The sequence below is a fragment of the Equus przewalskii genome, chromosome 15 (assembly GCF_037783145.1).
Source record: "Equus przewalskii isolate Varuska chromosome 15, EquPr2, whole genome shotgun sequence".
Taxonomy (NCBI): domain Eukaryota; kingdom Metazoa; phylum Chordata; class Mammalia; order Perissodactyla; family Equidae; genus Equus; species Equus przewalskii.
The window spans coordinates 42,839,097-42,910,399 of NC_091845.1; the positions used below are offsets into that span (position 1 = coordinate 42,839,097).

General features: G+C 49.0%; 1 protein-coding gene and 2 long non-coding RNA genes across 4 annotated transcripts; 1 reads left to right on the plus strand and 2 right to left on the minus strand.

The window, feature by feature from the left end:
* Positions 1-1,546: 1,546 nt before the first annotated feature.
* On the minus strand, positions 1,547-3,621 carry LOC139076161 (uncharacterized). The gene is made up of 2 exons (XR_011527479.1): positions 2,806-3,621; positions 1,547-2,197 (listed from the first exon to the last, which is right to left on the minus strand). It is a non-coding gene; the product is annotated as an uncharacterized lncRNA (long non-coding RNA).
* A 22,984-nt stretch (positions 3,622-26,605) lies between these two features.
* On the plus strand, positions 26,606-34,281 carry TMEM158 (transmembrane protein 158). Of its 2 annotated transcripts, none has more exons than XM_070577161.1 (4): positions 26,606-27,796; positions 30,732-30,913; positions 31,653-31,764; positions 32,791-34,281. In XM_070577161.1, exon 1 carries the CDS (start codon positions 26,754-26,756, stop codon positions 27,639-27,641), a length of 888 nt encoding a protein of 295 aa, XP_070433262.1. In that variant the 5' UTR covers positions 26,606-26,753; the 3' UTR covers positions 27,642-27,796; positions 30,732-30,913; positions 31,653-31,764; positions 32,791-34,281. The 2 variants fall into 2 exon arrangements, with proteins under 2 accessions (XP_070433262.1, XP_070433261.1); XM_070577160.1 differs by having other exon boundaries at positions 32,936-34,281.
* LOC139076160 (uncharacterized) lies at positions 31,377-33,044 on the minus strand. The gene is made up of 2 exons (XR_011527478.1): positions 32,907-33,044; positions 31,377-31,984 (listed from the first exon to the last, which is right to left on the minus strand). It is a non-coding gene; the product is annotated as an uncharacterized lncRNA (long non-coding RNA).
* Positions 34,282-71,303: the final 37,022 nt, after the last annotated feature.

Here is a 71,303-nt window from a genome sequence, read left to right on the forward strand (position 1 = left end):
GAGGGTGTTGGGTGGTGGTGTGACCTGAGCTTAGATTCAGCTATGTCATGAACTGACCACGACTTGGGCTGGCTCTTACTCTCTTCCACCCTGTTTTCACCTCTGCAGAATGGAAATAATAACACCCACACTGTCCATTAATGCATTTGACAAATAAATAGTGAGCCCTGTGCCAGCTGGTGGGATGGTACTTCACCAGCACAGAGGCCATCTCTGGCTTCATGGAGCGAGCACTCCAGCTGAGGAGTCGGACGATTGAGTCAGGAAGTAAGTAATGAGTGATGAGCTTCATGATGGAGAACAGGGAATTATGAGAGCCTGGAGGAAGAGCACGTAAACCATGCACAGGGGGTCAGGGAGGACTTCCAAAGGAGACGGCATCTAAGCAGCCCCCAAGTGAGAGTGGGAACTAGTCAGGCAAGGTGGTGTGAGAAGAGCATTTTGGACTGGGAAGGGCGTGTGTGGAGGAAGGACCTCAGTAAGAGAAAATGCAGAGCGTGTTAAGGAAACTAAAAGGCTTTCCGACGAGTGGGCCTGGAAAACACAGCAGGTAGAGAAAAAGGCAGGCTGGAGAGAGCTGAGACTTGAAGACAGCATGGAGCAGAGACAACTGTCTTTACCTCGTCCTGCTCAAATTCTGACCCAAAGAACCCATGAGTGTAATAAGAAATGGTTGTTGTATGCTGTTTTGGAGCAATTTGTTACAAAGCAATGGGAACACAACATGTGAGTTATTGTAATGAAGTTCAGTGAAGTTAAAGCAGTGGAATAGATATGCTTACAAAGCTGTGAGCATGCCCCCTCTGCTGTGTCCCAAGCATCCACAGTGATGTCCCAAGGGGGCGTCACACTCAAGGAAGCTTGGTGCAGACAAGTATTTTAATCTTAATGCATGTTTCTCTCAAAGATATCAGGGAGTCTAATTTAGGCCACAGCAACTCGTGAAAGTCTCCTGCTCTCTGCTCTCTACCTCCCTGAAACTGCTAAAACCCTTTCACTCTTCTGCTCCGACATGACTCTCTCACCCGTGCTGTCTTTCCCCACCGTCTTGGTCCCTTGAACTCTTCTCTACAAATGCATTTCCACCCAACTGTTATGCTAAGCAGCTTTAGGAATTCTTGTTATGCTATGATTACCTTTCTTTTTTAATCACCACATAATTTTTTCTTTCAATCTTTAAAGCTGGAGAAGGGTAAAATGTGACCCAAGAAGAAGCAAAATCTGAATAGTTTTATATCTATAAGACAATTGAATTTATAATAAAGAAAAAAAAAAAGCTTGTTACAAGAATACTCCAGGCTCACTGGTGAATTCTATCAAAAACATAAGGAGGAAATAATATGAATCTTATATAAACTCTTGAAAAATAGAGGAGGAGGGATTTCATTTTATGAGGCTAGCAGAGCTCTAATATCAAAACCGGGCAAAGACATTGCAAAAGAAGTACACACCAACATCCCTTATGAACTGAGACACAAAAATCCTGAACAAAATACTAGTAAATCGCATTCAACAAGGTTTTAAAGGATAACATATCATAGCCAGGTGAGGTTTATTTCAAGAATGCAATATTTATTTCACATTCAAAAAGCAATCAATGTGGATATTAGTTATCACTTGCTGCATAAAGAAATCACCCCTAAAATTTAGCTTTCTGAAGCGATGAACATTTATTGTCTTGCTGTTTCTGTGGGTGAGGAATCCAGGCGCAGTCTAACTGGGTTCTCTGGCACAGGGTCTCTCCTGGGGCTTGCTGTCAAGGGGTCAGCCAGGGTGGTGATCTCACCTGAAGACTTGACTGAGGGAGGCTCTGCTTCCAAGATCACTCATGAGGTTATTGACAAGATTCCGTTCCTTTTGGGCTGTCGGACTGAAGCCCTCAGTTCTTTTCTGGCTATCGGCCAAAGGCTTCCCTCTGTTCCACACCATGTGGATCTCTCCACAGGGCTGCTCACAACAGGGCAGCTGGCTTTCCTCAGAGCAAGTGAATGAGGGAGGTCACCCAAGATGGAAGTCACCGTCTTTTCATAACCTGTCCTCAGAAGTGACATACCACGACCTCTGCTGTATCGTATTCATTATGATGAGTCACTGCGGTCCTTCTCAAGAAGACGGATTGCGCACAGGCACGGATACCAGGAGAAGGGCATCACTGGGGCCAGCTGAGAGGCTGCTGACCACATTGTACTGCACCCCACTAACAGCATGATGGAGAGGAAATATGCGGTCATCTCATTGATGAAGAAAAACTCTTTGGCAAAAACTTTCAGCAAATTAGGAATAGAAGGCAACTTTCTCAACCTGATAAAGGGCTTCTATGAAAACCCTAAAGCTTACATGGTATTTAATGGTGAAAGAAAGAGTGCTTTCCCCTAAGAGCAGGAACAAGGTAAGGCTGCTCACTCTTACCACTTCCCTTCACCATTGTCCCAGAGGTCATTGCAAGCTCAATAAAGCAAGAAAAATAAATAGAAGGCATACATATTGGACAGGAAGAAACAAAATCATCTTTATTCGTGGACAATATGATCATGTATATAGAAAATCCTAAAGAATCTTTAAAAAAATTACTAAAACTAATAGGTGACAGTCACAGAATATAAAGTCATAGAATATAAGGTCAATATTATAAAAATCTATTTTATTTGTATGCACTGTCACAAATAATTAGAAAACAAAAAATTTTAATGACGGGCTGGCCCCGTGGTCGAGTGGTTAAGTTCGCGCGCTCTGCTGCAGGTGGCCCAGTGTTTCGTTGGTTCGAATACTGGGTGCGTGTGGCATTGGCTGGGGTCACTCACTCACCTGCATTCCGATTGTGGCTGGGCTGGATGGGAAGGTTCCAGAAAGAATCTGACACCTCAGGCCCCTCCACAAGACCTCTCCTTCTCCCTGTGGCTCTTGTCATCCAGCAGTCCATCCCGAGCTGCTGCATAGCACGGCGCAGCCTCCTAAAGGGTAGGCCTGAAACTGGCATAACGTCACTTCCACCACATTCCCTTGGTCAAAGCGAGTCATAGGCCAGCCCAGCGTCAAGTGCAGAGGTAAAAAAAACCCTAGCTCTTGATGGAAGGAGTGGCATGCATGTACGGGGAAGGCAGCTGTGATATTGCGATTTATAATAAGAAATATATATTTGGTCTTTGTCCCCATTCCTGGCACACAGCTCCTAAAACCTTCAGAATTTCCTAAGTGATGACAGCGATAAAGGTGTATTTTGTTATGTTAACGAGGTGACTTTTGGACCTCACCTAAGGATGAGGGCCGGTTGCCAGTGGAGCCAACCAAGTGATTAGAGGATTGGAACTTTAGTCCCATCCCCAGACCTCCAGGGAAGGGAGAGGGGCTGGCGATGGAATCAATCACCAATGGCCAATGATTTAATCAATCACGCCTGCGTAATGAGTCCTCCATAAAAACCCAAAAGCATGGGGTTCTGAGAGCTTCTGGGGGTGAACCAGAAACCTTCCACGTGCCACCCTGCTGGGCCCCAAGCTCCGTGAGGACAGACGCTCCTTTGGTCAGGACCTCACCCTATGTGTCTGGCTGTTGATTCGTTTCCTTTAATGTCCTTTGTAATTAACTAGTAATTTAGTGAGCAAATAAGTTTCCTGGGTTCTCTGAGTCACTCCAGCAAATTAATCGAACCCAAGGAGGGAGTCATGGGAGCCTCCAATCTGTAGCTGGCCTGGTCCATAGGAAGCACAGGCGACAACCTGGACTTACGATTGGCATCTGAAGCGGAGGGCAGTCCTGTGGGACCGAACCCTTAACCTGTGGAATCTGAGGCTGTCTCCAGCGGATAGTGTCAGAACTGAGTTGAATTGTAGGACAACCAGCTGGCGTCGGAGAATTGCTTGTTGGTGTAGGGAACACCCCGTTCCCCACTCACTGGAATTGGACGCAGAACCCATTAGCAGGAACTGATGGTGTGCGTCTCTGAAAGCTATCTACCGCAATTAAGGGATGAAGAGATGAATGAACAAATGAGGTATCACCTTCCTCCCAATCCCCACTCTGGTTACAGAAATGAGGAAACTAAACCCCACAATTCTGCTTCCTTTAAGCCTATCTTTCCTTTAAGCAGAGCATAAATTGGTGACAGATTTTTTACCTATTTCCTGGTCTGTGTAAACTCCAGTAAGGTGTTAGCTTACTACAAAACGACGGACAGCCTTTAGCATCTTCCCTTAGCGTCCTTTCGGTTCCCCCACCCCCTCCTGCCTTCTTCTTCCATTCAGTTTCTTATTATCGTCTTCTCCAAAATTCATACTTAAGACTAGAATCTCTCATTTGCAGATGAGGAGGCTATTTTCACTATGTCCACCTTACAAAACCCAAAGAAATGAACCTCTAATAGTAAAAGGTCACCAGTCTGGGGGAATTGTTTTTGGGAACTGGGACCTTCCCACAGAGAGCTAAAGTTTTATCCCACTGACAGCTCCACATCCTCCATTTGGAAGGCAAGTTCTGGTCAAACCCAATTACCATGTGGCTTGCAGGGCCTCAAGCCTCCATAGTTACTCTCCAGTTCGACTTGAATCCCCTCGCCATCCTTTTGTAGCTCTGTAGCTAAAATATAACAAAGGTTTTATGCTATCCAATAAATGAAAAGCCCCATCCTGACTAACAAGCCAGGAGCACACATAATAAACAGTGGGGAGTCTAAAGGAGCCAAAGGCCCTTTCTTTCACACATAAAAGAACACAGCCCGCTCCAGGAAACCAGCAACTCAGAACCACTGCAGAAACCAACGCAGGGCTTTCCATCACGTACAGGATTTTCTTCCTTAAAAGGGGAGGTATAAAAAGGAAAAAACTCACAATATTTCCTGGAATTTGGAGCCCAGGCAATGCTTCAGTGTTTCTTTATCCCCGGCATTCTGGAGAAAGATACAATTACCCCGTCCCTCAGTACTAGATGAGAGAAGACAGCGCTGTGCGAGTCCTGCTTGCCCACTGCACTGCAGCAGCTGCCAGAGACTGGCAACACCAGTTTCACCTATTTCATTGAAAAGAATGTGTGTGTGCGCCCTGGTGCCCACAGCTTTAATAATGTCCTCCTTCCTCCTTCTTTTAGAAGAGAGAAATCACACATCATTCGAGAGCTAGAAAAGATGACTGAGATCACACTCCCTCATTGACAAATGAGGAGGCAGAGGCCCAGAGGAGTAGAACGACTCACCTGAGGTCACCCACAATCAAACTGAGCTAATCGGAAACAGGGCAACAACGACGAAGCCGGTCCCCAGTCTTCCAGTTGTAGAGATTGTGCACCACCTAAATACAGATGCACACCTGCCAACACGTAACTGTGAACTTGGGTACAGGGAATCGACAAAAAAGGAGCTTAAGTGTGCAGCTTCCAGAACTATGCTATCCAATACGGTAGCCACTAGCACACGTGGCTTCTGAGTGTTTTAAATGTGCCTAGTGTGACCGAGGAACTGAATTTGCAATTTTATTTAACTTCAATTTAAATGTCAATGTAAAAACTTCTACTTGATTCAGTTACTGGGAAACTTTAAGTTTATTCGGAACAGCTTAGGGACGTGTATCTATGTTTTCAATGTAAATTTCATGAACTAGAAATACAAATCGTCTTCCCAATGAAAATATAGTGATTGAATTGAGATGTACTATAAGTATAAAAGACACATCAGACTTCAAAGACTTAGTATAAAAAATACAAAATATCTCAGTAATTTTATATTGATGATGTGTTGAAATTATCTTTTGTATCCATTGGGTTAAATAAAACATTAATTTCCCCTGCTTCTTTTTGCTTTGTAAACGTAGCTACCATAACATTAAAATGGCATATGTGGCTTGCATTATGTTTCTGTTGGACAGTCTAGAATCTGACTGTCCACATTGAAGTCCCTGCTCCACCATATTACCAGCTCTGCGGCTTTGGGCAAATTATTGGGTAGTTTGAGGAGAGATTGTCTTTTCTGAAAAATAAGAGAGAGAAAGATGTGAGTTTTCTTTTTATTGTGTCTATATGAGATGATGGATGTTAGCTGAACAATTGTGGTCATCATTTCACTATAATGTAAATCAGATCATCATATTGTATGCCTTAAACATGTACAGTGATGTATGTCAATTATTTCTCAATAAAACTGAAAAAAAAAGAATAAAGAATAATTAAGGATGTGTGGGGAAAAAAAGGGGTAAGGATTTTTTTCCCCTTTATTGTCCTGTTTCTGGACCTCACTGTGTGATGACTTGGTGTTTGGGGCAATGGCAGCAATTTTTAAATAATGAGAAGCAACATGGCCAATATACAAAGCATGGTAAGGCACACACAAGGAAGGAAAGGCCAGGGGCCTTGAGGCAGGACAGAATGGCTGAACTAGCCCTGGAATGGCCAACCATGGGACTTTTCATTAAGTAGGAAAACAAATTCCATAGTTATTTTAGTCACTGTTCTTGCAGATGAAAGCATCCTGATACAACAGATGAGTAAAATCATCGTGCAATAAGGCATCTTGGCAATAAGATAAAAGCATGTAGATGCTACAGTGATGTCCAAACAAAGGTGGGCCAATTCTGCACAGGTTAGAGCAATTGGAAATTAGAATATATGATGCTTGGGCTGAGAAAAGGTGCAGGGCAGACATTTCAGCAAAGATGGCAGAGGGAGTGAAACCAGAGAGACATGAAATCTGGGAGACAGCCAGGACCTCAGCATCCATCCAGCGTGGGCCTCATCCTTTCAGTGAGGGTGTGAAAGCTCTGTCTGCTACAGGACGGGGGTCATTACTGGCCGTTGTTTTATTAACTATCCTGAGGAAGAAAGAGATGTAAACATTCAATTTAATGATGGTATATCCTGTGATTAATTTCAGAAAAGTAAAATTGTCCCTTTGGGATAGAGGAAAGCAGAAAGTTGAATGAGGAGTAGGGAAATATGGGTCTCAGTCTGATCTCTTCCATGTAATAGCTGGGTGACGTAAGCAATTCACTTAACTCCTGAGTCCTAGGATACTCACATAGCATTTAGGATGTTTTGGGCTGCAAGTAACAGAAAACTCTAAGCAATTCAGAAAATTGTTCCTTCACAGACCTGGAGGTCCAGAGGTTGGATGCCATTGAGCATACTCAGAGGCTCAAAATGTCCTCCGGGATCCAGGTTCTTCCCATCGCTCTACTCTGCCATCTTGACGGGTTTTATTACTGGGTTAGTAGCAAGATCACAGCAGCAGCTCCAGGAGTCACTCCAGACACAGAAATTTCCAGGCTGACTCTTTCTTAGGAACAAAGAAAACTTTCCTAGAGACATCCAGCAAACTTCCTCTCACTCCTCATTGGCCGAAGCTGAGTCAAGTGCAACAATCATTGCATTGGAGTTATCAAATCGAGAGCTACCCTTGAAGTCGGAGATATGGTCACCTTCTTCTGAGTCATGCGAGGCAGAGATAGACAGTGAAACAAGATTGAGGTTTTGTAAAGAAGGAAGAAGGTAAAACTGAAGGTGTCTTCCACAACACATAGAGTAAATGGAGATGATATTGCCCTGATTGTCGCATACAGAGTACTTCTGAATATCAAATGAAAGGACTAAACATTCTTTTAAGGTCCTGTAGAATGCAAAAGCTAAGGGGTGAACAAGGATAGGCCCAAAGGAAATTGTTTCGGAACATCATCCAGCTAAGATTGGACATTAGCCCAATGTGCCATTTGGTTAGGTTGAAACCTCCCTTTACTTCACTGGAATGGGATGAGAGGGGGTGATCTTGAGTTCCCCGTTAAACTACCTCCATGCTTGACCCACCTTACTCTAATTTCATCAGAATCCAAGGCAATAGAGTGCTTGGTGCTATGGTTATTTAAATTTTCAGCTGTAGGAAAGTCTTTCTTCTTTTTGTGATTTTACAAAACTCTGGGTTCTGGCTTGAATCCATTACATTTCACCATGTTTTTGGAAGAAAATTATTATTTTTCTTGAGAAAAATTCCTCTGCCTCCAAGCCTTCAGCAAGCCAGAACGGTTGATCCAACACCCCCTCTTTTTTCACCCCGGGTTTTTCAGCAGACCTAGACCTCCTCTGCGGGGTGGTCACGCCTCTAAGTCCTGTTAGTCCCCAGAACTTGTTTTCATGGTCCTGGTCCCTGAAGGTTCTGGAGTAGTTTCCAGAAAAAAGAGGCCCATCTGGCTCAAAGAACATGGGTGATGTCACTGTTCTTCTCTGGCCAAGGTCAAAGGGACACATTGTAATTGAGGATTATAGAAGTCACAAACACTGTTTCTGTGGCGACTTTTAATGATGATGATGATGATGGTGATGATGGTGATGATGATGATGATGATGGTGATGATGAGGCAACATTTCATTGAGCATTTACAATGTGCCTATTGTCATGCTAAACGGCTTCAACACTTTATCTTGTTTAATACTCCCAGAAAATCTATAGTTTGGTATTATTATATCCCCCATTTTATAGGTCAAAATACAGACTTAGAGATACTAAGCAGCTTTCCCCTGGCCACACAATTTTCTTCAGTTTCACCCCTTTTCTCCTCCTCGCCCCCATCCCCATCATCACCAGAATCACCTGCAGTCTAGAGGGGGTTCGGATGTCGCTGGAGGAGATTAGAGAAGTGACCTCTGCTCTGGGTCCAGCCTTAACTCAACATCTTGCTAGCAAATGCATCATTTGGTCCTCCCTCATGTCCGCATAATCAAGGCCTTTCTAATGCCAGAACCTTCTCTACCCAAGATTACAAAACCCTTGACAAAAAGTGTCCCTGATAGTCAGTCTCCTCTAAATCCCCTTCCCAACTAGGCCTCCGATTTTTTTTTCTCCCCAAAGCCCCAGTACATAGTTGTGTATCCTATTTGCAAGTCATTCTAGTCTCTCTATGTGGGATGCCACCACAGCATAGCCTGATGAGCGGTGTGTAGGTCTGCACCCAGAATCCGAACCAGTGAACCCTAGGCTACGGAAGCAGAGCATGCAAACTTAACCACTTGGCCCTGGGTCCGGCCCCCTAGGCCTCCACTTTTGGACTTCCATTTCCGTATTTGCATGGCCCAATTTTAGCAAGAATCCTCTCAAGTCAGTTCAGCCAGAATCCCCCGCCTTCAACATCTGATCCCCCTTGATATCTGATGGAATTCCTCTTCCGGTGAGGTAATGTCTGATCTCCCTGACCTGCCTTCAGCAAGAATCCTGTTAGGTCAGTTTAGCAAAGAATTACCCTACCTTGTTAGTAATTTCCCATCCACTGACCCCCTCACCCTGCTCCTTGGCTGTAAATCCCCACTTTTCCTTGCTGTATTTGGAGTTGAGCCCAATCTCTCTCCCCTGTGCAAAACCCCATTGCAGTGGTCCCCCTGAGTAAAGTCTGCCTTAACATCCTTAACAAGTGTCCGAATAAGTTTTTCTCTCACACCCCACAGGCCAACTGTGAGGACAGTGAAGGCCAAAATGATCTAGGTCAAACCATCAGAACCTCCGGGGGTCGGGAGGGGACCCCCAGCATCGATATTTTTTAAAGCTCCGCAGGTGATTGCTCGGTGTAGCCAAGGTTGAGAATCTTAACCTAAGACAAAAGGAAACTCAGGAAGCTCCTGTTTAATGAAAACTCAGTGTCAGGGCTGGTGATTCCTCCCCGGTGCTCTGCCTGCAGTGTGGGCAAATTTCGAGTACCCCAGATGAATGCCCAGTCCTGGAGGATGTGATCAGTGTTAGGAAACCTGAGCAGGCGTAAGGCCTGGGTGCAAGGACAATTAATCCACCTACAAAAGACTTCACCAAAAGGTTCCTTAAACTACAAGTCTCCCAGGCAGTAAACCCATCATTTGCTCTGCAGGACTCAAGTTGACAATCACCCTTTCCAAGTGTGTCTGTCTGATTCCTTTTCTATAACGCACAAAAGCAGGCAAAGCTGACCTGTGCTGTTACACGTCAGCAGAGGGCTGAGTGGAGGGAGGCAGCTGGGGCTTCTGGGGGAGCCGGTCACGTTCTGTGTTCTTGACCTGGGTGCTGGTTACAAGAGCGTGTTCAGTTCAGTATGTTAGCTTTAACCAAAAGTTTGCAAATGGCATCAGGTCTGTAAGTCAAAGTGCTCTGTAATTTCTTCTCCTCCAACAAGGGAGACGCGTCCACCTCCCCCTCAGCCGGACATGTAATGGGGCTTTTCCGGGCCAGCTCTTCCATAGGAAGACGTCTAGGGAAGGCCTCCGACTCCCCATTAGGGATCTCTTAGGTCCAGGCCAACCCGGGGACTCTTCAGACATCTTCCCCCAGAGTCGATTCCTCTTGCTACATCCTGGGCTGGCGGGTCTCCAGGGAAGTTGCAGCATCTCAGATGCCCATGACCACCGCTAGGGTGGAAGGACCAAGCGCCGCATAATGGAGTTCATCAAGCTGAGAAGCAGGCAGGATGCACGCATGCACACACACACACACACACACACGCACACACGCACACACTCCTTCATCTGTGCCTCCACTCTTGGCCCACACAAACAGAATATCCTAATCAACCTGTCTGTTTGCTGTATTCTTCTGGGCCCCAGAACACAGAAAGCATTAAAAATAACGCCTTTTAACATGGTAATTTATTGCCACAATCAGCTTCTCTGCATTGTTTGCAAAATTACCCTCTCAGGAACCACTAGCAACAGAACTGCCAGAAGGCAGCCCTGGCCCCTGTGACGGCCGCCCTCGTTGCGGCCAGGGCGGTCTGCACCACAACGGGGTGGGCTCTGGCTCTGTCCGTCTTCTTGCCAGAGGAAACTGTGACTCCAACACACCTCAAACATTCTCCCTGATCTCGCCCCAGATTTTTCCAACAACAGTCAGGGCAGTCGCTGGAATGTGCCTCCTCTGAAAGGCCTGGGGCAGTGGATTATCATGTTGAGGGATGGGGTCTGGAGTCAAATGGACCTGGGCCCCAACGCCAGTTTCTTTCAGTTTCTTTGCTCATTAGCATCGTGGCCCTGGCCAGGGGACTCTCTGCACCTCTGTTTCCTCACCAGCAAACTGGGAATAAAAATAGCTCACAGGATTGCTTAAAGCAAAGCAGTTGTCATGTGAATGTGGCTGGTGTGGCATTAGCCCTTGATGATGAGTGCCCTCTTTATTAACTAGCAGCTGTGAGATGCATCAGGTAGAGTGGAAACCTACAGGTCCTGGGTTCCAGGGCTCATCACCATTCTTTAGCTGTGTGACCACGGACAGATTAACTAACCTCTCTGAACCTGGTGTCCTTACCTGCAAAGCATGGATGCACCTACTCTGCAGAGCAGTCATGAGAGGCAAGAATTCCGTGTGGTCAGTGGACTCTGCGGTGCCCTGCCCAGATGCCCTACAACAGCTTTTGCTGTTTCTGCACACCCTTCCCCACGTTCAGTGGGCTTTTTCTTCCACTACCTGCACCTGTCACTCTCAGAGGACCACCCTCAAGCCACTGGAGGCTTTGCCTTCATACACACACAACCTGGAAGTGCCTGCTGGTTTACTCCCACTCCCACCGGGGCAGCCCCAAGCTCCTGACAGACAGGATTGGGAGTACACTAGCCCAGCCCCTGTGCCTCAGGTTGGGACAACTTGGAAGTGTAACTGACACCCAGAACTCCCCTATGCGTTCAGGGGAGGCCACTCTGCAGGACTCTGTCTGAGCTAGCACCCTGGCCTGGCTTCCTCCCCTCCCGGTTCTGCTTCCCCCGCCCTCTGCCTTAGCAGCTTCTCCTGGGAACACTTCCATCATAAAATACTTACATTCAAATAAAACACTTGCTTCTGGAGAACCCGACAGGGACAGTGAGAGGCAGCCTGCATCTTGGAGACCCCACAGCTCTTCACACCAGAATAGAATTGTCCTCCCACCCACCTTCTTCCCTTGGCCCCATGTCAACCCCCAAGCCCCAAACGTGCTAATCATGCAGGATCACCCTCCATAACTGGCTGATAACCTAAATAAGGTTCTTGCTTTCCGCCTCTTTGTCCCTCCCCCCACTGTCCAGTCTAAGCCCTCCTGGTCTCTTTGCCCATCCGGACCCCTCCAGTCCATGTCCCTCACTGCAGTCTGAGAGACTCCTGAAACATCTCCTTTTCTCATTATGCTCCTGCTTAAACTCTCATTTTTCAGAATAAAGCTCCACCTTATCTCCGTGCTGAAAGCTTTGATGATCCAGCTCCTTTCCTTTCACCGGCCCCCTTTCCCTTCATTCCCCCCACCTCATGCACCCCTCTGGAGCCACACGGATCTAACAACTGCACCAGGTGGCCCTGAACACAATTCCTCTCATTCACATAGTATCTCCTATTCATCCTTCAAAGCTTAGCTCCCGCATCACCGCCTCTAGGCGGCTTCCTGATGCCCCAGGCTGATTAGACGGCCTCTCTGTGTCCCTATAGCATCCTGCGCTTGTTGCCATCATTGCCTTTCCAAGGTTTTGTGAACCCGCTCTGTTTACTTATTCACGTCCCGAGACATCTAGGAGTTCCTGGGGTGGGGAGGGCATGGCTTCTGGTTCATCTCACTGTCTCCACTACCACGCCAGGCACGCAGCAGCCGCTCAAGAAGTGCTAGAGGAGCAAATGACACATGTAAAATTTCCTGCTGCGCATTTGGGGTTTAAGAATCCACCGTTCTCCTCTCTTGCTCCTTTGGCCCCCACATCTTGAACGCACTTTACCAATTATCTCTACTTGCTTGCTCCTGAGAGACACATCTAAGCAGATGCAATCCAGGCCAGAGTCACATGTGTTATTTGCATACAATTTGCCAAAATTTGCATGTAATTGGCTTATGCCCGGGATATCTAATCTCTGGCTATTTGATTTTGGTGCTGAAGCCAGATCATTGAGCCAGAGGGAGGGTTCTTCCCTCTCCCTCTCTCTGTTGATCTTTCCATCCTCCCTTCCATGCTGGCAGTGTTGCCCTGGCAAGTGGGGCATCAAAGGCCTCTGAGGAGTGAGGAGATGCTGGATGAGAGGGCCAGGAAGGGGATGTATGCTTTGCTTTTCTAGTATGAGGAGCAGCATGTGTGTAAAGGATCCGGACCAGGCTGAGGGCAAAGCTGTCCTTGTGATGTCTCTGGACTCTGCTGAGCTGGGTCTGGAAGTCAGCTCCCCCTAAAGCCTTGAGCTGGTGGATCTTTGGAGTAAGAAGAGCTCAGGGCTGAATGAGGTGGGAGGATGTCCTATGGGAAAAACAATTGCACAGAACAGAGACTGGAAATCCAACAGAAATCAGGGCCAGAGGCAGGCAGGAGGAACGTGAGTGCCCTAAGAATGCCCAGAGATACGTCAGAGACATCAGGGTGCCTATGATAAACGAGACAGACTTTCAAGGCGAGCTTAATAAAATCCAAAATGACAAGATGATACCAACACACTGAAGGACTTGGGGGGCCCCCAAGTTGATCCGTGAGTTACAGAGGGTCTCCCAAGCTGTTGATTGCCATGTAGCTGGTGAAAGCTTCCTCCCAGGACTGCACCCTCCCCCTCACACTCATCCATCACTTAGGGGGCCACCCAGCCCCTCCCATTGCCCTCGCTCCTCCTGGGACCACTCAGCATCTCCCATCACCCTCATTCCCTCTGGGACCACCCAATATTTCCCTTTCCCACCCTGGCTGTAGTGAAAGGCAGCCTCAGGCTTCATGACCAGCATCCCAGAGTCAGACAGAGAATGTGGGGTGGGGCATGGAGTTTGGACCAGCACAGTTAGGCCCGCACAGCATGCAAGGTCTCAAGCACAAATGGACACAGTCGCATTTTAGCAAGTCACAGCCGGATAGCATGATGTCCTACGTAGAGTTTGCCATTCTCCAAATATGAGACACCACGAACTGCTGGCTGCTTCACGCCTTGCTTCGCCAGCCTAAAGGGTGCCAGACACATGCTCGCACGGCACTAAAGATGGTCACCACGAGCCCAAACACTCCTGTGCTTGGCTTACATCTTCTGTCTGGCATCTAGGAAATGCGTCTTGCAAATCAGCCCTCTCAAGGAGGGAACATTGCTGAAGACCCAAAGGCGACATTTTGAAGCAGTTGTGCTCTGAATATGTAAAAAAAAAATTTCACAAAAAGTATTTTCAGCTCCTGTAGTTCCTAAACACCAGCATTCTAAAAATTGCACAAGAACCAACTCAATAGCTATTTAAAAATATGGATGCCCGTTCTGGAGCTCCAGAGATTCCGGTTCCGTACATCTCGGGTGAGTCCAACATCTGTGTCACTAGGATTCGGATATGCAGCCAGGAATGAAACCCACTGACTCAGACCATGGCAGAAAGATTAAGATTGGCACTAGTGTCTGTTGCTGCTCCGAGATCAGTTGCAAGTGGGCGAGGATTTCGAAAAACAAGGTTCCCAGGTCGGCAAGGGTTGTATATCCATCCCAATGATATTCAGGTTTGTGATGATGCGACAACCGGTGTTAAGGTTTCAGTAAGGTGAGTAGCTTAAACAGGCATACCTAAGAGTCTGCCTATTTGAGATGTAACCATTTGTCATCTTCCTTCCTGTAGGGTTTTTGATACAGGAAGTTGATCTGCCCACCCCATCCCCAGCAATTTAGGCATTTAATTTTCATTAACCCTAATTAGCAAAATTAATAACGAAGGCTGTGGTGCAGGAAGGTGATGTTTATCGTCTATGAACCTTGCCAAAACAGGTACCAGGCATTCTAAGGAAGACTTACAATTTGGGTCAAATTCCCTAAGAAAGTACTTATACTTTATGTTTTGTGTTTTGTCTAAAACTGTCAGGCCTCCTCACCACTGCCTGTTTGTTGGCATGCTCCGATGGGAAGGTGACCTGTGTCTGCCGCTGCTCAGCCCCGTTCAGTTGACACCCACCCATCAGTCCCCAACAGCCCTTTAAACCAGCTGCTCCCTGCCCAGATAGGCTTTCACACCTGTCTCGGCAATTCTGGGAAAGATACATTGAAGTGCCTTTTCAAAATCCCCTGTTAATGATCTGGTAATTATTGTGGTGACTTTTCAATGAAGCGTGAAGTGCTCAGCTAGCTGTCAGCCAACAGGAACCCAAGGCACCAGGAAAAGGGACACAGCAAGGGAGAAAGGGACCCAGCCCTGCCCCACCTCCCGCAAGCCTAGGTCTGCCAGAAGTCACGAGGCAGCTGCCTCTGGCCAGAGAAGGGGCCCTGCCCGAGGCTGGCACAGCCACCAGGAGCAGACGACATCTCTGTCCTGGGACCAGCCTGACTATGGAATCCGGGGAAACTCAATGACCCTCAGATCCCCACCAGTACCACAGTAGGCAATGCTAAGTCCCATAGGGGGCTCCAGTGAGGAGCCACATTCCTACACATTGTCCTCAGTCCCCTCCCAGTCAAGCGCCTCCCTTCCCTTTGCAGTCCACATCCATGTCAAGCAGTCAGGCTGCCGTCCACAGAGAGGCCCCAGTGAGAGGTAGCGATGCTTCTCTCTCTGCGCCTTCAGATCCGCCACGCAGCCGGCTGGGGCCAAATGTGGTCCAGCCGTGCTGGGCACTCCCAACATCCAGCATGCCACCCACCTCCATACCTGTGCTCCCCAACATCTGGCTACCACTTGTCAGAGTAAAAGGAACACCCAGGGACCAAGACAGGGTGTTGGTTCTCTCACAGTCTGACCACCCTCATAACCGAGGAGGCTGCAAAATGCATCAAGGCATCCTAAACAGCCCGTGCTCTCGCACCATCTGAGCTGGCCCTCTGTCCCACCCCAAAAGAAGACAATCTAACAGAGGAGTGAAATGCCAGCCCCGAGCACCCAGCTGGATTCTTATGGAGCAGGGGACATCATCTGGTGCAGGTCCCTCACTTTACCAAGGGGACACCGGAACCCAGGAAGGTGACGTGATGTGCTCAAGATGAAAGCCTCACCAGCGAACGCCGGGGCTGGGACGAGAACCGGGTGCCCTGAGGCTTCTCCACCACTTGTGGCTTCTCCACCAGTGCCCACCTTGAGGCTGAAGCGTCTTCATATTTGCACGTGCTGGCTTGACCTGGTCCCCCACAGCAGAGAGCAAAGGCTTTGGGGAGCAGGGGCAGCTAGGCCAGCTGTGCCCTTGGCCATCTCTGACATGCCCTTAGAACAGCGGTACCTGAACACAGCTGCCAGTGTGTGGACTGGTCCCTGACCTGGCTTCTGGGGTCCCAGATTCCAAGCCCTGATGGCCCAGCCCTGCTCCCAGTGCTGGCACCTTCTCTGGCCTGGAGACCATGGGAGTTGCCCTGGTTAGATGCTAGAAATTCTCTCTCCAAGCCATAGGCCCCTATCTGGATCTCTTTTTTTTTCTTTTAAAGATTGGCACCTAAGCTAACATCTGTTGCCAATCTTCTTTTTTTCTTCTTCTTCTCCCCAAAACCCCCAGTACATAGTTGTATATTCTAGTTGTGAGTGCCTCTGGTTGTGCTATGCAGGACACCACCTCAGCATGGCCTGATGAGTGGTGCCATGTCCACACCCAGGATCCGAACCAGCCAAACCCTGGGCTGCCGAAGCGGAGCGCACGAACTTAACCACTCGGCCATGGGGCCGGCCCCTGGATCTCTTTAGTGAGGCAAACCGAGCTGACGGGCAGTCTGGGATCCCCTTCTCTGCTTCTCTGGAGAAACTGGGAAGCAGATGACTCAGGAACAAACATTTTTATGTAACTATTTCCACCTCCGATAATGATATCATAATATGTGACAAGATAGAGAAAACATTGTTTACTAAAATGCCTCTTAGGGAGAGGCTTCTATGTGTGCAGAAGAAATGCTCCAAGTCAGTGGTTCCCAAAGTGTGGTCCCCAGGCCAGCAGCCTCAGCATCACCTGAGACCAGGTTAGAGATGCAGATTCTCAGGTCCCGCCCCTGCCTTGCTGAATCAGGGTGGGGTCCTCCAGGGGATTCGGGTGCAGTTAAGGCCTGGGAAGCCATTTGTGTGGAGGTGCGGAGGCTCGGGGACATGCTCCATGGCAAAAGCCAGGGCTCACCTGCCGTGTGAGGAGGAACGGTCTGCTTACCGGCCCGGCTCTCGTCCAGGAGTCTCAGGATGAACTGGGAGGTAGGAGCTGGGAAAGAACTGGATTGCTCTTCATGACAGAAGGGAAGGGCTGTTGAGGTTCCCCGAGGAAATCTAGACAGGAGGAGAGTGAAGTCAGTGAGGCTGGGAGCTGTGTGGGAAAAGGCAAGAGAGGGTGAGACCCCCATAACGAGGGTGTATCGGGGGACTCTCAGTGGAATCACAAGCCCTATGCAACGTGAGCCCTCCCTAAACGGCACAAAGCGTCAGTAAAAACTATATGAACAACAACAACAAAATGACTACAACTGGGATAGACAACTATGTACTGGGGCTTTGGGGAGGAAAAAGAGAAAAGGTTCTACGAACAGCCACAAGCGCGCAGGGGTGCTACACTCCTTGGACACCACGAGAGGGGCTAACTTCTGCCTGGGGTCTCAATGCCATGCTAAGCAGAAAAGTCTTTGTAAACAGAATTGTCGCGGCTGCACACTCTTTCATAATGTGAACATTTCTACATTTCCTTAACTGTCCCCTTAGTTGGGGGCATTCGGTTGGTTTCCAATTTTTCACTATCATAAACAAGATATGATAAATGTCACGGATCTACAAACTTTTTCTTTATTCATGATTATGACCTTGGAATACAGATTCAAAAACTCTGAATGATTTGGTTCAAATGCCTAGTACTACAGAGAACAGAAATTTCACCTGAGACTGAGCAGGGGAGGGGAGTGGTACCCAGAGCATTTGTGAATATGATTAAGGAGAGAAAAAAGTGTCTTCTTCCTTTGAGAGAATTACAGGGTTTCAAAGAAGAGAACTGGGCACTCTCTGGGTTGTGAGGAGAGGGTAAAACTAGCTGTGTTAGAGCGGAAGGTGTCTGGAGCGACAATGAGAGGGCTGACAGATGTTGTACGTATTTGCTTGTGGGTGTCAGACACTCAACTCTAGCCAGCTTATGGTTTCACAACTGTGTTTTTAAACTCACAATCTGGGCAGAACAGGGACAGTGCTGATTTCAGTTCCAGCTAGATCTAGGGTCTCAAATGATGATGTCAGGCCTTCCTGCTTCTCTCAGCTCCTGCTGTTGGCCTTATTCCTTCCTACTGCAAGCAGGCTTTCTGTGTGCAGGGGGAAGGTGTGGGAGAGCAGCAGACAGCTCTCCAGTCTCACTTCATCCCAGTGATTCCACAGGAAAGACATGCCTGCTTCATGTATAAAATCCCAAAGATCTCTGATTGGCTGGTTTGGGTCACAAGTTTGTTTCCTGGGCACATCAGTAAGCTTATGTGGTTGGGGAACCATGAGTGGCTAGGCCTGGGTCACATGTCCATCACTGAAACCGGGGGCCAGGTACTCTAATTGGTAGCCCCACCAGAACTATATGGAATTAACGAACAGCAGATACCCAAGAGAAAATGATGTCCTTTCCAGAAGAAAGTGGCAGACAAAACCATAAACATTCACTAACTGTATTCCTTTGTACCTTGGCAGCTACAGTTGATCCATTGCAATATTTTCTCCTTGAGCCCAGACATGGCCTCGGAATCCTTCTTAACACAGCACTCAGGCAACCACTTTCAGCCAATCTAAGTTAGCCTACAAGACAAAAGTGAATTGCTATTTTGGAGCTTAAAACAAGATGTCAGATCATTGATGAGCAAGAGACTACAGTAGATCAGATTTAAGGAAGGTGTAAGCCACAGGGGGTCAGTTCAGAATCCCTATGGGTCCTCTCTGGGAGACGCCCACTCCTGGGACTGTAGATGTCAGTCTCTGTGACAGTGAGATGGTTGGGCCTTGGTGGAGTATGGGACATCGTAAGTGTCTCTGTTTGCCCAGGGGAGGCCAAATAATGTTTTCTTTTCATTACTGTCACTCAAAAGTGAGTTGCAAGTGGGTAGCTCAGGAGATCTCTGGGCTTCATTCATTAGATTTCCACAGGAGAAGTTTGATCCCTCCCACCTGTGAGCTCCATCACTTGGTCAACAGTCAGCCAGAGGGAGTAAGCCACGCTAGGCCAGGGTGACAGGGCTGGGACCACAGGCCCAGCTCCAGAGTCACACTGGGCTCTACCGTGGGGAGGCTCCTGGTCCACAGCTCCAAAGTGCACAGGGCAGAGCAAACCCAGGCACAATCAAGATGGAGAGTGCCATCAAGGGAGCCAGCTGGGTGACAGGGACAGGTATAGCTGGCCCCGGGTGGTCCTGGTACACAGCTTCAATCAGGTGGTCACATGGGGATTCTGATTCCATGTGAGGGAGTGTGGGAGTTTGGCCATCAGGCCAGGTACCAGGAAGCATGACCTCATGGCCCTGACAGCCTCGCTCTACTGTGGGCTCCAAGTTCTTGCCTACCCCTGTGACCTTCTTCAGGACTTGAGGCCGGGGTTGGTCCAGCCTGGGCTTCCAGCTCCCACCCGAGTCTCCTGGGGCCTGACCCAGGTCCTCAGCAGAGCGGGGAGGTGCAAGGCTTAATTGCCTCAGAAAGGAAGCTTGCTGAGAGCGCTGACACTCTCGGCCCGGCAATCAATCCTCCAGCCTGTACACAGAGCTGGAAGTGCTCTTCCGGCCGTTAGCAAGCCTGTCATTTTCCTCCTCTTCTCTGGGTAAATTAGAAAGGCTCTTTGCTCTCACTTTGCAACTGGACCTCCTTTTTAAAGTGCAGCTGTAAAAGTATTGCAAAGGGCTGGACTTAGAGAGACGCCATGTCAGACGCCCAGTCGGCTAAGGGGCTTCGCTTCCAGCCCTGGTTTTGCTGCCAACCAGACTGTGATCTTTGGCAAGGCCAGCACCTGTCTCTGGGCCTCGGTTTCCTCATCCACGAAATGAAGAGTCTGGCTGAGTGGCCTCTGGGATCCCTTCCAGCTCTTGAGGCCACTGGATTCCCGGTTTGCTTGATTGCTAGGAATGGCTCCATGCAGACAGGAGTTTAGCTTCTTTTCAGTCAGGAACTGTTGCTCTCTCTTTATTTCCCACATACAAGGACCGATCCCTGCAGGTGCAAATACACCATCTTCCGCAGCAGTGTGGGGACAGAGGACGAGCCACATGCCCAGATTTCTGGAACTAAAAGTGCTGGCCACACTCACTGCATACCACCTCCTGCAGGCCCTGAACTAACTGTTCTCCAACAACGATCTCATTTAACACTCCCAACAAAACAACTAGTAAGCCCATTTCACAGACAAGAAAACTGAGACGCAGCAAGATAAAGCAGTGTATCAGGCCAGGTCTGCCCAGCTCCCAAGGCCATGCTCATAGCCACAACTCTCTCAAATCCCCAAATCTGGGGACTTTAGTAGAAAAAGAACATATAGATCAATGGAGCCCCCTCAACAAGAAGATAACGCAGGCAGGACACCTGCAAGGCTGAGCGCACCCGGCAAACGGCAGGCGGCCCCCAGCATTTGCGGGCCGGGAGACCCAGCAGGAAGGGAGCTGTCAGAGGGCATTCCCATGTTCCTGGCTCTCTTGCTTCCCCCATCTCCTCCCCACCTCTGGAGAGGGAGTGCCAGTTATTTCATTTGAAGGGAGTGTTTGGTGCTGTTTAGACACAGCATGAAGTAAATTTTTATGACGCTTGCTGGTGGCTGAGGGGAGCATTCAGTTGCCTCGGCTCTGATGACGCTGCTCTGCCTCCCAGGTTTGCCATATGGAAATCCTCAGAATTTACAATTATAAATGCTAAATGGCATTTTAATTTTTTAGAAGGTGGATATACGAACCACAACATATCAATTGCTTTAAGGGTTGTCTTTCCAAAAAAAATTACTTTAAGTAGCACGCAAAGCTATAGAAATGCACATTACCATATTACCAAAAAAAGGTTTAAAGAGATCATTTCAGGTAGGTTCGTCTTACGGATGTTAACCCTAGAAATAAGTGTTTAATGGCGGTTTTTTCACAGACACTACTCTGCTGTCCCCATCAGTGTGGTTTAGTCACTATCCCTGGTCTTTTTTATCTTTCTCTTGAATACCTCACCGAGTAATTTGTAAATACATTATTTTAAAATCCATCAATGTCATACCTGAAGGCTCCCAGCATCTCAGGAGCTGCAGGCTGGATGTCCGCCCAGCTGAGCAGGCCCTGCCAAATCCCAGGGTCCCAGCCAGCACTTACTGAGCGTCTGCCCCGGTGGCCCTGGAGACAGAGCAGTGGACATGGGGAACAGCAGTCCAGGGCTTCATGAGCAAGGATGCATCGGATTGGGAAAACATCCTCCCGAATTGCAGTGTTGGTGGAACTTACGAACTGGGACCAAGTGCAGGGTAGACGCAGTTGGAAGGGTAGCGAGATGCAGATGACCCTGCCCTTGTCCCAGGCCCAGCCATCCTGCATCTAGCTCCTCATCAGTAAAACAGACGATAATCCCCAACTCACAAGGGTTGGTGACAGCAGAGGCCATTTAGCAGGTCTGTGAGTAAGAACGAGGTTGTCAGACGAGGTTCAAATCTCGCTTCCACCACTGTGTGACTTCATAAAGCAACTTAATCCCTCTGAGCCTCAGTTTACCTCATCTGTAAAACGGCCATGTAATGTCTTCCTCAGGGGACTGTGATGAGGATGCATTTTAAGTACTTGACACCATGCTTGCCATGACAATCATCATCTGGCGAAGATGCCAGTGCCAGGCCGAGCCCAGGAGAGGTGCTCGCTTGGCAGGCACTTCTCTCCCCTCAAACCCTCTCACACATGTACCGCCTGGGACCCACTTCCCTACTCCCAGTTCTCTCTTCGACACTCTCCACCTTTCCATAACAGCACAGGCTTCTTATTTTCTCAAAAAATGTTTGCTGAAATTTTATCAGAAGCCCAGCACGATGCTCGGGTCTCTGGATAGAAGAGAAAAGCCAGCAGTGGCCCTGCCTGCCACACACATGGTATCCATAAGCAAACAATGGGTGCACCAGACAGAACGCTTGAGCTGGCAACAGCAGCCTCGTCCCCAGGCAGCCCGTGATTAATTGCCCAATGAATTGTGCGGGCGTAATTGCGGCCAGGACTGGGCGGCGGCAGACCTCCCTTCTGACCACAGCGGTCAGGAAGGATAAACACACACACTCTGGAGATCCGGCTGAGACATGGGGAGCTGACGAAGCTGCGTGGGGGCAGAGGGTGCAGGATTGTCAGGATCTCATCACCCCAACACTGGGGGTTTCCAGACACCCCCCAACCCAGTGCCCAGCTCTTCAGCTGCTCCTGCGACCCATCCTCGAGGTTCCCATCCGAGGAATGGGATTCCTCAGGGAATGAAAAGCATTCTTCTCCCACTTCCAAGTGCTCCCCCTACCCCGCCCGCCAACACATACACCAACACGAATACCATCACCTTCACCAGGGACTGACGTGGTTGAACCGCTGGTTTCTAAGCCTCTCTTTTCTCTGTCCTATTTTTATAATTGTTCTGTGGTTCTTGCTTATTTCTCAGTCTACAATGTGTTGCAATAACATCTTAATTCCACCCACAGCACAGGAGAGGACTAATGAATTACTGTACCTGTAGCGCTCCGAGGTCGCTGGATGAAAGGAATTCAAATAACCCAGGGAGATCTTTTTGTTAAGTATTTCTTCAACAGGCGGCATAGGAAACATTAGCTAACGCCGGGGAGGGACATAGGAAATGAAGAGAATGAAATTACTGCGCATCATTACTAATTACTTTCTTTGAAGTCCTCAATAATTGTTTTTCCAACAACACAGTTCATGTAGAAAAATTTGCTTTCTGTATTTTATGGACAAAATATAAATTTATCCAAGTCTTCCATTCGTTTTATAAAAATTACAGGATTGGGGGAAATGGAAGATGTGTCATTTGCCTTTCTTCCTTAAATCTGACAGCAGGGAAGTCTGGGCTCACCTGGGATGTTCTTCATAGTGCGGCTGGGGGTCAGGGTTTCTGAGATCAATTCAGCTTTCCCTACCAAATGCTGCCCCAGCTGGTTCCCCAATGGAGCCAGGCTCCTCAGCCAGCCCTGGGCAGGGCAGGGCTGGGCCAGGTGGGCAGCCCCTGGCCCACAGGCTGGTAGGGACTGCATGACTCTTGCTGCTGTAGACCTGGTGTGGCTCTGTCCACCTCAGCTCCCTAAACTGCTGCCCCCATCCTGCCTGCCAAGTTGGTAAGGGCAACCACCCTTTTGAATTCACTCACTCATTCATCCAGTATTTACTGAACCCCGACTACATGCCACGCACTGTTCCGTTGAACAAAACAGATAAAGCCCCGCTTTGGGGGCGTACACATTCCAATAAAGGGAGACACATTAAACAAAGAAGAAAAATATACAGTACGTCAAGTGACGATAAATACCAAGAAGACGCAAAACAATGCACAAGAGGACAGAGAGTGAGGGGGATGGTAGGAATGGACGCTGTTTTACAGAAGTGGTCCAGAAAGGCCTCTCTGAGGAGCTGACGTCTCAGCAGAGATCTGAGGGAAGCGAGGGAGCAAGCAAAATGAATATCAGAAAGAGCAATGCCCAGACAGAGGAAAGAGCGTGGGCAAAGGCCTCGAGTCCAGAGTTTGCTCAGCGTTCCAGGAACAGCAAGGAAGCCAGTACACCTGGAACAGAGTGAGTGAGGGGGAGTGAAGGTGGTAGGAGATGGACCAGAAGGAGCCAGGAGCCACAGCTTATGAACAAGGCTCTGCTTGTAGCTCGGGCAGGATTCTTAACCAGCAGCCCAGCTCACTTAGTCAGCAACTGCGTGTTGAGCACCCTATGCCCCTGGCTGGCCCTCCAGGCCCCTGCTGGGCTGAAGGGAAGAGCGCAAAGAGGTAAGGCTTGCAAGAGGGGGTGGGACTTTCATATCATTCTCTCTCTATTTTTGTTCAGAAGTAATACTTGTATATTTAGAGAATATGAAAAATGTAGAAAAGAATAATGATTCAGATGCAGAAAAGTAAAGATGTCAGGTAGCTGGGATTACCATTGTTTCCTCCAGTTTTCCAACCTTTGTACAATGCTGTTATGTTTATAATACACATATCTTTAAAAAGAAACTCAACCAAAAGTTTTTCTCAAAATAAAATAGAATTGCATCGTATACTTTTTCAACTTATGCACAGACATCGGAACCAAACCTCCCTGAGATGAGACGCCACTAGCTTTTCAAAAAGCACAAACCTTTGAGTCAGTGGAGACTGGACTGATGTTCTGGCTTTGCCACCAGCTGCTGTGGGACCTCAGGCGGGTTACTCACCCTCTCTGAGCCTCAGGTTTCTCATCATAAAATAGGTATCACATCCATGGGATCATTGTGAAGAGCAGAGAGGATGTGTGTAAAACACCTGGCGCGTGGAAAGTACTAAATAAATGGTGGTGAGTCAGAGCTATCATTAAATAGGCAAAGTTGTTCAATCAACAAACACTGAAACTCTATCCTGTGCTAGGGACCTTTCCATTGGTGGCAACACAGCAGTGAACAAGTCAGAAAATAATTTAATTCTTATTTTCTTTTCCCAAACTCCAATTCTCCAAAAAGACAGCAAGTCAATCTAGAAAACACAGAAGCCATGTAACATCCCTCTGAACAAGAGCAAGGTGTCGGAGCCCGCGGCACGTACTGGAGAAGGGGGCAGAATGCAGGTTGCCAGGACACAGGGCTACACTGGCACAACTTTGCAGCAAGCTGCTTGGCTCCTCAAGTGTGTCTGTGCCTTCTCTCTTTGCTGCCTCCTTCCCCGCTGCACAGACACAGCCAGGAAGCCCCCTACTCTGGTTGAAACCTTAGAGAGCATCGCCCAGGTCACCGACAGTGGCCTCCCTCAAAACGCCTTCCTTGAAGGCGGGGGCTCCCTCAGCCCTCAGGATGACCTGATGTTCATGGGCTGTTCACCAGACCACAGGCTCAGACCAAAACAGTCCCGCACAGCAGATTCTGTTCCTGCACGCAAGGCTTAAACGAAAAGTCGTTTTTAATAAAAGCATGGAAATTCACATTCTCCTCTCTGACGGCATCCCTTCCCGACAGAAAACTGATGAAGGTTTAAACAAAAGGGGAGTCCTATCTGCTCAGGAAAGTTAACCGTTTCTGTAGAAACCGAAGACCATGCCAGACAGTCAACTTGGGCTGGACTGATAGTAACTACCTCATGGCAGCCACCAGCAGGCACCTCTGTGGACAGATGGACAGACACAGGGCTGAGCGCATTTATCACTGCACCCCTGCAAGGTAGGTACAGATGACCCCACCGTTCAGACAGAAACCAAGGCCAAGTCAGCATAATGACTCGCCCAGCGGGAAAGAGGCCAGGTAGGTTCAGAACCTACATTTTGAGGCTATTTTTACATCTTCCTCAACCTGGTTTTACTCATTGTTAGAAACAATGGACAAAAGCTTCCAGAAATGTAATCCCTCACTACGCCCAGGATACTTAGCCGGTTTAGAGGGAGGGCCATTTTGTCTAAGGCCTGTTTCTGCTCCCTCCATCCCCTCCCTGTCAGACTCAGAAACAGATGGCGCCCATGGAGCACGACGGCTTCAAACCACAGGGTCGTTCCCTTAGAGAGGGGTCGCTGAAATTTTTTGTAAATTTAAGAGGCCAAATTACTAGGAAAGTGTTTTTTAAATATAAATCTGATCGTGGCACGTTATTCTTAGCAGGTGTTCTCCCAGTTACTATCCTAACGGGGAGGAACTGTCCCCTAACACGGATTCTACCGACAAACCTTTCATAAACGCGCGCTCACTCGACCTGCCAGGCGGGGCCCTGCACGGGCGGGCGGAGCAGTTTCCGGGGAGTGAGACTCCCCACCAGGAGGGACCCCGGGAGCCGCAAGGCTGCCGGCCTCACATTCCCACCAGCCCGTCTCCACCTAAAACTCGGTAGAGTTCTTGGAATTTTCCTTAGGGGTTGCTCGCTGTGAGGAGACTTATCAAGTGGGTCTATTGTGTTGAAGACGCATTTAAAACCAGCCAAACTCTCCGCGTTTGAGATTTTAAGAGACATCGTGGAAAGGAAGAAAGAGCTAGTGGCCCAGAGTTCTGATTCTGGCTCATGGGGTGGTCTGAGGAAGTCTTTTCCTCTCTCTCTCGGCCTCAGTTTCCCCTTCTGTAAACGAGCAGAGTCCAGATGAGCGCTAAGGTGAGACATCGCAGGCTCCCCTGAGGCGTGACAAAGGGATGATGTCCGGGCCCTCCAGCCCCCCTCCGCGGACGCAGTTCTCGCAGAGCGCCTTCTCGGCTTGGAGTCGGACTCCGGCAGGGTAGCTGGGCCGCCGGGCGCGAGCGCAGGCTTCCCCGGCCCGGCCGACACCCCGAGCCGGCCATCCGACGACACCGCCCCGCCTGGGCCGGCCCCCGCGCCGGCCTCTAGGTCCCCCGCCGCGCCCTGCCCGCATCCCTCCCGGCCCGCACGCGGCGATTCCCCGCCCCGCCCCGCCCCGGCGCGTGGAACCCCGCCCTCCCCGGAGTCTCCGGGCCCGCGGGCGGAGGGCGGGGCGGGGCGCGCGGGAGGCGGAGCCCAGCCGGGGAACCCTGCTCCGGGCGAGCGCCGGGCCCCGCAGAGCAGCCCGGCCGTCCGAGGGCCCCCGCGTCGGGGGCGGCGGGAAACCCCAGACGCAGCTGGGCCGGGAGGGATCCCCGCGCCGAGCGAGCCTCCACCGCCGCCGCCTCCGCGCCGCCCCCGCGGGCTGCCAGGTGCCCGGCGCGCCCTCGCTCCGCCCGGCCGCCCGCTCCCGCGGTCCCGCCGTCCGCTCGCCCGCCGGGCTCCCACGCGCCATGCAGCCTCCGCCAGCCCCGCGCGCGTAGGCGCCCGCCGCAGGCCATGCTGCCCCTGCTCGCCGCGCTGCTGGCCGCCGCCTGCCCGCTGCCGCCCGCCCGCGGCGGGGCCGCGGACGCGCCGGGCCTCCTCGGTGCGCCCCCGAACGCCTCCGTCAACGCGTCGTCTGCGGGCGAGCCCGCCGCCCCGCGGCTGCTGACCTCGGCGGCTCCCGGGCCCCCCGAGCGCCCGGGCCCGGAGGAGGCGGCGGCGGCGCCGTGCAACATCAGCGTGCAGCGGCAGATGCTGAGCTCGCTGCTCGTGCGCTGGGGCCGCCCGCGGGGCTTCCAGTGCGATCTGCTGCTCTTCTCCACCAACGCGCACGGCCGCGCCTTCTTCGCCGCCGCCTTCCACCGCGTCGGGCCGCCTCTGCTCATCGAGCACCTGGGGCTGGCGGCGGGCGGCGCGCAGCAAGACCTGCGCCTCTGCGTGGGCTGCGGCTGGGTGCGCGGCCGCCGCCCCGGCCGCCTCCGGCCCGCCGCCGCCGCCGGCGCCACCGCCGGGGCGCCCACCGCGCTGCCCGCCTACCCCGCGGCCGAGCCGCCCGGGCCGCTGTGGCTGCAGGGCGAGCCGCTGCATTTCTGCTGCCTGGACTTCAGCCTGGAGGAGCTGCAGGGCGAGCCGGGCTGGCGGCTGAACCGCAAGCCCATCGAGTCCACGCTGGTGGCCTGCTTCATGACCCTGGTCATCGTCGTGTGGAGCGTGGCCGCCCTCATCTGGCCGGTGCCCATCATCGCCGGCTTCCTACCCAACGGCATGGAGCAGCGCCGGACCACCGCCAGCGCCGCCGCCGCCGCCCCCGCCGCCGTGCCCGCGGGGACCACCGCCGCCGCCGCCGCTGCCGCCGCCGCCGCCGCCGCTGCGGCCGTCACCTCGGGGGCGGCGACCAAGTGACCCGCCCCGCTCCTCGCCGCGTCCGCCCTGTGTCCGCGCTCTCGGGTGCCTTTCCCGCCGGGAGACTCGCCGGTGTGCTTCGTGCCGTAGTGACCGTTAGTTCTTCTTCCGGGGAGGGGGCCGCCGGAGAGGCCCCAGCGTGTCGGAAGAGCAAGGTTTGTGCGCGCTTCTGGGTCCGAAAAGCAGATGAAGCCCTTGCACTGAAGGGTGGGAGCCCAGCCCGGAAGACAGAGGAGGGAAATGGGGCCCTTTCCCCTCGATCGCACCCCCCTGCCCTCCTCCCTCCCCGCACCCACGTGCCCTATATTCATGGCAGAAAATGACCAAATCCTGTGTATTTGTTTTATATATTTAATAACTGTTTTAAACGAAAGTTTTAGTAAAAAAACAAAATCAAATTGCTATTGCTATAGTAAGAGAAGCTCTTTGTATCCGAACATAGCATTAGAAGTTTGTTGTTTTTTTAATTTATTTAAAAGGGGGGGCATGGGTTGGATTTCACACCGATATATTGTTACCGCTGACAATGAACTTTATGAACCTTTTCCAAGTCGATCTATCCAGTGACGTGGCCTGGTGGGCATTTCTTCTTGTATTTCTGTGGTTTTTTGGCTTTTAATACAGACGTTTTCCTCCAGAGCTGCGTATGTAGCTTTTTCTTTATTTGGTTTAGGGAAAAGCAATCCAAGAATTGCAATATGTTCCCCTGAGACATGAGGGAGGGAACCTCCAAAAAGTTAAAGGAGGGCCGATTCTGCCCCCCGGACTGTCGGAGAGCTGGAGAGCAAACTGTATTACTTCCCTAATGGCGACTGTTCGCCTCTCACCACACTGCCCCCCAACACCCACCCAGCCCACCCCTCAGGCGCACTGCCTCTTGTCGTGGTGGTATACAGGGGCTTATGTGATTTGCCTTTTACCCACTGCCCCAAGCTCTGCAAAACACCAGGACAATGCCAACAGGGTCAAATCAGTATTTCCTCTGAGCTGGGTGTCTTTCATGGAAGTGACTCATTTTAAAAGGCACGCAGGTTTCTTTATCGTGTGTGTAAACCTTAGCATATGAGCACATTTCAAAAGCTGGCTTTAACATCTGAGATATTATTTTGGCATTAGGACTTTTTTAAAGATAAACTCTGGAGAACTAGACCGTTCACAACCTCAAGGCTTTCCTGTCTCCTGGTTTCTGGGCAGTTGTTTCAGATTCTTCCTGGTTTTTAGGAGAAGAGTAAATGAAAAGTCCTTAAAATGACTTGATATAAAGACCATTTTAAAAGCTTTTAAAAAAGACTTTAAAGGCCACTTTCTCCTGCTCCCATCTCCTCCTCACTTTTGAGTGAATACTTAATATTGATCTAAAACTATAGTTCTCAAAGTGGGGGCCCTAGGCCAGCACCATCAGCCTCCCCTGGGAACTTGTGAGAGACGCAAAACTGGGGCCCTACCCAGGACTTACTGGACTGGAAACTCTGGGGGCCCAGCAAGCTGTGTTTGAACAAGCCCCCTAAGGGATTCTGATGTGTTCCCGGTTTGAGAACTGTGTGCTGATGGAAGGGAACCTTCAAAATACAGAGCCTCCTTTTATCTTGAGATGTCTCTAGTATATCAAAGAAATGGGACCCTTTTTTCACCAAATCTGTCTGAAGGAGAGGCGGGGTCCCTGCCCTGCAGCTCCGGCTGCCCTTCTGGCTCTTTGGGGTCCAGGGCTATCTCTGGCAGAGGCCAGCCTCTGAGAGAGGAGGGGGCGAGGGTGGTGGTCTTCCTCTGTCTCCTTGTGCAGACGCTGAAGAAGTTCACTGTAACACAAATCTGCTAGCCTTGCAAGTCACTGTAAATCTTATGCCCCAAAGCAACGTGGGTTGTGAACTGCCCTCTTTTCCAATGCCGTGGTAACTAGCAGGAGAAAATCAATAACCACCAACCTTGGTCAATTTTAATATAATCATGGCATTTGTAATTCTGAAAGTCACATCAAGTATTCCTAATACAACACACACACACACACACACTCGCAATCACCCTCCCTGCTTTTTTCTAAGAGGGAAACTGAGGGTCAGAGAGGTTCAGCATTTTTTCTGCAATCACACAGCTGCACGAGGAGGCAGAGCTGAGACTAAACCTTGGTCTTCTTCTGCCTCCCTGACTGGTATTTTTTCACCGTCAGAAATTTCCTTTCCAAGGAGAATTAGGAACTAGCCTCTCAAGGTCTGCTCCTCTGTTGACCCACCACCGTCACTGTCAGATTCTGTGCAGCCATGAACCCAAAGGAGCCAGAGAACATTAATTTTAAATGAGATACTCAGGCACTTAATAAAATGTATATGTGTGTGTATGTGTATATATAATATAATATATACAGGCTATATATACACATACCTACACAGGATGGGCCCTAATGAATGCTTATTTAGGGTGGGTCTGAAATATCAATATCTGCAACAGTAGATCTTCCTGAAGGGAGATTTTCAGACTTGCCAGTGGAACCCGCGCGTGTGTGTGTGTGTGTGTGTGTGTCTGTGTTTCATATATATACATATAACCCGTGGACTGGTTAGTTCTCCTTACGCTGGCATTGGCTGCTTTCCGAGAGCCAGAGCTCCAAGCAGGGGACCACAAAGTGAGGATGGAGCCTGTGTGCTTCTGGTCTCTTAGGTTGGGATCATCCAACATAAAGGACGTCAGGTCCTGGTGGGCTCAGGCGTGGGGTCTGTGTCCTCTAGTCAGGTTGATCTGTGTCATCTCAGTAGGGAAACACTTCCAAGTTGCATTTTACTAAAGGTCAGGCAGCAATTCTTTCATAGAAAGGGAGTGTGCCACTGTAGCCTGTGCATGCGCATGTGTGGAATCCCCAGGTTCCAGCCCTCTCTGAAGGCCTCTTGGGAACAGCTTGAGTTGCTAGTGACATAGCTCAGCCCTCAGTATGAATCATCATTCTCAGCTATTCTTGCTTCTCCTGAGAGAGAGTTTTCCCCGAGGAGCATGTGTACCCACCCTTCAAAATCCAGCCACTGCCCTGGGCTGCCCTGCTGGGTTGTCTACATTCATCATGAGAGCAGCCCTGGCCCCAGTCTGAACACCTGTCTCCCCTAGGGCTTGCCTCAGCGAAGAGAGCCACTCCGCCCAAAGCCACACGCTCTTCCTGGGGCACCACATCCAGTGCCGGATCAACAGGGGGCATGAAGACCCGAGCCTCTCGGGACGGCTCTGAAGGGTCCTCCCACCTTCAGGACTCCTCCCAGGACTGGCTCAGCCTTCACTGAGAAACCATGGAGGTTTGACTTCTCCCTCTGCCACTCCTGCCTCCTCCCATCCTTTCCCTCCCACAGGTGTTGGTCCAAAAGCACTGCCTAATAAACCTGCACACTGATCTCTAGCATACAGCCTGCTTCTCCAGGAACCCAGCCTGTGATGGGCAGTTTACCTAACAAGATGCAGGCTTGCTCTAGCCACATGGTCCTTAGGCACATAGGAGCAGATCACATAAATGATTATCATTTGTATTCTTTTTATACAGAGCACACATTCTATTTTTGTCTCTTCTATTTGGATTGCTCTGTAATATCCACCATCAGTGGTGATAGGGGAAATGTCCCCAATTCCAATTCTTGTTTAATCGTTGCACCTCATAGACGTACATGTCGAAAGAAGAAGGCCTCTTTCTTTCCATCTCAAATCATGGTGTCAGTCAGGATACACTGGGCTATGCTGCAATAATAAGCAACCCCAACATCTCAGTGCCTTAACGCAAGAAAGATTTATTCCTTACTCATGCTACATGTCCAAAGTTGGCAGGGGTTGTGCCCTTTGGAATGGCTCAGGGATCCAGGTTGGATGTGACCCAGACTCGACAATGTGGCCACCATCATCTAGTGAGGAGAAAGGGAACTCTGGAGGGTCCCCCACGGCAATTCAGTGCTCCAGCCAAGAAGTCACATCCTGTCTGCTCATTGCTTAGAATGAGTCATGTGGCTCCACCCAATGACAAAGGAGCCAAAGAGGTCATGTTTCCAGGTCTTGAGAAGAGAGGAGAACCTGATATCAGGAGCAGGATTGGTGAAAACAACCCCCAACCCCACTGTACCTGTGTGATCTACATGTCAGCCAGAAGATTTCCGGGACTTTGGTGAGTAGACAAAGGATTCATCCTAGGAGCCGTCTCCAGACTCTCCTCCTGTGACACCCACCTCACCTGCCCGCACTGGAAGCTAGGTTGCTGCTCCTGGGGATTTCAAAAGTGATGAGGTCATCAGCCTGGTGGCTGTTCCAATGTTTGGCTAAATTGGGTCTCAAAAGAACTCAATCTGGCAAAAATACACTCTGGATCCCTGTGATGTAGGAGTCATCTAGAGAGAAGGATGCGAGGAAAGTTAGAATTAAAATGGGGAGAAAGAAATGGAGAGGTCAGAACAGACATCCCATCTCTCCTGGCCTAGTGCCTTGCCCACCGTATAGAAATGACTAGTTCATTGACATTAGGGGCAAGAAGAGGGCTGGTCTTCACTATTCCAATTCTCTCCTTTCACTGGGGAAAAAAATCATCTATCTCTCAGCTAGCTTTAGAGGTTTAGGACTATAAGGATTGGGAGAGTTAAGAACAACGTGAAGACATTCAGTGCATGGCTGAGTTGCTTGTGACATAGCTACATGGTTTCCCTCAGAACACTGGGAGGGACAATCACTAAGGAGAGAATGGGGAGGACAGAAACCAATGGCCCAGGTTGCTGTGAGCTGGCTGCTGTGGTGCACACCTCACCCAGGGTGCGCGACGGTGCCTGTTCTGGGCATCCACCTCCCAGGTCCCGTCTGGTCTCTTGCTGGTAGACCTTCTGCTGTCCCCACCCCCAGCCTAGGACTGTCCTCTTTAGACAGTGCCTTTGCCTTCCCAGCTCTGCCACACCTCTCCTGGGGCGTCTCTCCCAGTGTACTACTTGGTCCTTCTGGGCTGGGAGTGCCAAACCATTTTGCCACGTGGAGGACTGCTTGGGGAACAAATGAAAACCACCCTCACTGGGGGCAGGCGTCTACGAGGTATCACCTCTCCCCTCTTCCCTGCTGGGTCTCCCGCGTTAGGGCAAACCTGCTCCGCGCAGTCTGCTCACACCAGGTGCCGGCAGACCCCGAGGTCACCCAGATCCTCCATCTGCTCCAGGTCTTACCCCGGGGACAAGCATTCCTACTGGCCTCCAGCTCTCAGAACTTTTCAAGCACCCCCTCTTCTCTGGGCCTACAACCTCCCATCGGCTCTGAGTAACTTTGTAAACTTACACGATTTTTCCTCGTGACTCTCCTGGCAGCTCTGTCACTGTCAGCTGCTGCTGTTTTCTCCAAGGCCGGGGTCTCACAGACAGCAGGCCCGGACGGCTCACAGACATCTTCTTCTCCGCTATCAGCCTTCTGAAGAAGCTGCCGCCTTCTCTCATCCCTCACTTCCAGCTGTCAAGACCGCGCAGTCCTCAGCGCAGCCTTGGCATCCTCCACACCAGTGCTGACACTTGGTGATTTCTGCCGCACCCCAGGACAGGCCAGGGTCCAAAGGGAGTGTTCTGAGGAGGATGGCGATGTACCATGGTCCTCGGAGGACTGGTGGCGTGGCTGCTGCCCACTCAGGACAATTAAGGGCCTCTCTCCTCGCCTCACCCTCAGCATTTTCCTGGTGCTCTTAATGCCTGAGTATTCCCAGAACTGTCTCCTAAAGTACCAGGATGAGCTTCTGTGCCACTAAGGACCCATTAGTTTTGTGCTTTCATAGGGGCAGTGATGAAAAATCAAAATAATTAGCATCATGATAACACCCTAAGGTCTCATTGTGACTCTGAGTAACAAATTGTCTCCTGGAAAGCATTTTTGGCACTCGAGGAAAGAGCCTACCTTCAGGGTGCCCCCCAGGACCTGCTTTGCTCTGTGACCAGCAAGGAGTCCTTGCTGCACTCCTGAGAAGTTCTATCAGATTTTCTGAGGGTCACTGTGCATGGGAGGGGGCCTGGAGAGATTGCGGACCACCTACCTCTCCATCTCTCCACAGGTGTGACCCCTGGACTGCAGATTTAAACCTGTTCAGAACCTCAAAGGGCCCATCAGCCCCGTCCTGGTGGCTGTGCCGCTTTTTCTCTGAAACACCGCTGTTTCCCAGCAGCCAGCGACAACATGATCGCTCTATTCCAGCCTACCTCCTTGTACGCTAGCCACTCTGGAGTTAAATCATGATTCACACTGTGTAGTAAACTAGAATTGTGATTTTATCATTCTAGTATCTTGGAATCTTATCTGAGAATATTTTATGATCATAGGAGTGTCCTGGCTCAGGTTAAATTCCATATTCTTTGGTTCTCCCAGTAAGAAAGATGCTCTTTTCTTACCTTAGGCTTTAACATTATACCCTTCCTCACCTCTTGTGTTTCTAGATAATTCTGCAGCTGCTAGAGGAGGACTACACTGGCCATAATAATAATAAATATCCTCCTCCTCATCATCATCATCATAAATACTATTATTATTAATTGTTATTTTGAACTGGAGAGGGGAGGAGAAGTAGAAGGAGAAACAATAACTAAGAGGAGAGAAGAAAAAGAGAATTAAGAACACCAGCTTCAAAAACAGAAAAATTATCCCTACCTCATCCCACCCCCACCCCCACATACACTTGCAAAGGCACAAAGGGCGGAGAAATGGAGAGGATGACCTGGAGCCACAGCCCAGGGCAGGTGAACAATGCAGAGTAGGAAGGGCATCTGGGGGCCCTACAATGGGGTGGCTACCAGCAGGAGAACATGGGGACAACAGCTGGCAGTAGGTTCTGTGGCTTCCCTCCTGGAAGGGCTCTCCCTGAGGGGACAGCTCCAGCAACTCTCCTCTGCCCAAAATGGTTTTCTCCTTCAGTCCTGGGAGGCTCGAGTCCCCGAGGTCCGAAATGTCTCACCCCCCCGGGGAGGCACATCCCACGGTGCCAACTCCAGACTGTCACCGTGTCCCTGACTGGGCAGCCACGGTGGTTAACACGGCTCAGAAAGGACACTTTGCTAAGAGCATCATCCTTGAACTCTTGCTTGAACACAGATAATGTATATTCATTGTAGAAGTGCTAGAAATGTTGATAAATAAAAAAGAAGGAAAAGAGAACTTGTCTTTCTAACACCCAAAAATAAGCCCTGCACGCATTGTGGTGCGTGTACTCCCAGTCTGTTTTTACCCATGTATGTGCATCCATGAGTAATTATTTATGTTAAAAATGGGATTGTGCTGTACTTAACCGTTTTCAAAACTTTTCTTTGTTACACATGCTACGTCATTGAAAAAATAAGAAAATGCCCTTCATAAGATCAATGAATCGATATCAGCGACAGTCCCAGACCCCCAGTGACCGTGGCTAATATTTATCGACAAATGTTCACGCCTATGTTATACATGTGTTAACCCCAGCAGGCACCTCTTCTCAGCGCCCTGCCTGCCCCACCCTCGGGTCCCCTCCCTCTGCAGAGGGTAGTAGAGGGCTTCTCAGGGCAGGAGGTGTTAAAGGCTGTCTTCCTGATGTGCGGGTCCAACATCAGCAGCGCAGGATGTTGACACTTGTCGGAGGGCCAAAGGCTTGACGGAGATGGGGCGGTGGGGAGGTTGTCTATCTTTCCCATCCCAAGTTTATCATCTCCAGACACATATCGAAGCCAGACCCAACTTACCACCCCTCCTGGAGACATGTCTCCGCTCTTGTGTCTGAGATTTCTGATGAGGCTGATAAGGAACGGAACAGAACTTCAGAGGAAGAACAATGCACTTCACCTCCTCGACTCATAACCATGGAGCTGCCTTGTATTGTCTGGGCTTATTTGATGTCTTCGGTGTGAAAATGAAGTCTGAGATTCAATAAGCAGGAAAGATATTGCTCCTGTATAATGCTGCCCAAAAAGCTGTCACAATGCCACATGACGGAGTAATGGCTGCATTCAGATGTCCCTGCTGCTGGGGGCAGGGGCTGAAGACAGAACACCCAGAGAGAGGAAGGAGATGGGTCCAGAGTTGGAGGAACCAGCCAAGGACAGGAGCCATCAATGGGCCAAAGGTACTGAGCACCACTCACCATCAATGGGCTGTGTCGAGGTCTTCTGTGATGGATCTCGTCTAGGATTGGGTTCCCTAGAGGCGGAGGCTGAGATAGAGAGACTTTCACAGGTGATTTATGGAGGGGTGCTCTCAGGAGGAGGGGGCCGAGGGAAGCAGAATGTGTCTCAGCTGGAGTCAGCTTCGGCCTGACCCCACAGGAGCTCTGGAGCAGGAACTGCACCATAGAGTTGCCCCACCTGGAGGCAAAGGGCTCTCATTTCATTTTATACTCTCATTTCAGTCAGTTTGGCCAAAGTCTGGATGCCGGGGGCCGTGTAGCCTCCTGGCAGCTCCCATTTAGCTGGGCCTGGTTCTCCAGAGAAGGAGGCAGCTGAGAGATGCTAGCTGCCCACGTTCACAGCACCTGGGGATGGGTGTGCAGGCCCCCAGGATAGCGGGAGACCCCACGTTGCTCTGGGGTCCTGTTCCCAGCAATGGATGGCAGGGTGCGTAGTGCCCAGACAGCATGAAGCTCAGTGTGCCACTTGAGCTTTAAACTCCCCATCCAGCTGGCGTGCTGATATCTAGGCCTTTGCCAGTCTCAGGTGAGGTCTGGCCAGCTGGCCTTGCCTCTGGGGGTCCTGCACATGTGCCAACTGAGGTACAGCTGGCTCTGTCATGCTGGCCCTCCCTGATGAAGTCAGAAGCCCCTGCTATTTGCCTCTGTGTTGAAAGTCCTGGCTCCCCAATACTTGCATTATAAGGGCAGTGCCACAGTATTAGCATTAGCATTAACATTAGTATTGTATTAGTATTGGATACAGTATTAGTATCGCTAAGGCTGCCAGCAGACTGGTAATAACATGGGACAGGGCACCGGGGCACCTGCTTACGGTACCTGCTTTACCATTAATGAGCTGTTTGGCCATGGGCAAAGCGCTCCTCCTCGGAGCCTCAGTTTCCTCGTCGACAGAACAAGATTGTTGGGCCAGGCGAGGCCTCAGTCCCTCCAGGCCTGCAGTCCCACGTTCTGGCCTCCCCTCCCCATCTTCCAGGCGAGTCAGACCACACCAGCTACAAAGAATCACCCCTCAAGTGTCACTTCACCAGGCAGACTGAAACAGAGGCCAAGGCCACTCACTTTTCTGGGTGCCTTGAACGGGAAAAACATGGAACAAATAAGAAAAGAGGATTTTTAAGATAGCAGAATGATTTTTGCCACTAGATTGTCTAAATTGGCTATTTGTGTGGGTCTCATAATTTACAGAATTATGATTTCTGCATTCTTCTATTCAAATGACCAGAGCCACGGAATAAAGATTTTTCAAGCCAAGGAAGCTAATGAGAAATGAGAAATTTTTAACATTTAAAAAGTGACGTCTTTAACTTTGTCAGTTAACACTGGGTGTCATGCTCTAAGGCAGGGTCCACACAGGTAAGGAAGAGAGAAATTAGCATGGGCTGTGTGCCTGCTCATGCCAGCAGCTTGACCTTCCAAATCCTCAAGGAATCTTGTAGGGTAGGTAATATTCTCCACATCTTAATGACTTTTGAACAGACTCAGGCTCTGGGAGGCTGAATATCTTACCCAAGTTCATAGCTCAGGCACGAGAGAGTGGTCACAGAGCCCTGTCTCTCCTGTGCATCCGTGCCGCCACTAAGGTTTACCCAGTTTGGTAATTCCACTGAAAGTTACTTTAAAACAAACAAACGGGGCTGGCCCCGTGGCCGAGTGGTTAAGTTCGCGCACTCCGCTGCAGGCAGCCCAGTGTTTCGTTGGTTCAAATCCTGGGCACGGACATGGCACTGCTCATCAGACCATGCTGAGGCGGCGTCCCACATGCCACAACTAGAAGAACCCACAACGAAGAATATACAACTATGTACCGGGGGGCTTTGGGGAGAAAAAGGAAATAATAAAATCTTTAAAAAAAAAAAACCAAACAGACAAACAAACATGAATTCATCCAACATCGGAATCCATTTGTTTTCTTTCTTCTCTTTTTTTTTCTTGTGTAAACCAGATTTAGAAGATTTAGATCTAATTATGCATATTTTAGCTTACGGTAACCAGAAGTATATTTTAAGCACATTTTTCCAAAATAAAAATTAAATGGTCAGTCAAATAAATTGCCTCATTTTTTAATCAGAATCTTTGGTGCCAGACTTAAAGTATGTGTCCCACGGAACAAGGTTGTTCTTACCTGTGCCATATAAGACTCGGAGCTTAGGTGCTAGAGATTCAGGGAGTCCTGGCTGCCTAGCACCTGAGACATGGGAACAGCGAGGTCATGCCCATCCTTCTCCCCTGGGGGAGAAGCCATCAATGCCATGGGAAGTTGAATGTGGGGGCAGCAGCCACACTCCATTGGGGAAGGAGAGACAGTTCGCCCTAGAGATTGCTCCCGGGCAATCCTGCAGAGTTCCTGTGAGCTCCGGGCAAGACGCCTCTGCTCTACAGCAGAAGCTGGCAAACTTTTTCTGCAAAGAGCCAAGTAGTAAATATTTTCAGCTTTGTGGGCCATGCAGTCTCCGTCACAACTACTCGGCTCTGCCAGTGTTGCTCAAAAGTAGCCATAAATAATAGGTCAATGAATGAATTTGGCTGTGTTCTAGTAAGGCTTTATTTGTAGACACGGAAATTTGAATTTCGTATAAATTTCACAAGTCATGAATTATCTTTCTTCTGATATTTTTGACTCATTAAAAATGTAAAAATTATTCCTAGCTCACAGGTCATACAAAAACAGGTCCTTTGCTGTAGTTTGCAGACACCTGCTCTGCTCCAGCCATCTTCGAGTTTCAGGCGATTGACGAGTCGCATCTTCAAGCAGACAGCCAGAAGCAGTGTGGAAAACAGTGTTCGCATATAGCATTTAATAAGCACTAAAGGCCATGAGGAAACTCCTTCTGGTCCTTCCCCAAAATGCTCATCTCGTGGACATTAAAAGAATCAGTTTTGATTCTCCAAGTTGATAGCCCTTGTAACATAAACTTAAAGTGTAATGGAACTTTATGCCACATGTGTGAAAGCTGTGTGTCCTGTTCCATCTACCTGGTACAGGACAACAGGGAACACGGCAGATTGAACCACACCCCCCACCACTACCCCCAGGGCAGGACCAGGTCTCTGGTGCATGACCCTGAGCATCAGACTAGAGCCTGCTTGCTCAGTGAGCAGTACAGGCCCACAGAGGCAGGAGCTGGCGGCCAGACACACGGCAAGGTGGTATAACGATGCGGTGAATTAATTCTCAAACTCTTCCACGAAAGGCCCCCTGGCCACTATGGAGAATGCCCCCCATCCTGGGGAATCTGAGGTTGTTACCTAATACTGCCTCTTACAAGGGGCACTTTTTAAAAAATAGTACCTTTTATTTTAAAAATTCAGCAAAATTTACTTGCTACACCATCGTCTGTTTGCAAAAAATTTAATTATTTAACTTGATCATCCAAGAGGAAAACCTGTTTCCCTCCTGGCATACCGCCAAGCATCTCGGGGACGCATGCTCAGTCCCCGGGAGGGGAGCCCAGGAGAGGTGGTCCAGAATGGGCTATAGAGCCAGACAGACATGGGGCAGGGCTGGAACTGATATTTTCTTGATGACCCTGAGCAAGTTAGCTACACCCATGGAACCCCAGTATTTCCCTCTGCAAAACAGAGTTGATAATATCTACTGGGACTGTAGAGTGAGGCTTCTCAATCAGCACGGGGTAAGCTATCCTGGGCATCCAAATTGCAGGGGAAGAGATTTTAAAATGTGTTTTCTTCCTCTCTCTTTTAATGAATTAATAATTAATGTAGGGGCAAGGGGTTTGTTTTGTTCTGTTTTGTTTAGGGTATAATTTACATGTGATGAGATCTTAGGTTCTTGATCACTCTTGACAAATGCATACATCCACATAACCCAGACTCTGTCAAGATACAGAAAATTTCCATCACCTCAAAAAGTTTCCTTGTGCCCCCTCTCTAACCCTATTCCCCACCTCATACACCCCACCCCACTACACACACACAAACACACATACGGTAACCACTGTTCCCATCTCTTTCACCATTGGTTAGTTTAGTTTTGCCTTTTCTAGAACTTCATATAAATGTGATCAGAGTGTGGACTCCTGTATGCCTACTTTTGTTCAGCGTATCTGTGGGATTCAACTATGTTGTTATGCATTTCACTAGTTGGTTCCTCTTCATTGCTGGGTAGTATTCCATTCTACACCGTACCACAGTATATCCCTTCTCCATAATGGACACATGGGTTGTTTCCACTTTTGAGTTACTTTATTAAAGCTGCTGTGAAAATCCACATATGTGGACATATGTTTTCATTTTTCTTGGGTAAATATCTAGAAGTAGAATTGGAATCATAGAGTAAATGTATGTTTATGTTCATCTTCATAAGAACTCCACTTTTTCCAAAGTTTTTGTATCATTTTACACTCCCATCAGCAATACATGAGTTTGGGTTGCTCCAACATCCTCAGCATCTGGAATGGTCTGTCTTAATTTTCGCTATTCTAGTAAACGTGTAGCAGTTTCTCATTGTGGTTTTATTTTGTATTTCTCAGGTGACTATATTGGGCACTTTTTCATCTGACTATTGGCCATTCATGTCTCTCCCTTTGTGAAGACTCTTGTCTACCTTTTAAAAATTGGTTTGCCTTCCCTCAACTTCTGAATGCAATCCAAGGGTCTGGCATTTTCTCAGGATAGAGAACCATGCATGGCCCAGGTTGGCTCCATGGTCATTAAATTTGGAATATCTCCAAATAGGTGTTCAAAAGGGGTTCAGATTCACCTACTGGGTGTCTAATGGCCCTCCGTTGGGAATCTTATCTGTCAGATAAGAGGTAGGGAACTTGGGATCTCCTAAAAGATGTGGGGCTCAGGAAGCTGGAATGATGGGAAAAATCTAGAAACCAGCTCGCATGTTTTTTAAAAAGTTAAGCTTCAAAGAAACAAATTTCAAAATCTTCCCTTCTGAACGTCTTGGTAAATGATTAAGTGATGTGATGGAAGGGAACAGGCCTGAGAGGCACCTATGGAAGATATTACAACCTATGAACTTCTCATGAAAAGGTGCTTTTTAGGTCAGACTTGAAATAGGAGAAGCCTCATCTTGGTCTTTAGGTCGACACCATCCTACCTCCCCTGCGTCTGTGGCCCGGGAGGTTGCTCTCCTCTCCGTCACCCAGGACCCCAGGGTGCTTTACCTGCTCAGATGAGGGTCCTGCTACACTGATACACTGACCCAGCATCAAAGGGCTGGGAGGATCCTGTGGGGCCGCCATGGACGTGGCATGGGGCAGGGCACAGAGAGGGCATTTGCCCTATGCAGGGTTGGGGGGTGTCCAGTAGAAGTTGCTAGATGGATGCAGTCTGGGCTGGAGGTTGGGGTGGAGGACCCAGTCAGGGGAGGCGTATTCCGGGCAGGCCAGAGGCCCCCAGGGCCTGGCCATTTAGGGCAGGAACAGACAGAGGCCCAGGCAGAAAGGTGGCAAGGCTGCAGCTCAAGGGCAGCAGAGGTAAGAATAAGGCGGGGGCACATTGTGGACAGCCCGGGACACCTGGGGGTGGGGGAGGCAGCAGGCAAATGAGAGAACGAACAGCCTGACCAGCTGCAAACGCTTCCTTCCCCCTGAAGGAGATTGGGTTGCCTCCAGGACCTGGGTGCTGGGGGACTCTGAGGCAGGGCCCAGCCACTCCCTTCCATGCTTCCCTTGTAGGCACAGCTAACCCTTACTGCTGAGTGCCTGCTAGGTTGGGCAGCTTGGCACCACGCTAAATGCTTTACAGAATTCTCTCATTTAGCCTCCGGATAACCCTGTGAGGGAGTTGCTGCTGTTATCTGGATTTGCAGATAAGGAAACTGAGGCACAGAGTGGTTAAGTAACCTGCCCAAGCTCTAGAGTTGCCAGATGTAGCAAATAAAAATACAAGGTGCCCAGTTAAATTTGAATTTCAGGTAAACAATGAATAATTATTTCAATACAAGTATATCCCAAATATCGAATGGGACATACTTATACTAAAAAATTCCTTGCTGTTTATCCTAAATTCAAATTTAACTGGGCACCCTGTACTTTATCTGACAACCCTACTTTTAACCGCTTTGCCAAATAATGAAAATGAAGGATAGCAATAACTGTCATGGTTGAGGACTAACCAAGTGCCGGGCACTGTGTTCTGTCCCTAGCCAGTGGTACCCAGCCTCACCTCCACCCTGAGACAATGAGGAAGGAGAGGCTCTGAGACGTTCTGCTTAGCTGGTGAGAAACAGAACCAGGATCAAGGCCAAGTCTGTGACTCCAAAACCCACCTAGGATGTAACCTCCTGGTGTAGGGAGAATCCCGGAATTTTGCCCAGAGATGTGACCACAGCAGAGATGTGCCCATGGCAGGCCCTCCAGAACTCTCTGTTGGATTTAATTACAAGCAGGAATCATGTATTCCTGTGGTTTCCTTTCAGGACCCTTCCAGCCCAGGCTCAGAGAAGGTTTGGTAGATTTCTTCTGTGGCCCCTTTGACCTTCAGAGTTTTTTTTTCAAGAGCCCGAGCCACCTCGGTGGGAACTGGCATTCCTATTGCCAAGGACACCCCTGCAATTAGGATCTGCAAGGAAACAGCAGCTGTCCTGGCCTGGTTGCTCTGTGAAGACTCACCTGGATTAGAATACCTGAGGGCAGACCCAAGTGCGCCTCCCACATGGGGCTGCCAGAGAGCCAGCCCAGAGAAACAGGGGCTCCAGACAGCTGTGGGCGATGCCCAGAGGGGCCCTCTCTCCATTGCCTGTCACCCAGGACACCACAGACCCACCTGCCGCCCTGCACACAATCGCCCCACCAGCATCCATGTGCGGGGAGCTCAACGGCTCTCTCATGCACCTCCCCTGGTGCTAAAGGGTTTTCACAAACAAAGAGGCAAAGGAGTGGGGGTTAGGCATCACGGAGGGACGTTGAGTTTGCATCTTAGCTCTGCCATTTCCCCTCGCTGAGTTCCGTTTTCTCATTTGTAAAAGTGGAACATAACACCTACCTTGCAGCAGGAGAGTTGGGAGGGTTCATTATGAAGACCCCTTGGGCGCTCCCTGGTGCAGAGGCAGGCTCAGCAAGTGGAGTTTATTATTGCTGACATTTGAAAATATCCAGAGCAGTTGTTCTTGACCTTTTGGAAGCGCCCTCTCTCCCCCTGCCTGGAGTCTGGCTCACTCTGAGGGCACTGGGGACGTGGAGGGAGGTTTCTTGGGGACTTCCGCCTCCCTCTGACAAGCCAGCTGACATGTAGAGTCCTGGTACCACTTGGGGCTTGGAGCCGTTGCCCTGGGGCAAGTGCCTGCCCCGGTCCTGCCCATTCAGTGTAGGGGGGGGCTCCAGGTTCTCTTCTGGGTCTCGAGTCTTTGCCCTATGGGGAAGGCAGCAGACAGAGCTGGGGTGCTCCAGCACTGCCCCCGTCATTCCAGCAATGCCCCAGCCGACTCACACAGCTCCAATCCCTTCTAAACATAGATCCACGACGAGCGTGATTACCGGGTTCAATAAGCGCGTGTCTGTCACGCCACACATCTGCCTCATTCAGGAGCCCCCAATCACACTCAATTAGCCAGGTGAGATGGGAAAACCCCCGTAGACTCTCTTCCTCCCACCAGTTGTATTCAGAGAGAAGCCAAAGACCCAGCAACACCTGACGTTTTAGCTTGTGGAGTGATTCCAGGAGAACGGAGTGAGAAACTGGACCAGTGAGGCGGGTGGAGGTGGTGGGCAGTGAGGCCAGCCTGGTCAGGCTCAGATACGGCCCCGCCATTTGCTAGCTGCTTGCTAGGCCTCAATTTCCTTGTCTGTGAAATGGGAGTAGTAACAGTACTTCTCCACAGGTATTGTAAAGATTTCAAAAGGTAACACACTAAAGAGTTTATTTCCTCTCCAGACCTTTCCAGGAACACAGATTCCATGGGGACCTGGCTCTGCCATGTGCTACCTTGGCTTAAACACTTAACCTCAGCTTTCCTGTCTGTAGAATGGGCAGAATGATGCCTATCCTTGCAGGGCTGTTGGAGGAAGAATGAGAATGAAGGAGCGTGAGAGTTAGGCTCAGGGGCGTGGAGGGCTCAACACACAGTGCTGGGAGTATTATTACTCCAAGTCAGCAATCCACTCCAGCCCTGTGGGCCAGCTGTCTCGTTCCACATTCAGAAAATAGTCACTTAGTGTTACTACCTGCCAGGCAGGCCGCAGTGAGCTCTGGGTGCAGGGTGGAGATCAAACAGGCCTGGACCTCGTCCTCACAGAATATGCAGCCTAGTCTACTCACCTCCGAGGACCAAATCATTAAATCCGTGCTTATGGGTAATTGACTGAAACACATGTAAGTTATTCTTAGTTGCTGTTCTCAGAAGCATTACCAGACGGTGTCAGTGACCACTGGTGCTGCTGGTGGCTGGGCAAGGCAGGCCAGTGCTGCGGGAGTGTCGTGTGGGAGCTGAGTGCCTTCTTTGTTCCTCTCTTCTTAAAGGGCGTGATGAGGTAGAGATGTAAAGGAAGGGCTTGCCTCCACCGACAGATGAAGGGGTCAACCAAATGCAGTCTATACCCATGATGGAGTATTACTCAGCCTTAAAAAGGAGGGCAATTCTGACATATTCCACAACAGGGAGCAACCTTGAAGACATTATGCTGAGTGAAATAAACCAGTCACAAAAGGACAAATACTATATGATTCCACTTATGGGAGGTGCTCAGAGTAGTCAAAATCACAGAGACAGAAAGAAGAGGAGAGGTTACCAGAGGCTGGAGGAAGGGGGTAAGGGGTACAGGGTTTCTGTTTCAGGGGATGAAAAAGTTTTGAAAACAGAAGGGTGATGGTTTCAAAACATTGTGAATGTAATTAATGCCACTGAATCATATACTTAACAATGGTTAAAGTGGCAAATTTTATGTTATGTATATTTTACCAAAATAAAAAAATTTAAAAATTTAAAAATTTAAAAATAATAAAGGAAAGACTTAACCTTGTTCCAAGTGAGAACTGAATGTGGGCCGTAAAAGATGGGTTTTGTCCCCTGCCCTAGAGCCCACAAATGGCTCCTTGCCCCTGAACCATGACACCCTGCGCTCTCCGTGGCAGGCCCACCCACCCCACCCCACTCCCAGGCTGCTCTCCTGCTGGTACAGCCAAATGGGGGTAGCTGGGGCCTCTTCCTCGTCCCCAGCACTGACAGATGTGGCTGTGGCACTCAGGAAGGAAAGCTGAGCAGACTATTACCAACCATGGTGCAGGCTATGGGACCCTGGATTTCTGGCTCCTGGTGGACACGAAGCCAGCTCCACGGCAGGCAAGCTCCACTATCGCATATGGGCGTGACGGCAAATGAGCGAGAGAGCAGACCCCCAAGCTTTTTCTGTTTCCCCAGTTCCCTCCTTTTCTCTCAGGTCTGGGTGGTGCAGGAAAAGAATGATAAAACCATTCCCTTGCTCTCTCCTGCCACTGAGAATTATTCCTTTTGTTATTATTCCAAGACTCCCAATGAGTCTCGGGGGCTTGAGGCAGCCGCTGGGCTTGGATGGAGCTCGTTGTCAGGCACAGACCCAGGGCAGAACATAAAAGACTCAGCCTTGACATTTTGCAGATGGAAACAAATTCTGCACAGTCATGGTTGGGCTCAGAAAAAGAGAGCATTTTAATTCAGGCAGAAGATGAAAACTCTTTACAGTCCTGGCGCTGGCGGGGGAGAAGTACCTGCCCGTGGGAGACCAACACTGACGTAAACTGACCCGTGACCATGACATGGCTCTCACGCTCTATGAGCCTGAGCTCCCTTATCTGTAAAATGGGGCGACATCAAACACCCTCTTGTGGGGCTGTTGGCGCCTGCCCTCCCCATGGTGCACAGTCTATCGGTACCCCCTTCCAGTTTATTGGTCATGTCACACTTTGGTGGAGAAGGAGTGCGCTTGACTGGACCACTGATGTGTACTATTATTAATAGCTATTGTTTACTGAGCTGTTACTAGTGCCCCTCTCTGTTCTGAGAACTTTTAAATACGCATATAGATTTTGGTGGTTCCCCACCCATAACTCCTCCCCATTGACCATTGCCATGCGTATTGGCCTAACTTCCAAATGCCATCATTTCTGAATCCATCTTGGGACACTGGCTGCTGGAGCCCACTATGCCCATGCACTGAATAAGCCAAAGTGCTGAGGAATTAAAGAACCCCAAGAGCAGCCCTCAATCAGAGCCCGATGGGGATCGGTGGAGCAGCACTCAGCTCCAGTGCCTCCCTGGCCGGGTAATGCTGATGGTGACTGAGCACCAGGTGTTCCCAGTGGCAGCACACCTTGCTACCTTCTTCCTCTCCCCTGACTCACATCCCTCTCCCCAAGTGGTGTTTCCTGAGATTCCCCTCCCAAATAAACGACTTACGTTGGGATCTCTCAGGATCTGCTTTTGGGGAACCCAAACTCAGATAACACATAATCTCACTTATTCTTTACATAGAACCTAGAGGTAGGGCCTTGATCTCCCTCTCACAGATGAGAAACTGAGGCTCAACGACCTTTAGTAACTTGTCTAAGTTCCTACGGTGATGAAGCTGGGCCTGAATTCCAGCATCTGGGTCCAGCGCCCCAGCCAAGCCCTCGATCACAGCAAGCCAACAAACCTGCCCAAAGCAGCAGATTGCCAGGGAAATCAGAGGCTGCAGAGGGGAAATCTCCATGCCCCACCCCTCCTTACCCCCTACCTGCACACAGGCACCAGCTGAGCAAGAGAGAGGGAGAGAGAGAAGGGGCGGGGAGAGCGTGCTCCAGGCCTCTAAAGTGCCCACCACCAGGTGGCGCCCTTTCCAGGAGGCTCAGCCGGCCTTAGCCGAGGATCTAGACACAGGCAAGTGGCGTTCACTAGGTCTGACCAGCTACTGCCAAGAACCAAGGTGTCCACCTTCTGCCTCTCCACAAAAGGCAGAACCTGAACTAGGACATTTCTCCGAGCTCGCGGGGCTTCTGAGCTGTTCGAGTAACACACACACTCACACTTCCCAGCTGTTAGCAGTCAGGGGACAGAGCACTCTTCTCTGCCAGGAAGGTGGAGAGTTCTAGAAACCCTCTCTGTGGTCACTCAGGGCAGCAAACCAAACTGCATCTCCACTCAGCATCCGCACTGTGGGTTGTTGCACCCCCACTCTGTCTCATCCTTCCCCCAGGCCTGTGGGTGGACCTGAGATGTGGGCCCACTGAGGCAGGTGCAACAGGACATTCATTTTGGTTGAACTGCCCACTGCTCTGGCCTCTGGCCTTGCCTGTGTACTTGGGAGGGCAGCAGCGAGGGAGCAGAGAAGCCTCCCTCCATTCTCTGAGGGGGTTCCAGCCCCTGCAGAAGTTCCTTGGGGCCCGGTGTCAGTGTCCCCAGGAAATGCCAAAGGACCACCCACAGCTAAGAGGGCTCCTGCTCCTGTCCCCTGCTGTTAAAGCTCCGACTCCAGACTGATATGCCGAGGAAAAGGAGTCAGACATTTTTTTTTTTACATAATAAGCTGCACAAACCAACTCATATTCCTGAGAACACCCACAGAGCCTGCTATTTTTTCCAATTTATTTTAATGTTTAAAAATGTGTCACTGGCTGTCTTAGGTCAGAGTCCCCAAGCAGACGTTGAGATGAGCTTAGTGTACAAGTGATTCTTGAAGGATGCATTCTCGGGGGGGTCTCACCAGGGTGCCATCTGAGTAAAGTCCCAAGGAGGGTGGCTTCAGCCTGATCCCACAGGGGACTCTGCAGTGTAAGTGGCACCTCGGAATCCCCCCTCCTTCCTGCCTTCAGTGCACCTTGACAAGACTTCCACGTTCTCACACCAGTCTTTGGTTAAGGGCCACCCCAGAGCGACATAAATTCTCAGGCAATGCCTCCCCCAATAGTGCAAGGCGGGATCTCCAAAGAAGAGCCAGGGGCCAGCTATTGGAAGTGGAGGTGGGGACCACACACGTGCTTACATACAACAGTAAAAGGGGGTTTGAGGAATCTGGGCAGAGCATTAGCATTGTCCTGTAAACCTGCCTTATTCAGAGGATTCAGCATGGCTTAACAAAATTATCTACAATACAAAAAGGTAAAATGATTAATTGTTGGAGTTGAGACAGTGGAGAAACAGAGACATCAATCAATCAATCAATCAATCAAACAGAGATAAATACATCCAGAAGGAAACTCAGTATACCAAGATATTTCTAGGTAAGGATTGTAATATTGGCACTGAGTTTCCCAGCAGGCAAAGCAAAGAGGGAAAAATGACTGAATGCAAGATTTATGATGCCCACAGGGCTTAGACCCTCTTGCTGGTCCCAGGGTGAAGAATGTTCTAAATACCAAATCCCCACATACAAGAGAGTCAGGTCAGAGCTGTCCAATAGAAACACAAAGCATGCTGCAAGTGTGAGTTCACATGTTCCAGTAGCCACAGCAAAAAAAGAAGAAACAGGCTCAAAAAATCCCACACAATGGAGTATGTCAAAGGGACACAGGAGCAAACTGAGAGAGCTTCCAACGGCCAAAGCTAGAACAACCAGATCAACAAAGTAAATAAAGTAATATTGGATTATAACCCAAAGAATAAAATAAATATCCATGACTCCATGCTGATATAAATAAATGATTGAACAAATAAATATGTGGCTGAGAAGAGATGAATTTCCCCTACAAAAGAATTCCAAATAATTTCCATCAATCTCTTCTCTCAAGGGAGAGGAGCACCACTCCCCAGTGTGTAGGCTGCACAACACGCGCTTCCGAAGACGGCGGTGGGCAGGGAAAGAGTCGCTTCACCGCGGAGAACCTGGCAAACCCCGCCTCGGCCAGGCTGTCTAGGGGAACGTTGACAGTTGGCCCCTTCATACGATGTGATGGGAAGGGCACTTTACCTCCGTGGTCTTCCTCCCCAAACCCATAACCCCAGTCTAATCAGGAGAAAATCTCGATGACTTACAGTTGAGGGACACTCTACACAACACCTGACCAGTACTCCTCATAACAGGGTCATCAAAACAGGGAAAGTGTGACACCGTCACAGCCAAGAGGAGCCTAAGGAGAAAGGGAGACTAAACGTAATGCGATATCCTGGTTGGGATCCTCTAACAGAAAAACAGCATTAGGTGAAAATTAGGGAAATTTGAGTAAAGTGTGGACTTTAGTCAATAATGATGTATCAGTACTGGCTCATTAATTGTAACAACTATATCATACTAATGTTAAGATGTTAATAATAGGGAAACTGGGTGTGGGGCTTATGGGACCTCTCCATATTACCTTTGCAATTTTTCTGTAAATCTCAAAGTGTTCTAAAGTAAAAAGTTTATTTTAAAAAAGGAGAAGTAGGTGGAATTAATTTTAATCACGTATTTTATTTAACCCTCTATATTCAAAATATTGTCATTGCACCCTGTGAGCAGTACAAAACATTTACTAACGAAATAGCTTACATTCTTCTTTCATACGAAGTCTTTCAAACCCAGTGTGTGTTTACACTTACAGCACATCTCAGTTTGGGTGCTAAATTTTCATTGGGAATATTGATCTGTATTTAGTTAGGCTTCATAAAACTTAGCATAAAAAAATTCACATACCCAAATTGTTCCAAACACACTTAAGAGTTTTCTAATAACTGAATCAAATATCATTTTTTAAATTAAAATTAAAATAAATTAGAAATTCCATTCCTCAGTCACAGTAGCTCGATAGCTGCATGTGGCTGGCGGCTGCCATATTGGACAATATAGGTATGAACAGCTAATCATACCATGTTCCAGCTTGTCTGAAACTGTCTTGATTCTAAATATTCTTTTCCAGTGTTCGTGAAGTATGCCTGGTCTTGTCAGGTTGGGTCTGAGTGGTCAGTTTGAAAAGCACAGTTACCACATCAAGCGACTTAGGGGATGTTCGGAAACCTGGCATGGACCTTCCTTCGCTGGAACCTCCAGTTACTCTCCCTTTAGACAATTCGCTCTGCCATGCCTTGGTTACCCTGGCTCCAAAGAAAGATGGCAGTGCCTTTTCCTGTCCTATGTGGGACCACACCAGAACGATGAGCCGTTCCAGAAGGTAATTTGGCATCAAGTATCAAAAGCCTTAAATATCCTCATAACCATTGACCCAAGAGGTTCCCTTCTATGAATTTAACCCAATCAACTAGAAAGGCATGCTGAGATTCACAAGCAAGCGTCATCTAAGCAGAGATGGATTTAATGGAAAGAAAAATGGAATATAATCTATATACCCCAAAATAGTTAAGTAGATAGCTTAAATAAATCATGGTGCGTTCATCCCAGTAAATGTTATGCAACCATTAAAAAACAGTTTTGAAGAAAATTTAATCATTCACAAAATACTCATTAAAAAAAAAGAGTGTCAATATTATAGGTCAAAATAGTCAATGAGAAAGAGAAGCTGTCGTTTCAGTGTGGCAAATTTTTATCTAAACCAGGTCAGTTGCCCCACTGCCCAGAACAATTGTAAAGCAGGATTATAACAGGCGGGGCTACAAAGTGAGAACACCCAGAGCAAGTGTCACTTGGGGGCAAAGAGGAGGACTATAAAAAATCAAATCCTGTCTGAGCACTCAGAGCCAATAATCTGAGCGGTCTCTGACCTGTTGCCCTTTACGCCACCTCAGCCAGTGCCGAGGCAGCCCCGCTCTCTCAGCTAAGGGAAGACAGTCGTGCCTCTGGGGAGAAACCAACAGAGGAGTAAGGAGGAGATGATGGAGATACGACGTAAACCCATGGTCTTAGCGCTTCTGTAACAGCTTTAGTGTAAGCGCTGCCCAGTTTAGAAATCCTTGTCATTGTGGGCGTGTTCTGTCTCCATTTTAAGGCGTTTAAAACACATGAGAAAATCTATATATATTGGAGACTGGTAATCAATTGCTTAGGGAAGTTTAATTGATCACACTTCAATCAATGTTTAAGCATTTGGGGAAACTGAATTTGTTAGCTTCTTATATTTTCGATTTAGTGGTCATGAGTCCTGTGAATATTTAGAAGTGATTGTAATGGTGATTATTTAAAGTGGTGATTATTTAAAGATAATAAACAAAGTACACAAAGTGGTGGGTATTCCTTTCCACAAACAAAAGTGCTTTAGACATTAAAGAATCTTGTCAACCAACAAGCTATGTAAGTGTCCAGTCACAGTAATACACACACAAACACGTACACATAGAGAAAAGACTGGAAGGAAATCAACAAAGATGTTAACTGTAGTTCTCTTTGGTTGATGAGATGACGGGATTTTTGTTTTCTTCTCTATGGTCTTGTTCCCCAAATTTTCTAAAATGAAATCATATTACCATCATAATTGGAAAAAATAACGTATGTTATGATAGAAGTCATGAGGATCCTGTGAAGGTGGAATTTGCTTGGATGTGTAAAACATGACCATCAATAAAATCCCAATCATCTCCTGAGACCTCATTTCTACTGTAGACAAAAAACTCTTGTTCTTGCCGTTGTAGCATCTCAGACTCTCTCGGGTTAAAATCATTTCCTTTTGAGTAATTACTTCATCTTTGGGTTTCTCCATCACCCCAAGGGGTTTCCTTCTCCTTCTTCATTCCAAGATGGCAGCTGGTTGCAGAGGAAGCTTGTGTGTCTTCAGGTCTTGCGGCACAGTTACATGTTGCCTGGGGGTTGGAGGCTGCCTGGCTGCCTTGGCCTCACCTGCCTCTCACTGAGGCTCCTGCTTCCCTGAGGCCTGCACGGAAAGCCATTTGACCCCTGGTTTGAGAAGTCCATCCTGAAGCTCTGGTCACTTTGCCTTTTGCCGTGATGACGTCCTAGTGAACTCACCAGCTAGCACCTCAGCTACTTTTCAGGTTCCCCTGTGGCACACAGGAACTTCTGGACCTCCTCCACATCATATGCTGGATCATTACGAACCAGGGGTGCTATCTCAGGCCCAACCCACCAGAGCATCTCCCTCAGTCATCTCTACTCCTTGGCTTGGGCGCCATGTTGGATGCAGTATCAGGCTGACCCAAAGGCTCCTCTGAAAGATGTGAAGACTCCTCAGGCTACATCTGGGGAAGTGGGGGCACCAGCCCTGAAGTTCTTGGAGGCCCTAAAACTACCTGGATGTTCCCGTCCTCCCTTACCCCTGGAGTTTGATCCCAATGGGAGGGGTGGTGAGAACCAGCACACCACCTGACCCCTGCCTGCATTTCCTTGCCCCATTTCTCAATTCTTTCCCCAAGTCTCAAAATCACTGTTCTCCTTCCTGTGGGGTAGAAACTTCCCTTTTGTCATATCCTCATTCTGCCCTGCTCTATGACTCACAAAATGAGCATTCAACCTCTCTCAGCTTTGATTGTTTGATGTGTGAAAACTCCAGCCTTCGGAGTTTTAAGAAAAACCTTTCTCTGAAAAGTCTGGCTTTCGAGACCATTGTCTTGCTATGAAATTTTAAGACTACTTTAAAACTCAAAGCTGAGAAATGGTGTCTTTGATTCCCGCTGTAGCCGCCCCTTTCTTCCTTAGAGAGGTTTGCATCTGCTTCGAGGCCCAGGCTGTAAGGAAGGAAAAGAACGGATTATAGAGAAAGGAATACGTATTAGATGATATTCAAAACATGACCTCAGTGCATTATTTAAAAATAGATATAAACGAAAACAAAAACTAAGAATAAATATCACTTTATATCTGTCAAGTGAGGAAAAAAATCTTCCAATCTAACACTGATGAGGATATGCTGACGCGGGCACGGGTGAGTAGAAGTTTGTGAAACCAATTCGGAACCTGATTTGGCAAAACGTGCCCCTACTCAGCCCCTCCGGGAGAACGAGTGCCCTCTGCAGGAAAGGATACTCCTGGGAAATAGGCCTTTACCCAGTTTCAGGGTGAACACTCAGGAATGTGCTAGAGTTGTTCTGTACCACCCCAGCACTGAGTGGGTGGGTATGTAGCCAGAGTCTCCAAAACTTTTGGGGTTGCAGTGGCAGTAACGGAGATAAACCGACTCACCCTCCCATGAGAATGGCAGAGGCCTGCTCCTGTGCCTGGCAGAGCCCTTGCTCTGTGAGGTTGGCATCTCTCATGGAGGGCTGTCCTTCTGGGGACCTGGGGCACGTGGGAAGCCTCACCTCTCTCTGGAAGCCGGCTGGGTCGTCTCTTGCTTTCTAACCATTTCCACACGTTTCCACACCCCTCATCATTAAAGAGACTTTGCTTCCTCTCCCCATGTCTGTTGTATCTGTCCATCCGGCACGGCATATCCTGTGATGACACCCATGTCACAATGGCTTCTCAACACAGGCCTCCCAAAAAGACTCTCTCAGCTGCTCCTGAAAACATCGTGCTTCTGTAAACACTCAGACAGCTCATCAAAATCTCGAGCTGCAACCATGGGGAAAATATCGAAACATGGATCTGCCCCTGCAATCAGAACAGCTTAATCCACATTCCCGACAATGCCTGAATTTTTGTCAGCCCCAAAGGGGTTCCCAGAAGGGCTTCCTCATCCCCAGAAGATAAACCAGCACCTAAGGGGATACCACCTGGGTCAGGGAGCGTATTTCCTGGTGTTACTATGTCACATTCACGTGATCTGTTCGTTGAGCAAAGATCTAAATTCTCGAGCCTGGTGTTCGTGGACAGGGCGCTCAAGCTGAGCCTGAGCCCGGCTTCTTCGCAGTCTTGGTGAGCAGAAGGGGACCTGAAGGGGAATGGGTGAAAAGGGGCAGACTTGTCTCACTCTTTCAAAACTTGAACAAACTTTCCTGCTTTCCTCCAGCCAGGAGTTCGAATTCACCTTTGAAGGAAGTCTGCTTCTTTGGGGGAAAAAACCTTTAACGGACGTATTAGTCAGAAATTTTTTGGTTCTTGCGGGCATAAACCCATTTCAAACCAGCATGGGCCAAAAGGGGAATTTGCTGGACTTAGTAATTAAAGCTCAGGAAGTTGAGGCCTCAGGAGAGACGAGAGCTAAGGCTCGCTCACAATTCTCTCTCCCTCTTCCTTGTGTCTGCTGCTCTTGGCTCCTTGGCTTTCTCCACAGGCCAGAACCAACTTCACAGCCGCCCCTCACCTGGCTCTGGCACCCACACCTACCCATTCCACAAGAGATCCAGGGAATGTCTACCTTGCAGTCTTTGTGAGGGGTAGAGAAGGATGAGGAGGCCCCAGCCATGACAACAGCTGAGGGCAAAGGTTAGGTAGGGGATGGATGGAGAGTGTGTCTAGGTCCCACAGACTTCACAGAACCTTGGGAGCTGAGATGAAGACCAGGGTTGCCATAGACTGTTGTGTAGGTTGTGTACTGCACCACCCTAAGTACACCACACGCTGGTGAGAGCTGAGCCAATCATTCTGGAAGAAGTTATAATGCATTGCTCATGCTGAGAAAACAAATCACGGGTGACACAAGCCACAGACTCTTAAGCAGGGGACACAGTGAGAAGAGGCAATACAAAAGTTGGGTCAGATGAAGTATACCTCAGTCCAGACCAGTGGGAGCCGGCAGAGAAGGATAGCCCTGCAGAGCCCACCTAACCGATCTCAGTTTTTAGAGGAAAAGGCTGGGGAAGACGCCTTGCTGAGGAGCAAGGGCCTCCTTAGGGAGCGTGCGCTCTAAATCGGCTGCAGGACATGATTATGTAAAGTGTTTTCGGTCAAGTTTTTATTAAAGGATCAGAAAAGGGCACAAATCCTAAGTGCCCAATCTGATGCATTTTCTTAATAAAGTAAACACACCCGTGTAGCCAGCACCCAGATCAAGACCCCGAATTTACCAGCACCCGCAGCCCCTCAGGCCCCTTGCAGGTGTTACCCCAAGTCAGTCGTGCACTTTTCTGGACGTTTGCCAGGCTTCAGTGAAAGCCTCAAGCACCACAGGCTGGCTCTGCCTGGATTTGGACTTTGTGCAGCCGCACACGTGCCATTGGTGCTCTTTCGTGGCTGCCTCCTGTGGCCCGCCATCCTGTTTGTGACATGTCCCCATGCTGCTGTGTGCCATCACGGCTCGTGCAGCCCCTCTGCTGTGTGGCATCTCATGGAGGGAATACGCCCGTCTGAGTCAGCTCGGGCCACCTGCCACAAAGTACAGCAGACTGGCCGGCTTAAACAACAGAATCTGGAGGCCAGAAGTTCAAGATCAAGGAGTCAGTAGGCTTGGTTGCCTCTGAGGCCTATCTCCTTGGCTTGCAGACGCCGCCTTCTCACTTTGTCCTCACGCGGTCTTTCCTCTGTGCACACACGTCAGGTATCTTTCTGCGCATCCACATTTCCTCTTTTTGTGAGGACACCAGGCAGATCAGTCTAGGGCACACCTTCACAGTCTCTTTTTAACTTGATCACCTTTTTAAAGCTCCTATCTTTAAATACAGTCACATTCTGAGGTACTGCGGGTTAGGACTTCAACACACTGATTTTAGGGGACACAGCACAGCACATAGCACTGTCACTATCATTAACAGGCAGGTGAGTCATTTCTGGTTTCCAGCAATTGTCAATAGGTCTCCTGGAACATTCTTGCACACTTTTTTCAAAACACACGCATCCACTTTGATTCACTATATTCCTAGGAGTGGCATTTCTAGGGTGTACGGTCTGCAGGTGTTCAGCTGGAGCAGATCCTGCCAGTTTCCCAGCATGGTTATCCCAATTTACTCTCCCATCTGCAATGGAGGAGAGTTACAATTGTCCCACATCCTCTCCCACACTTGGAACTGTCAGCCTTTTAACTTTAGCCGTTCTGGTGGATGTATAGCAGTATTTCATTAGTGTTATACTGAGCCTTGAATGAGCTGAACTGTATCTCCCCCAGAGGCGTATGTTCAAGCCTGAACCCCAGTGACACTGTATTTGGAGAGAGGGCCTATAAGGAGGTAATTAGGGTTAAATGAGCTCATAAGGATGGGGCCTAGATCCAAGAGGATCAGTGTCCTTCTGAGAAGAGACTCCAGAGAGCTCTCTGCTCTTTCTCTCCCCTCTCCTCCTCCTCTGCAGTGTGAGGAGACAGCAGTGAGGCAGCCGTCCATCTAAAAGCCAGGAAGAGCTCCTCCGGCTGGCACCTTGACCTTGGGCTTCCAGCCTCCAGAACTGTGAGAAATAAGTTTCTACTGTTTAAGCCCCTCAGCCTGTGGTATTTTGTTCCAGCAGCCCGAGCTGACTAAGGCAAGCCGCTTTTTTGTAAACTCATTGGGAGTCTGAATATTCTCTTTCACAAAGTGCCACTTAAGTCATTTGCCCACTTTCTATTGAGCTGTCAATCTTATCTCTTGATGCATATGAGGTCTCTGTGTTTTTGAATCCTCTGTTGGATATATTTATTACAAATATCTTCTCTTAGTCTGTAACTTCTCTTCCACACTTAAGGTTGTCTTTTCATGATCAGAAGTTCTTAATTCTGATGTAGTCCAGTTTATTAAATGTTCCCCTTATGGTTAGTGCTTTTTGTGTTATACAGAAGAAATCTTTTCCTATTCCAGAGACTGTTAATTTTAAAGGCAATTTTAAGTAAAAAGCAATGAAGGTTCTGGGGCCAGCCCGGTGGCGCAGCAGTTAAGTTCGCACATTCTGCTCCAGTAGCCCAGAATTCACCGGTTCGGATCCTGGGTGCGGACATATGCACCACTTGGCAAGCCATGCTGTGGCAGGCGTCCCACATAAAATAGAGGAAGATGGGCATGGATGTTAGCTCAGGGCCAGTCTTCCTCAGCAAAAAGAGGAAGATTGGTGGCAGGTGATAGCTCAGGGCTAATCTTCCTCCAAAAAAAGAAAAAAGAAAAAAGAAGAAAAAAAGCAATGAAGGTTCAAAGTAGGATGGGTCATTTAGAGAAAAAAATTTAAGCAGCATTTTTATGTACATTTCAGTTGTAATGTGAAATTTTCTACTCCATAATATATATGCTGGATTTAATTAGATTCTGAAAATGAACTTAACTGGGTAGACACTTTTAAAAATTAATCATAGAATATCAGTGTTGGAAGAAGCTTAAGTCTTGCGGTTTGTCAGTTTGATTCAGGTCAACAGCTGTCCACCAAGCATTCTCTGTGCCAAGCGCTCTGCTAGGAATGAGGACGGTGGGAGGTGGAGAAGCGGCCACGTCCACATCGCGGAGGGCGGGCAGGGAAGGCGGCGCACCCACGTTATCGGGATGCTGATGCTCAGCGAGAGCGTCTGGGAAGGAGGCGTGTCCCGGGCACCACGTGACTGTGGCCCCGGAGGAGAAAGGCACTTTTGCTTGAGGGGAGGCCTTCCGAGGAGAGAGATATAGGAAGTGGATCTTAATCTGCCGCAGGTGAGTTCTCGGGGTGGCTACGGAGGGCGTTTTATTCCGGGAGAGGGAATACATGATCTGATCTGTGGTGCGTGTTCATAAGGGGCTGGGCTTGAGTGGGGCATGTGGAGCCTGCCTTACAAGGCTTCTGTGTGCCTTGGGGGCCCAGACTCCACAGCAAAACCTGCAAACATGCCTCCCCAAACTGTGATGGCAACAGGTGACTGGCTGGGAAATCTGGGATCCTGGATCCAAGGACCAAGGCCAGGATGCTGGCTGGGCTGCATCTCCGACTTGGTAGCATCTCATTGCCTAGATTGGCTCTTTGGGGGAGTAGGTGGTTTCTCAATTCACCGGAGAAGACCCTCTTGCAGAAAAATTGGTTTGGAAGACCCGAACGTGAAAAAGCAGCCATGGGAAAGGAGTCTCCCTTTGCTGAATCCCCCAGAGTGATAATTGCCTGCCTTTATTATAACCATGTTTTGATTTTAAATGCCTTGCTTCTTGCAATAATGCATACCTGGCAAAGAAGCAAGTTTGAGACTGGTTGCAAAATGAAAAAAGAGGCTCAGTGGATAATTAAGAGGGAATGGAAAGAGAACAGACTTGATTAAGCACCAGTTGAGCTCAAGGCTGTTCTAAACACTTTGCTCATTTTATCTTATTTGATTATAACACAAAAGTAGGGTATGATATTCCCCATTTTACAGTTTCCATGAGCAAACAGAGATTCAGAGAGGTTAAGTGACTTGCCAAAAGTCCCACAGCTCGATGGTGACAGAGCCAGAATTCACACTTGGGTTTGAGCTCCACCTTCTCTGGCTAGAATTACTGCAAAGAAAAGAAAGTGCATGATGGGTGTGGGGCCTGGTTATTTCATTGCCACATAAAAGAGGACAAACAGCCCCAGCGAGGAGAGGTTGGTAGCTTAGTATGACTTCAAGGGACCTTGGCAGTTCCATGAACATGTCTTTTCTGGCCAGAACCTCCTCACTTCTGCACAAGCCTACCCTTCCTAATAGTCACTTACGAATGTCCCTGTTTTTCTGCTATCCTGCCTCCAAATCTTCCCATCTTAGCCTTTCCTTTTAGAACGTTCTCTAGGCTTCTAAATAGGTTCTCTTTTCTGTTGATAAAAAACAGTAAGAATAATAATTTAAGGCTTTGATTCTAAGCCTGTTACATACGATTATCCTTCACTGGGCTGCACAACGGTTCCCTTATTGGCAATTTGTGAGTGTCCTTACACGCCTGTGGGCCTGAAGACTATCCCCTGAGTGCCTCTCCTGGTCTCCAAGTCCATTTGTCTTTCCAGCGTTCTCTCCCAACCCTACACTCCCCACCCGCCCAACCCCCTGGTAATTAAGTACCTTGCTGATGTGCGATGCTCAGATGAAAGAACTCAGGGATGTTTCAATCAGCCAGCTGTCCCGGCTGCCCTGCGCCTTCGTCAGTGTCTGATGGATTTCTGCCCTCTCTTCACTCCTGAGGACTCTTAGTCTCTGCCTTTTTAGGAAAGGATTCCCCAGCAGGAGAGCGGGAGAGGTTTTCATCTGAGGTCCTGCGTATTAAACAGCATTCAGCAGGAGATGAGCTGACATGATGGAGGAGCTGGGCCGGGGCCAGAGTGGAGGCTCAAGCAGGTAGAAAAGGTGGCGGAATGCGGATCGGGAAGGGACACAGTCACAGATGGAGGCTGTCTGAAAGAAGCCAGCCTTGGGGAAGGCTCGGAAGGATGATTTCACCCACGTGGAGAGGGTGGTCGTGGTGGTATTTTCCAAAGATGGATGCAACAATGACTCCCACCCCTCTCCATCCCCCGTGTTCTTCTAGAACCTTGCTGCTCCTCCATCAAGAGGTGGGGTCTAATTCCCCTCTCCTTGACATTAGGTGAGCTTTTGTGACTGTTTTGATTCCTAATGTATCCTTGAAGTGATGCTACGTGAAGCTTCCAAGGCTAGGCCGGAAAAGGTGATCCATAGTCCACTTCGCGCCCTCTGGTCCTCAGTCTTGAAGCCTTCAGCCCTGAGGCCACCATGCTGTGAGGAGGCCTAAACTAGTCCCCAAGGAGAGGCCACACAGAGGCCCTGACACCACGTGACGAGACAGGTGCCCGGCAGCCACCTGTTTCTCCAGCCCCGGCTCTCTGAGCTCCAGCCGCTGTCTGACGGCAACCACATGTGAGACTGGAGCCCCAACCACCCCGATGAACCTTTCTCAAACTCCTCACCTACAGAAATCACGGGAGATTACATATGATTATTGTTGTAAGGTGCTAAATTGTGGGGTGATTTGTTACACAGCATTAGATAGCTGGAACAGCGGTTCTGGCCAAGTTTATATGAGACAAGAAATGAAGTAGAGAGTTGAAGTCATTGCAGATCATTTGAGGAAAGAAATATGTTTTCTGCCTTTCCTGGGCTTTTCATTAAATTAAATTGACAGAATCCTCACTAGCCTATGACTTCAAAATGGTGCCATCCTCGCTCATCACAGCCAGTGGTGATGGCCCAAGCACCAGCAGCTTGCCCACTGACTATCAGCAACCCTGTGAAACAACCTGCTACTTCTAGGAGTCCCATGGGGGTGTCCTCTTGGGCCTGCTAACGTGCTGAAATTTCCACCCGTCTCTGCCCCACCTCCTGCTCCAGCTCCCACTCCTCCTGGACAGGATCTTGGCCCACAAGGCCATTTGATGGAGCCTCCTCACTGCCACTGCTCAATACCAACCACCAAGGTGCAGCCCAAGGGTATGCCATCAGTGGTTCTGGGCAGAGGCAAGGAGACCAGTCCTCCCCAAGTCAGCACCCCGCCGTGCTCCCTGGACCCTAAGGCAGTTGTAATTGGGTCCAAGGTCTCAAAAAATCTCACTTGAGCAGCTTCGGTCTCTAATCCCTTTGTCTATCATGATTCAAAGCACAGGTGCCATAGCCTCCCTCCTGCAGTCCTTTCCCCTCCTTTCCCCTCCAGCCCATCCCCCGAATATAACTCATCCCTCTTCTCCTCATTAGAGATCAAAATCTCCCATGTATCCAAAAAGATGCTGGGCGGGAGTGGAGGGTTTTTTGTACATTGAGGTCCTACACAGCCCACCAAAACTGCTCTCTCAACTGGAATCATCTCAACCAACGGCCTCATCTCCACAAGGCACATCAGACCTTTAAGGAGCCAGAAATAAAGAAAAGGACTGTTTAAACTGCATTTCAGCGAAATGAGGGTAAAGAAATAGAGAAACAAAACCTGACAGCAATAAAACTCTTTCAGTTACAAGAATCCTTTCTGGTGAATGTCTTGGGAGCATCATTGCAAGTTTCGTTCTAGACTTGGGCAGACACCAGTGCCATTATGGGAATATATAACAACAGGGTTATTTGTAAACTACTTTGACTTAAAAATGCCTTTAAATTATACAGTACAGACGGAGATGACTTTGCACTGTAGACTGGAAGTGGGCCAAGGGCTCGTTACCCACATCAACGTCTACATGATCAGTTGGATACTGTGGGGGACTGGAATTGGCTACCCCAAGATATGTCTCTTTGGCATGAGGATTATTTGGGGCTGCTTACTTTTGAAAACTGCAGACATGAGAGAAACTCTGGAAAGTAGCATTTACTTACCCTTTGTTAAGAGACATTTATGTTTGTAAGGGAAATCTCCATCTGTAAAGGTGTCTCCCTCTCTGTACCAGGAAGAAGGGGGGATGACCTTCTCTCGAGAAACTCTTATCAATGCGGAAGGCAAGGACCTAAATCTGCACTGTAACCTTACCCTTGTTTACTGTGCTTTTCTGGTAACCTCCCATAACTGACACCCCCCACTCCCCAACATCCTCCTTTGTCTTTAGCTGAGGATGGTACTTAAGGTGAGAGCTTCCACCATTTTGGCTAGTTACTCAGTTTTTCTGGGTCTCTCCCATGCATACATGTTATAAAGCTTTGTTTAATTTTCTCCTGTTATTCTGTCATGTGAATTTAATTCGTTGTCTGGCCAGAAGGACCTAGAGCAGGTAGAGGAAATGTCTTCCTCCCCTACAATACCTTAGTGGAAAGGTGTTTCCATCAGGGCCCTGGGGTCTGCAAGGAGAACTGTGGTTGGACTGAATGTTTTTACAACCATGCAGAACAGAATCTGAGGTGAAATCTGTAGCTATTTCCCTACCTGGATTGTCCAGACAAGACATTAAAGATGAGGAAACTCTTTCCTGAGACCTTATGGAAATTAAAGACATGGTGAAGAGATGAAAAGCAAAGACATAGCTGTAAAGAGTCTGAGACAAGGGAAAACGTGTTCAGTGTTCAAAAAAGTCAGTGGAAAAGGCATTGGAATGGAAATGTAGAAGCAGAAATGACTGTGACTGCAGATTGCAAATGACATCTCATCAGAGACTCTCCCGTGGTGAGAAACAGCATATTCAACACAGCTGAGACTCATCGCCACTCAGATAATACCTTCCCCAGCCCTACCTGCCCTGAGGTTTTGCAGGAAATAACCAAAATGTCCTCAGTAACAGCAGTACCTCACCCCCAGCAGAGAGCTCTGTCTGAGCCACGTCTCTTTCTTTCCTCCCCAGCCAGGGAAACTATGCCCCTCTTTGACCCATCCTCCTTTTCCTGTGTCTTTCACTCTTCGAAGATCAATTAATTCAGTCTCACTGGGGCAGACACATGGCTGCTTCCCAAGTCACTCCTCCAACAAAACCCAGTTTTACCCTGGTCTCCACCCTCCTCCATGGCAGCTATATGGTTTGGGGGGTTGAGCCCATCCTCATCCCTAGGAGGGGGATGGTCCTAATTAGTTTAAGCCAGTGTTGGTGGTACCATGACTCTTGCCTGTGACTGGTTTAGGCAGGAACCCATGATACAATTCTGGCCAATGAGAAATGAGTGAAAGTTTATGGGGAGCTTCTGGGAACTATCTCTCTACTGATAAAAAGAGACACACAGGAAGAGATGCTGCTCCTTTTTATCAGTGACATTGTTGGCTTTGCTGATGATGCTGGATCTGTGGTGACCATCTTGGGACTAATGGGAGCTGAGGAAGGAAAGAAACTTGGTCTTTGGTAATGTCATTGAACTGCCAAATTATCAACCTTGGCAAGATCCATGCTTGGACATTTTTACTGCTTAATCCATTTCCAGTTGGTATTTCTGTTGCTTGTCTTTGGAAATAAACTAACTGACATAACCATTTAACTTTCTTCCTCCTCTCTTCTCCCAACTCAGTGCCCAGTTGCTTTGGGGAAAGAGGGTAAGGGATGCTCTGTCTCTGTCTTTTTCCTTTGTTATTCCTTTTGTGAACCCAAAGATGACTCTAATAATTGCTGATAAGTTTAGGAGACAGCTCAACCTTGCACGTGTCATAGAAATGGAGACCCTTAAGTTTCAAAGTGAAATGAGACATCAAGTTCCAAAGCATTGATTCTAATCTCAGAAGTCACAGATACCTTTGCAAATCTGATAAGACCTAAGAAAGTAGCACCTTAAGAAAATGCACATGCGCACACAATGTACCCGTACGCTAAAGCTTTCTAGGAGGCTCAGAAAGCACTACTGAGAATCTCTACAGCCAAAAGCATGTTCATGGTGCTGTGTGCCCGGTCTATTTGAGATTTTTTTAATTCAAGAAATGGGATGGAGAAATTTTCTTCCCTGGAATTCAAGGGAAGGCTTTAAAACAGAGCAGTGGCTTGGGGGCAGGGTAGGGGCATATGGCTTTCATGAGAGAAGTCATAAGGAGACAGGAGTGTGTTCTCTAAGGGTTTGTGGAATGGGTGGGGGAAGGGGAGGGGAGAACTTTGGAAGACAACCAAGTGGAAAAGGGAAGATGATCTGGAGCCACCCAGATGGCAGATGGTCCCGGGGTGGGATGAGCACCTCTGCATAACCCCTCAAATCTTCAGTGAAGTTTCCAGACTTGAGAGATGTTGAAAAAGGTTGGATTTCCTATGGAAAAGAGTGATGGGGCTAAGTTCACCTCTGCGTCAGACTTGGAGTGTGGAGACAGAGAGTAGCCTAAAGAAAAAAGCTTTTTTTAAAAAAAAAGATTTGGAATTGGAACGTGCAGAAACTATGAGGAAAGCTCTGAATTACCTAACCCACCACATGGGATGTTTAAGTCAAATGTACTGAATCTCCAAGGGGCAGGAAGGCCCCAAGTGACGTTCAGATCACACACAGCCCTGACTTATAAGCAACGTGTCCAGAATGACACAGTTAGTAAGTGAAGAGCTGGGATTTCAAGCCTGTTCTGACTCAGATCCACCCAAGTAAAGAAAAACGTTTTCAGTGTTCTTTTTCATAACTACTGGTATTGCTACAATATTGTCTTCTGTTTTTATTATAACTGTGCAATAATCCAACTATATTCGTTATTCTTTCACCCATATTGATCAAGAGTCTGTTGTATGTATAGGGTATTCAAGGTTGGGTTTTGGCTAATATGTGTAAGCAGGATCTAGAAGAATATGCCTGGAAGAAGACCCCTCACAGTGCTGGATCAAGGGGGTCAGAATATAAACTGAATAAGGAAGAGTTTCTTGATATGAGCACACTCTCTCATGACACTGGATTTAACACCCAGAGAAGGTTCTAGGGACTTGTCCTGCTGAGATGACTCTTGGAAGCTTGGAAAGAGCAACACTCACGTTAAATGAGGTTGAAATGCCAAAACTGCCATGGAAGATTCTAGAGAAATGGATCAAAAGACTCAGAAAGTGGACAGCTAGAATGGGTCTAATACATAAGACTGAAAGACCCCCTAGCTGATTATGTTCCTTTCAAGGCCTGGTGGTCACTCTATTTACTAAGGCAGTAAGGAAAGTTCTGGTAAGGGTGCACCAGAATTGTGGAGAAGCTCAGTGCTGACTGTCCACTGTAAGAAGAGGATAAATGTAAGAGGTGCTATTACAGAGCTGGGCTTCCTGGGAACAACAGGGATGATGGGATCTAGAAATAGCAGAGTAGAAGTGACAGCACTTAGCCGTCAGAATCAAGGTGGGAGTAATTACCATAATGGATGACAAATTTGGAATGGCAACCGGGGGTGCCTGACCTGCAGAGATCTATGGAAATGGATAATATAAGATGATGTCCCTAGTGCGAGATAGATGGGCATTGCTTTATATATATAATCAGAAGTGACCAAGGACGAGCAGAAGGACAAGGTCAGCCTCCTTAATATAGACAATCACAATATCACAATCCCTTGCTCAGTTTCCAGACTTGAGCCAGTTCTCAGACCCAGAACCCATCAACTAAAGGAGACGTCAGGTTCCCGTGAGGAAGAATCCTGCAAAATCATGCCACCTGGATACAGTGGTGATTCCTCAGTCCTTCCCCAAAGAAGCCCATGGATGTTATTCAGGTAATTACACAATGAGGAAAGAGAAATGTGCAGATCTCTTGGGAGCAAAGAGCCATCATGGTCCCCATATTAGATTTGGGCACGTAGGAGTCAGGTAATAAATGAAGCCCTAGGCCAGGTTCATCTCACAGTGGGTCCACTGGGTCCATGGACCTATCCAGTGGTCGTTTCTCCAGCTCTCAACTGTTTAATTGCAAGGGACTTGGTAGTTGACAGAATCTTCTCATTGGTTCCTTGACCAGTAGAGTAAGAGCTGTGTTGTAGCAAAGACTAAATGGAAGCTTCGGAAACCATATCTACCTCTACTAAGACAGGAAATCATGAATGATATCACACTTCAGGGGGACCACAGAGATTAGGCCATCCTCAAAGACCTGAAAGGTGGTTGTCCCCAGTATATCCCCATTTAATTCAACAGCCCGCCCCAGGCAAAAATCAGACTGACCGTGGCAGGTGACAACAGACTACCACAAACTTAACCAAACAGTAGCCCCATTGCAGCTGCTATGCTGGATATGGTATCTCTACCTGAGCAGATCAACACGGCCTCTGGTGAGTGGCGTGTACCTGTTGTCCTGGCCAGTGCACTCTGTTCCGTGCAGATCAGTTTGCATTCACATGGGAACAGCAGCATATGCCCATGGTCTTGCCCTAGGGCTGTGTTAATTCACCTTCTCTCTGTCACAAGAGAATCTAAAGGGACCTAAACCCTCTAGATATTCCTCAGAATCTCTCACTAATCTCTTATATAGATGACTTTATGTTAATCGGACAGGATGTCCAAGACGTGGCAAGCACCTCAGGTGTACAGTCACTTCAAAGAATGGGTCATAAATACTACAGAGACTCAGGGACCCAATGGTTCTGGGACACAGGGGGACATTCCATTCAAAGTAAAAGACAAATTTTTGTCTTTTGCATCTTCTGCCTCGACAAGAGAAGCACAAGGCTGCATACACCTCTTTGGGTTTTGGAGGTAGCATTTTGAGGAAAAAAACTCTAATCCATTTTTGGAGTGAGGATAAAAATTGATAGTTATGAGTGGGGACCAAAACAAGAAGGGCTCTGCAGCAGGTCCTGGTTGTAATACTTGCAGCTCTGCTGCATGGGTCATATGACCTGGAAGATCCCAGGCTACTGCAAGGATCTGTGGTAGAAAAAGATGCTATGTGGAGCCTCTGGCAAGCCCCAACAGGAGAGGCACAGCACAGACTCATAGGGTTCTGGAGCAAGGTCAAACAATTGCAGAAAAGAACTATATGCCGCTCAAAAAAAGCACCCAGCATATTACTGCACTCTGGTAGGGACGGACCGTATGACATGGGACATCAAATGACCCTGCAGCCATCATGAGCTGGGTAATATTTTGAGCTGGGTGATATCAGACCCATCCATTCATAAAGTGGGCAGGCCTAAGCAGCAATCCATCGTAAGATGGAAGTGGTATATCCAGGATCAAGCATAAACAGGGCCAGAGGGCACAAACAGGCTGCATGACCAGGTGTTGGGGACCCTCAAACCACCCATCGCTGTTGCACTCATGTCTCTCCCTCAGCTCACCCCTGTGGCCCCATGAGGGGTCCCTGTGACCAGCTGACAGGAGAGGAAAAGGAAGGCCCGAGCTTGGTTCCTGTGTGGGTTAGCTCCTCGTGTGGGTACCAGGTGGAATGGACTGCTGTTGCCCTGCAGCCCGATGCAGGAGTGAAAGATAGCAGGAAGGGAAATCTCCTGATGGGCGGGGCTTGGGCAAAGTGCACCTGGTCATCCACTTCGCGTGGAAAGAGAGTGGCCTGAGATAAGAATATACAGAGATGTATGAGCAGTGAGGAAGGCTCAGCTGGGTGAACAGGGGCCTGGGAGGAGCAAGACTGGAAGATAGGGACAAGAAGTTCCCTGGAAGAGGCTTATGATGGAGCTCCGGGCGTAGGTACCAATTGTGAGGATTTCTGTGCTGCATGTTAATGCCCATCAGAGACTATCTGCTGCAGAAGAGGCGCGAAGTGATTGAGTGAACAGGATGATTTGGCCGGTAGATGTCAGTCAGTCTGTGTCCCCAACCACCCAGTGTGTGCACAGTGGGCTCGTTATGGAGCAGCCCCATGGAGGAGATGGAGTCTGTGCATGGGCCAACAGCATGAGCTCACTTACCAAGGTTCATCCAGCTCCTGTCACCCTGAGGATCCGCCCTGCCAGCAACAGAGACCAACTCTGAGACCCCAATATGGTATCATCCCTCCGGGAGAGCAGGCTGCCACTTGGGGGGAAGTTAGTTACCTGAGACGGATGGTGATCCATCTTGTCCACGACTGACACACACTCCAGGTATGCGTTTTCCTTGCTGCCTGAAAGGCCTCAGCAAGCACCACAGCTGCACACAGCCCTTGAAAATGTCCATTACAGGGAGCGCAGAAAGGTTCTAACACAGTTCAAAGGATTCTTCTCGAGGGTGTAGGGGAGAGGAGATAAAAGGATGCTAAGAGTGGAGGTCCCAGAAGATCTTGATACTGACCCAAGACCCTCTTGAAAGATGTGAACTTTGACAGAGGGTTTAGATGACTGGCTTGACCCTTCCTGGGATTTACGCCAGGACCACAGCAACCAAGCACACGGAAGACGGTGCTTATTATCAGCTCTCGTGAGGCAAGGCAGACATTTGCCTGGCTTCTCTGGATATGTCAGGCCCAAACATTTTGTGGACATTAATTATCTCAGTGTCTGTGTCAATGCTGCATTTCAACTCAGTAGAGAAGATCTGGTCTTTGTGCAGCAAGCAATTAAGAAAGAAGGAATTTTTAGATAGATTTCAATGAGATGTAAAAGAAAAAGTGCTCAAGGCACACTTATGTATACATATGTATGATGTTTGTAGCAAAAGTATAAAAACACACCTAGGAAGCATTGACACTACCTTTGGAGTGTTGGTTACCTCGGGGCAGGAAGGGAGAGAAGTGTCGTATCAGTATTCATATTTCCAGAATGAAATAACATCTGGAGCAACTGTTAACTTCTGTGAAATCTGAGTAGTTGGTACATAATTCTCTGTACCTTTGAAGTATTTTATAAATTAAAATGTCTTTTCAAAAATATATCTAAACTTGTGGATGGAAATCGCTAGAATAAAGGAGCGTTTCCTAGTGGATGGGTATAGCAGGCCCTTAACGAGGATGTCTTTGTATATACGACAGATGGTGGGAGATTGCCCACAGCGCTGGACTGGTCTTTCTTTAATGCAGTGTGACCATGTTAATTCCCTGCTTAAAATCCTTCCGTGGCTCCCCATTGTCCTCAGGATAAGCTGATAGGCTTTTGGCCTGGTGATCCCAGCCCTCGATGATGGCCCCCCAACCTTGGGAATGTCACCTCTCAGCACTCCCACGTGCACTGCGTGCCCCCAGAGACCAAAGACTCCCTGAACGTGCCCTGCTTCACTTGCCCATGCTGTTTCCACCAGCCAGTCTCACAGTCTCTCCCCAGATCTCTCTCTTCATCCTTCAGTTTGGATGTCACCTCCTCCAGGAACCCTTCCCAGATAGAGCTTTTTGGTTGCTTGTTTGACCACCCAGCATCCATTCACCCTCCCTCCAGAGATAGTCCCCAACATCCATTGGAGAACCACGCACTCCCTGGTTCTGGCGCAACTGTTGGAGGAAGGCTGAGCCCGACCCCGCTCTGGGACTGCGGTGTGGGTGTGAGTGCTACGCTCCACTGACCACCAAGATGGCGCAGGGACTGCACACGCTGAGACTCCGGGCAGCTCTGGCTGAGTCAGAAGCTGCTGTCAGACTTGGAGCTGAGAGATGTGGGAGGCTGTTGCCGTCTTCTGGTGATCCCAGGAGAGAGCTTGTGTGGGAAAGGAGCAAATATGAAGGGAAGGAAAAATAAAAAGATGGGTCCTGGTGGTGATCAAGCCCTGATGAAAGTGCCCCCAGGGGCACACCCCGGGACCCTCATGTTATTTGAGCCAGTTATTCCCTGCACTCACGCCCATACCCACCTTCCTGAAACCAGTTTACTTGAGTTTTCTGTCACTTGTCACCAAAAATGTTTGGCCAGCTATACCTGCCCTGCCTTCTTCCCCATAGACTCTGCTTCCCAGGGCTCTTTGTCTGGTTCTCTGGAACTGGCACCACGTGTCTTTGTTTTTCTAAGTCAAATTAAATGTGACTCTAAGTGCCCTCACCTGAAGGGTGTGCCGTGTCAGTCATCTCCACACCTCCTTTGGATTCTACCAAAACTCCAGGGTGTGTGCAGTGCTGGGAAAACAGGAGAGGGCCAGTCTTTGTCCCTGGTGGACACCGACGTTACTGTGGCTCCTTCTGCTACTCGAGGCTGCTGTCAAGTGCTTCTCGCCACTTTTGACCTGGTAGCGCTGCTCCCCGTGACCATGGATGCCCATCACACAGTGTCTCCATGGGCAACCCTGCCTGGGAACCCTTGCTGTGCTTGAGCCGTCTGTGCTTCATGCCCAGGCTCCAGTTGCCCTGCTCCCCTGGGTCAGCTAAGGCCACTCCCCTATTGTCCTCCAGCTTCCACAGGCCCCTGCCCTTCAGGACACCACTGTGTTCTTTCCTTGATGGAAAGGAAGGCCTGAGTGAGGCCCCTCACCACCTGGACCCCTGAAGCAGAGAGAGGCTGCTAACAGGGTGCTTCTGTGTGTGTGTGCGCATGTGTGTGCGATGGAGGCAGATGGTTATTGGCTTTTTCTTTGGGGGTTTTTTGAGGCGAAATTCACATAGCAAAATTAACCATTTAAGAATGAACTAGTGGTATGGAGTACACTTACAATGTTGTGCGACCGCCATCTCCATCTAGTTCCAAAACCCTAGAAGAAATTTCCGTCACCTTAAAAGAAAATTCTAGGAACCAGTAAGCAGTCACTCCCCATTCCTCCAGCCCCCAGCCCATGGCACCCCACCAGTCTGCTTTCTGTCTCTATGGATGTGCCTATTCTGGGCATTTCATATAATGGACTCACACCATATGTGACCTTTTACCTCTGGCTTCTCTCACTTAGCATCGTGTTTTCGAGGTTTGTCCCTATTGTAGCGTGTAGCAGTACTTCATTCCTTTTTATAGCTGGGTACTATTTCATTGTGTGGATATATCACTTTGCTCTCCATTCATCTGTTCATGGACACCAATGGGGTATTGTTTGGCAAAAAAATGTTTCTACCATTTTTTTAATGCGTTACCAACATTTTTATGTCCCATGATTTCGTCTAAATGTCCAGCTACTCTTGAAAAATCAGATCTTGCAACCTGGGGCCCAGCTGATGCCCAGGACAACCCTCCTTCCAGTTCTCTCCTTCCTGGCTGTCATCCACGGTTCCTTGCCCGGCTCCTGCAGCCACCTTCAACCCTGGCCTGACCCATAGAGCGCAGACCCAGGCATTTGGGGAGAGGGCAACGGGGAAAGGGCCTTTTCTTTCTTCTTTCCTTGCAAGGGCAAGACATAATGGATGTCTCCATGGAAGATCATCCAGCCTCGGAGCCACCAAAGCAGCCTGCATCTGGGGACTGCGGTCAAGTTACGAGCTTCTCTTCCTCAAGACAGGGGCACTGTGAGGGCAGAGACTGGCCAGGGGTCAGCAGTGCACTCATCCATCCTGCCAACTGTGTCTTGTCCTCACATCCTCTCATACCCAGGCTGTGGCCGTACGCCAGCTTCCACAAAAGACTCCCCTCCCCCCACCCTACTCCCAGCACGTCACGATTCCCGCAGATCTTGCTCGAGTTGGAGGAATGAAACAGAAAGGTCACTTCACGGGGAGGGGGGGCCTTGCACACCCCACTCCTCCCTTCCTTCGTGCTCCCCAGCCCTCCCCACTGCTTCTCACACCAGCTTCCCTCCCTGTACCAGGCCTGCCATCACAATTTCCCAGCAAAGGTGCATTTTTTCCTCTGCTAGTGACTAGGAAAGTAAGAATATGTTCGTATTATTAAGACAAAAGGTTGTTCGGTGCACTCATTTGAGAGGGAAGAGGGCCTAGAACAATGTGGAAGCCAAAGTTTTGCAGCTCAGGTCATTCTTCCAGCTGCAATCCCTCATTTTGAAGTGGGCTTGTTAACCGAGGTCCCAGGAAAACCAGGCCAGCCCCAGCGAGGGCCTCCCTGGGGCTCTGTCTCCTCCTGGAAGACCCCGACAAGCCTCTTCACACTTCCCTCTATTCCCTGCCCTGTACAGCGAGGACAGCACTTAGCAGCCCCGTGGGCATCGGGCGTCAGGTAATTAACGCCTTTTATGCTCAGCAGTAATGACAGACTGGGAGTTATTTCTACGGAGGCCCACCAAGTGCAGTTCACTCTTTAAATAAGGACAGGAAATTGTCTGCCCTCCAGGGCTGGACCAGTGTCTGGGAAAATGCCAACATTGTAGATTAGGGATCCTTTGATGCTACCATGTTCTGAAGTGGTACATTTTGAAGAGTGCTTGTGAGTCTATGACTTAATTTCCCAAAATATATCTAGCAGAGCCCAAAACAGCTCTTTATCCCCCCTCGAGAATGGAGTCCCAAGATCCTGCTCTTCATTTTCCTGGAAGGCAGAGGAGAGCTAATCCCAGTGAGAGCCCTGTACTGGCACCCGGTACACCCACACCTGTGTCCCTGAATCCTTGGGACAACTCTACGGGAGACAGAATTTTCCCTATGTTACTGGGAGGGCTTGAAGCTCCCAACATAGCCAGTGACTTGCCCACAGTCTTCCAGCTACGAGGGGCCAGAATTTGTCCTGTCCCCCTGCCCACCCGAGCCAGCTGGCCAGGCCTTGGTTTTGTCAGCAGTAACTTCTGGCACCTTTGGTTTGGGCGTAAAAACCCACTTAGAGTTTCATCACTTGTGTGTCACATTTGGAATCCTAGGGTTTGGGGTTGTTTCTTCTTTCAGCAGGTGAATCCCCATTTGGGGCCCCTCAGAAAGATGGACCGAATGAACCTGCTCAGAACCGAGCTTCTGCCTCCCCAGGCCACTTAGGACTGGCGCTCCATTTAAAGGGAAAAGTCCCC

Bases quoted from the DNA above. Each gene is read 5' to 3' on its own strand.
- TMEM158 (XM_070577161.1), top strand. From the start codon at position 26,754: ATGCTGCCCCTGCTCGCCGCGCTGCTGGCCGCCGCCTGCCCGCTGCCG.